Here is a 50,628-nt window from a genome sequence, read left to right as displayed (position 1 = left end):
TATCGTCACATTATAATGAAGAAAGTAATACGGGAAAAAAATAAAAATTACTCCAAAAAATCGGAAAAAAAATATGATTGAAATGAAAGATGGGTTTCCCAATCGAGGCTGGCAGGATAGGTACATTGGGAAATTTGGATTTGTGTGTTGAAAATGAGTGTTCAATTTGGCTTTTATAACATTTGTCGTTTATAATTTGTAGAAGGCTCTCTACAAGTTGGTAGTTACAATTTAATGCACCTTTTAGGCATGTGTATAAGTATATATAAACAATAAAAAAGTAGTATAATATATTACATTAAATTATTATGAACAGTACATCTATGTCTTCATTGGGAGTGAGAAAAGGTTCATGGACTGAAGAAGAAGATTTTCTTTAAAGAAAATGTATTGACAAGTATGGTGAAGGAAAATGGCATCTTGTTCCCATAAGAGCTGGTAATTATTAAATTAATATTACATAATTTCTATCTGTCTGTCTGTCTCATTTTATGTAACGTTATTTGGAACATCATCCAAAAATGTATGTGCAGGTTTGAATAGATGTCGGAAAAGTTGTAGATTGAGGTGGCTGAATTATCTAAGGCCACATATCAAGAGAGGTGACTTTGAACAAGATGAAGTGGATCTCATTTTGAGGCTTCATAAGCTCTTAGGCAACAGGCATGCAAGTTTATGTTGTGGCAAAATTTGATTAGTATATATTATATATATGTGTGAATATTTCATCTAAATATTACGTTATTTTACGTAGATGGTCACTTATTGCTGGTAGACTTCCAGGAAGGACAGCTAACGATGTGAAAAACTATTGGAACACTAACCTTCTAAGGAAGTTAAATACTACTAAAATTGTTCTTCGTCAAAAGATTAACAATAAGTGTGGATCAATGGTGGATAAATTTACTGGAAAGTTGCAATGACGATATTGAAGAAGATGAAGAGGTTGTAATTAATTATGAAAAAACACTAACAAGTTTGTTACATGAAGAAATATCACCACCATTAAATATTGGTGAAGGTAAGTCCATGCAACAAGGACAAATAAGTCATGAAAATTGGGGTGAATTTTCTCTTAATTTACCACCCATGCAACAAGGAGTACAAAATGATGATTTTTCTGCTGAAATTGACTTATGGAATCTACTTGATTAAAAGAGATGTTATTGTAAACTTGTATTAGGGATACATTTGTTCTTTATAATTTGTATCCCAACTACAAGTTGTTAGGGAAGTAATTAATGTTGTTAGAGTGGGTTACCATCCACATACATTCATTAGGGAATGGACCGGTGGTAATTTATTTTTACGAACTTGGATAAATTTATCTTCACGAACTAACTTCTGGAGTTGAGTTAGATCCAAGTTTCATATTTCTAGAATCAATAAGTGCATAAGCACTATGGTATTGTTCATGTGATTTTTAGGTTACTTATGTTATTATATATTTGCAACGTCTTTATGTCACTTCCTTTAGTCTATATTAAGTGAAACGTAAATTTTTTTTCTTACTCATTATTTAGTGAAATTCTTCGTTATATTATATTTTCAAAGAAAATATTTCAAAAGAGAAACAGCAAAAAATAACATTACTTTTTTTTCCTAAGAATGTATCATACCCTAAAAGTTCAAATGTATCATACCCTAAAAATTCATTTTTAATATGGATATAGAAGGAATATATGGTTTTGAGTTTTATGGTGTCCAAATAAAGAAAAGTCTACTCCCTTACGACCTTTTCCACCAATGATGAAACGATAACATCAAGGGTCTGTTTGGAAAGGTCAGATAATTGTAATTGGTGTAAACGTAATAATTATTATCTTACCAATTTAGTAATTATGAATTTACGATGAGACGCATATTTGTCACCAGTCTAGTTATAAGTGCCTTGTTTGGTTGCACATATATCATCATAATGTTATATTGAAATTTAAAAATAAAATTAATTATTTAAAATTAAAAACTTGCTTTTGTAATAATATTAAATTGAATTATATATACATATAAATTGTATTTTTAAGTAAGGTTTATAAAAATAATATCCGAATTAAGAATTATGCTTATGTTTTATAAATTGCTCATTTGTTCACAGTAAAACAAATATGAATGGTTAGTATGCCGAATATTCTACATGTGCTTAAATAAAATTTTTGAAATAAATAAATGTGACGTGACATAGCTTCGACTAACGTGTATTTGTTTTTGATAATGGCCCATCATCTTGTGATCATGAATCTACCTATTATCAGTCTTATATACGAAGGAGAAAGGGGTCGTTTGGTATAAAAATGAATAATGTAGAGATTAGCAATGTAACAATAGCAATACAGGAATTAGTAATACATGAATTATTTTTATTAAGTGTTTGGTTCATTGTTTCTTATCTAATTTTGTGTGTGGTTTAAAAGACTTTTTTAAAAAAAAAATTCCAATTATACCCTAGAGTTATTGTGAAATTTTGTATTTCATGTAATTGAGTCAAAGTAGATAATTAACGGAGAATTATTTTTTTATAACATTTTAACTAGTTAGGAGAATAAAATTTTTATTGTCATGTTCACTATTTTCTCACTTAAATTATTTGAAAGTAAATAATTGTCATCTTAATAAATTAGAGTTAATAACTCAAAAGGTCAACTATAATGATTATAGAGAAAATTTATTGAACTTTGTTTTGTATCAATAAATTTTAAAAAACTATTTATCATAAAATAAAAAAAAATAAAAAATAAATATAGAAAAATAAATTAAACTATTTTTATACTCGAGATGTGTGTGTATATATATATATATACACACTCTTGTTTTAGACTACTTGTGTAATGTTTAATGAACTTTCATTAAGAGACAATATTTTACTTATGAATTGTTCTTAAATTCATACATCAACATTAACATATTAGTCGGATTATAATATTTTATATTAATAATAAATAGATTAAGTAATTCATATTTTAGAAACAAAAAATTATATCTAAATAATAAAATTTGTAAGCTAATTTATTTAAATAACTTTATTAGTATAAATATAAAATATAAAATATAAAATCAAAAAAATAAATAAAATATTAAAAGATTTGAAGGGTATTTTTGTCTTCACCTAGAATAGTCTCATGGTATTAGAGCTAATACCTCCAAATGAAAGGTATTAGTAATACATCACATAATACCATGTAGGATATATTAACTAATCCATGGATTAGTTATACATAGGCTGACATTCCTACCAAACACAGCATTAAATTATATGACATCTAATACATGGATTATTTCTTTTAATACAGCCTATCAAACGCCCCCTAAATGGTAATATAATTGTCTCACAAAATCACCTAATATATTTTATCTTTAAGATATATGTTTCCGTGGCTGATAACTAATAAACATGATTCTCAATTGATGAAATGAAACACCAATAAATATAGTTACGTCAAATAAAGAAGTTATGAGAAAATAAAATCTAAAAGAAAACAAAATTAAAACTTACTTAAAATGATGAAAATGAAAGAGAAACCAAATGTGTGTTATGATATAGAAGTAATACTATTTCATTTTTAGTTAATAATATTAAATTTGAATACCAAATAGAAATAAAATGTTATTTTAAATAAATCTTATAATATGCTATACAATTTAATTTATCAGTACGGAAATAAAAAGAGAGTGTCCCAAGGGTTGAAGAATAGCTAATAGGGGGACATGGGCTAATTTGGATCTTTTTGATTAAAAAAAGTGCAATTTATTACAAGTGTCATTTTGTGGAAAGCTCCCTTAGTGGTTACAAGTTCTTCCACGTATGTCGAAGGGTTTAACTTTTTGTATATATAGAGACAGAAATGGTGTAGTATTATAATTAAAATATATATCTTAAAACTATATATTATAAAAAATAATGAATACTCCTATGTGTGCATCGTTGGGAGTTAGGAAAGGTTCATGGACTGAACAAGAAGATTTTCTTTTAAGAAATTGCATTCAAAAATATGGTGAAGGAAAGTGGCATCTTGTTCCTGCTAGAGCTGGTATTACTTTTGTACTTTTTTAATTTGTTTTAAAAAATAATATATTTTATATATTTATAAATGATTTACTAAATTCTAAGTTTTGATTTTACTTCTAATAACATAATTTATAGTTTTATGATTTGTTTTAAATTATAAATTTTTATTTATTTATTAATTTTATATGAATATGTATAGGTTTAAATCGATGTCGAAAGAGTTGCAGACTAAGGTGGCTAAACTATCTAAGGCCACATATCAAGAGAGGTGACTTTGCTCCAGATGAAGTGGATCTCATCTTGAGACTTCACAAACTCTTAGGCAATAGGCAAGTCTATGCGTCTACTATATCGCAATTATTTCAAATCGAAAGTTTTTGATATTTTTTTTTTTTATATTGTATTATATATATTATCATATGTTTAATATGTGTAATTATTTCATTGAAAAGTTATGTTATTTTGTATAGGTGGTCACTTATTGCTGGTAGACTTCCAGGAAGGACAGCAAATGATGTGAAGAACTATTGGAACACACACTTTCACAAGAAGTTAAGTATTATTGCTCCTCATCTACATCCTCGTCCTCGTTCTCATCCTCGTCTACAGATTAAGCATAAGAGCATTGCGGTTACTAAGAATGAAATAATAAGACCTCAACCTCGGAACTTCTCAAACGTTAAGAAGAATGATTCTCATTGGTGCAACAACAAAAGTATGATTACAAACACATTAGACAAAGATGACAAACGTTGCAACGAAATCGTTGTAAATATTTGTGAGAAGCCAATAGGAGAAAATACATCGTCGATAGACGATGGAGTTGAATGGTGGACAAATTTACTGGAAAATTGCATTGAAATTGAAGAAGAAACAGCAATTACAAATTTTGAAAAAACACCAACAATGTTGTTACATGAGGAAATATCACCACCGTTAATTAATGGTGAAGACAACTCCATGCAACAAGGACCAACTAATAATTGGGATGACTTTTCAACTGATATTGACTTATGGAATCTACTTAATTAAAGAATTTTTATTTTTATCGATGTTTGATATTTATATTAGAGTTTAACTGAATTTAAATTCGCAGATTCATATCATGGGAGCGTCAAACTCAACCTCTCTCTAATTAAAGAGTACTTATTACTATGACATATCCCTAGTTGGTATTAAAGAATATGTAATGATAAATTAATATTATTGTAAACTTGTAATAGGGATACAACATAATTGTCCTTTATACTTTGTATCCTAATTATAAGTTGTTAGGAATGTAATTTTAAATATTTTAGAATTATTGTAAGTGCATTCACTCTATTTTTATATTTTATGTGATTTTTAGGATAAGCATAAATATCAAAAAGTTAAAAAAGATTTAGATAGAATTGAGTTGATTCGGTTCAAATTTTATATTGCAATATCTTGGTAAGGGCATGATTATTGGGTTGTTTTAGTTCTTGTAAAATGAGCTTTTTTAAAATAATAATTATTATTATTCAAAATAGGCTATTTTGTGGCTTTTTTAAATGTGAGCTGCTCTCTTTTTGAATTGTTTGTGCAACATGTAAGCATGAAATTGTTTTTGTTTTTTTAAAGTTTTTTTGTGTAATTAATCAAAATTAAAACTCTATAGCGGAGATTCGAAATAGAATATCACTTATTAAAATATATCTCCTATATTAATTCTTTAGGCATATCGCATGTAATTATGTCATCTAAGTATGTTGTGTACTTTTATTAGTAGTGAGAGATTTGATTTTATGATCTTTCATAAGTTTATTTTTATTTTTATTATTATCTTTTTTATAAAAAAGATTTTTTTTTATTGGTAAAGATTGTACATTTGTTTTTTTTTTTTCTAAAGAAAGATAAGAGAAGGAACAGTTCTACAATTTGTCCAAATAAAGAAAGTCTAATCATCGGCCCACCAATGAAAGAAGGACAAAATATTTTCCCCATTTTTTGTCTTTTTGGAGAAAGAAAAAAGTTACACCCCCTTTTTTTGACTTTTTTATTTATCATTGTTTTTTTACAAATCAAGAAAAAGAATATCTTTTTACCTATTATACATTTAATTTATTTAAATTGTCTTCGTAACAGAGAAAATCTCTTTATTGAATAAGTTAATTTTGAAATTTTATCAATTAATAAGGATAAATTGGATGTTGAGTCTTTGAACAATACAGATCATTTTAAAATTTACTATTTTAATTATTGTTTTCTTAATATATGTTAATTAAAAAATAGACAACTAAATAGAAACGGAGGTAATATGAGCAAATGAGCCAATCATGCTTATCGTGGAGTCTTGAATACTCCGTCATCCTTAATTAGAGCTCTCATATTTAAGCTTCTTGTGCTTGAAATCGTATTTATTAGGAAGCACACTAGTCCCTAATATGATACTTTTTAAAGCGAATCCAAATTTAATCAAATTTTAATATAAATCACGAACGACCTCAAATGACAAACCAAAATACATGAACAAATAAATAGTTAAAAAGTTTAATTGATGAGTTCTTCATTACAATCTTTTTTACTAAATAATATCCGAATAAAATAAAAAAATATCTTATATAAAATTTTTAAATATAATAGAAAATTAAATAAAAATTATTGATTTTTCCCATGTCAAGTCATAACACTCGCTGTCGGTGAAACTTAGAAATGTGGTTTCGTAAACTTTGAAAAGAAAAACAATTACTTAAATTATTTTACATGAGATCATTTCAAATAAACTGTACGTCAATTTTAATAACCTTCAACTTATAAATATCTATTGTTTTACGGAGTAAAACACATATAATTGAAGGAAATAACATATTCCTATGTCTTATTTATATTATGATTATTTTAAATATTTTTTAAAAAAAAAGACTTATTTCTATATTTAATTAGCAATAAATAATCATTTAACATTAAAATGTTTATTTACCTTTAATGAAATGACTTACAATTACTAAAATATTTATGACTTAGTTTATACTACAAGTATCGTAAGTCATTTTATTTTAAATTTCATATAAATCAAATTAAGTCATATAATTGAAATAAAAAATATATTTTAAAAACAAACAAAATTTAAAATAAACAAATAAAAATATAGGATTCAAGTCAAATAACTTCTTTCTTTCAAGAATTCACTTAATCTCTAAGTCTATACAATATGAACTCTTATGCCTCTATTTATAGTGTAACATAGAGGCATACAAAAGGTTAGTCATAAACATGACATTAACATGAATATAATGAGAGAGATTATGGAAGAATAATGTTATAAGAGTAATAGTTATAAAGTTGGAGGTTATGGAGATTATGGTTTATCTTCATAATTGAGGAGGTTATGTAGTAACTTCCTGGAGTAGTGGACATCCACATTATATGGTTTTATAACACTCCCCCTTTGATGTCCATAGATAATATGCCTCGTTAAAACCTTACTAGGAAAAAACCCTGTGGGAAAAATCTAAGTGAAGGAAAAAGAGTACACATGTCTTTTAATACGCTTTGAATGTTGCCTCGTTAACAACCTTACTAGGAAAATCCAATTGGGACAAAGTCATGGTTAAGGAAAAGAGTACAACGCGTATTTTTCTCCCCCTGATAAAAACTTCACTTGATAACTCGAAAACAATGCATTCCAATCTTGTATCGCAACTTCCCAAATATTAATTTTGGCAATCTTTAGTGAATAAGTTTACAAGATTATCACTTGAATAAACCTTTGAACGTCTATTTCACCATTTTGTTGAAGATCATGTGTGAAAGACTTTTGGTGAAATATACTTTGTTCGATCTCTTTTGATTATATCCTCCCTTCAATTGAGCTATATATAATTGTCGTATATGGTGGCTAGAAAATCACATATTTTCTGTATATGATAGATCATGATTCTAACCAAACGCATCTCAACTTACTTCATAGATCAGTATTATTTCTGCACGATTTGAAGAAGTGGTTATCAATATTTTTTGAATGCTAAAATACTAGTGTGCCTCCATATGTAAGCAAATAACTCTTTTGCGATCGAGCTTTGTGTAGATCAAATAAATATTATGCATCTAAATAATCAAATCATTTTTAACTTATGAGAGATTGATCAATATTATTGAAACTCGTATTTTATCCTCAAACAAAATCACACATCTTCTAGCATTTGTATAACCAGCAATTTGTAAGTGCACCATTTGCAATCAATACATGACATTTTAAATCATTTTCATGAGGTTGAAAAGATTCTTTCTTTGTGTTAAGCAATCTCAAAACTATTGGGTACTCAATGAAATTGCTTTAATACCTTTTAAATCCTTCAAGGATTTTCATATAACTTTCATCGTCTAGTTAGATGTAATAATCAATCATTATACATATTCAAATATTTCATCTATTGCTAGACTGAAACAAGTCTCATTGCCTTCACCATTGGAGAACATATCTCCATTGGGAGAACCTTGTTGGCTTGATGCATACATGTTAAATAAACTCATCTCATACCAAATTTTCTTTGAGAGATTTGTTCTCATAATCAATGGTCTATCTATAATTGGAGGTATATAATTTTCGCTAAACCAACCAGCATTATCAACATGATTTTATAGTTTGGAACTGTGCTCTTAATTTAGTAATTCGAGCAAACAACCTTACAAAAAGTAATTTGTAAGTTGATACAAATGCGCATGTGACCATACCATAGATGTATCTATTAAATCATAATAGCAAACAGTCCACATGGCAGGTAAACGGGCCCATTCTCACCTTTTAATATGTTCCAAATAATTTTAGGGGACATGATCACAACCTTAACTGGTACAATGATCATTTTATCACGAGAACAAGCTACAAAAGAGAATTCTTGAAAAATCTTTTATTTCTTCAACATATAGCCACGTGAATTCTCAATTTCTCTTGCATCACATTTGAATCGGAATGGTCAATCGATTATGCCAACTTGTATTTATTCTAGTAAACTTCTAGTTTACTTTTGCATGTGATTCCATGGTCATGCACATGTTTGTATACAACAAACAAGAGGAAAAATGGGTAATCTTATACAAAAAGTATTTACAACCCACTTTTATTGTATGTACTCAACTACGTCATTTTTTTATTAAATCATTGAACCACCCATAATTTGTTCCTTTAAGACATTGTTGGTTGATTTTGATCGGTTTTTCTATTGTAAATGTCTTCAATTGTGTTCGAATTATAATAATTTTTATTGAAGGAATGAAGACAAACCGTGTTAGTCTCATTTGTTTTCTAATGTGTTCAAATGACTTAAGTAAAACACAATTATTTTCGAAAATTTTCACTATCAATTGGACTAATGAGTTTTGGAACAACATATGTATCCTCTATCAATATTCCTCACAAATCTGGTTCCACATCAGACAACGGTGTTTGTTTAAATGGAACAAATTATAGGGGTTCAATGATTCAATAGGAAAATGACGTAGTTGAGATACCAGAGGAAAAAACCCAACAAGTTTAGAGATCTGTTTATGCATTTGGTCTAAACTAAAACATTAATGAAAAACATAAGAGTGACCCTCAAACTGTACCGTATGATATAATGAAGACTTTAATATCAAAAAAATTCCAAAATATGATGACACATTTAATTGCTTAAATACTTTGAAGGTGATGAATCATGCGGTCCCTGATAATGATTTATTTATATCAACATATGATGTATAATTACATCTCTATTGTTTCAAGAAACACAAAAAGTGTACAACCTTGCAATTATAAGTTGTGCTAAGGAAATTGAAAATGGTGTTAGAGTCCGTAAATTATTTGTTGTATTTTTTTTTAGAGAAACTTGTATATAATAGCAAACTAATAAATTAAATTAAATGCTATAATCACACTTTCATTCAATTGTATTATGTACCAAACTGTTTATCAGTCACTTCTTTTCCTCAAACTCTAACTCGTCACTCTCCCTCTCTCGCTCGCTTCCTTTCACTTTATAACAAACACAAGTGTATAAAATGTGTTTCTATTTGTACAAAGCAAGAAAAAATTGTAAATATACATATATTTTCGTTCTCCCCTCTCCTCTCTCCCTGATCTCGCTCGCAACTCTCCCATATCTCGCTTTCCACCCTCGCCGCTATCGCTTATACAAACATAAACAGAATGTATAAACTGAGTTTCGGTTTGTATAAAGTGAAAGAAAATTGTATATACACTTGCAAATACATATATCTTCGTCCGAACTTATTATAATACAATACAAATATTCCTCTGCCCAATTTTCTTTTGTGTTTCTCTCTTTCTCGTTTTATACATAGACAAATTATATAATTGATTTATATACAACTGTTTTCTTTTGCTATGTATAACGAATTATACAATTGGTTTCTTTATATATGTATAGCGAATCATACATATTTATGTTTGCTATGGAGCACAATTATGCAAACTTTGCTATACATACAAATATGAATTTTGTGTTTACTATATGTGAAAATTACTCTTTTTTGATATGTATTGTAATAAATGTTAATTAGAAGAGATTTTTAATTTTTTTATTTTTATTTATATCTTAAGTTATAATATTTTTTAATTAAATATTCACTCTATTAATGTGTTTATGATTTTCAAGAAGAATTACTACTGAGAATAAAATGAAAAATAATAATTAATTTTGGCTTAAACTTCTAAAATAATAAATAATATAATGCGACTTTATTTGAAAAATTATGATAGATAATTTGAGATGGAGAATTGTTGAGGAATTGACAAGTTGTATTGCAGTACATTGAAGGGATTGTTATTAGTTTGTTAGTATTTTAGTTAGTTAGTTAAGTTGGTTGATTAGTAAATTGATTAGTTAGTTAATTACCATTAAATAGTTAGTATAAAATAGTCATTTTACTCTCATTTTTGTAAGCAGTTAGAAAATGAATGTTGAGCTGGTCACGTTTTCTCTCTGATTCCTTTCATTCTTCTTCTTCTACGTCTTCTTCTTCTTCTTCTCAACATAATTTCAATTGCTTTAATGCACACTTTCATGGCAGATCCTTAATTCTAACATGGTATCAGAGCATTGATCAAGTGGATCTAGGGGTTTCCTTCACGGATTGATTGGAAATTGAGAGATTCCCTTGCTTACTGTTTTTTTTTCGTCTGCAAATTTGTTCTTGTTTTTCGATGGAGAATACTGAACATACCAGTGCTACTGTCATTGATTCTAATCGACCTAAGGATCAGCTTGGTATTGATTACCATCATCCTCTGTATCTTCATGCTTCCGATGCTCCTAGCTCAATGTCAATTGGTATACCACTTGTTGGGATGGAGAATTACTCAATCTGGCGTGAAGCTATGCAACTCTCATTGTTGACTCGTAACAAGCTTGGTTTTGTAGATGGATCTATTAGCAGAGGTACTTATGGACCTGCGTATGAATTGTTGTGGGATCGTTGTAATGCGATTGTAAAATCGTGGATTATGCACAATGTAAGTCGAGATCTGATTAATGGAGTGCTTTTTCGATCTAGTGCTCATATGATATGGGAGGATTTACGTGAACGATTTGATAGAGTTACTGCATCACGAATGTTTTCACTGCACAAGTCAATTTTCTCTTTAGTACAGGGTACTTCATCGGTTTCTACATACTATTCCAAATTGAAGGATCTATGGGATGAGTATGACTCGTTGATGCCTCCACCTTGTTGTGACTGCACTAAGTCCAAAGAGTATGCAACACATCTCCAATACCAAAGGTTGCTGCAGTTCCTTATGGGACTCAATGATGGATATTCTAATGCTAGAAGTCAAATATTGATGAAATCTCATGTTCCAAATGTTAACCAGGCTTATGCAATGGTGTTACAAGATGAAAATCAAAAACTAACTAAAATACTAACAAACTAATAACAATCCCTTCAATGTACTGCAATACAACTTGTCAATTCCTCAACAATCTATCAAAGACTTATTGGTAGATTGTTGTATCTTACTCATACAAGACCTGATATCTCGTTTGCTGTCCAGACATTAAGTCAATTCATGCATTCTCCAAAGTTATCTCATATGGCTGCTGCTACTAGAGTTGTTCGATATCTCAAGAAATCTCCTGGTCTAGGAATTTTTCTTTCTTCAGATTGTGATTCCACTTTAACTGCATTTTGTGATGCTGATTGGGCCTCATGTCCTAATACTCAACGATCAGTTACTGGTTATGTGATTAAGTTTGGTTCTTCACCTATCTCATGGAAATCAAAAAAACAATCCACCATTTCTCGTAGTTCAGCTGAAGCTGAATATCGCAGCCTTGCATCCACTGTGGCAGAAATTGTTTGGCTTGTAGGCTTATTTACAGCACTGAATGTCAAGATACCTCTTCCTGTACCATTACATTGTGATAGCAAATCTGCTATTCAGATAGCTTCTAATCCTGTTTTCCATGAGCGCACAAAGCATATCGATATTGACTGTCATTTCATTCGCGAAAGACTACACACTGGACTGATATCACTTCATCATCTCTGCACTTCAGAGCAACAGGCTGTCATTCTCACTAAAGGCTTAGTTTTCCGTCAACATTCTTATCTTCTTTCCAAGCTAGGAATGAAAAATATTTTCATAGCTCCTAGCTTAAGGGGGGGTGTTGAGGAATTGACAAGTTGTATTGCAGTACATTGAAGGGATTGTTATTAGTTTGTTAGTATTTTAGTTAGTTAGTTAAGTTGGTTGGTTAGTAAATTGATTAGTTAGTTAATTACCATTAAATAGTTAGTATAAAATAGTCATTTTACTCTCATTTTTGTAAGCAGTTAGAAAATGAATGTTGAGCTGGTCACGTTTTCTCTCTGATTCCTTTCATTCTTCTTCTTCCTCTTCTTCTACGTCTTCTTCTTCTTCTTCTCAACATAATTTCAATTGCTTTAATGCACACTTTCATGGCAGATCCTTAATTCTAACAAGAATAAGTCTCAATAAATGAAATATATATATATTAGCGCAATAGCTAAGAATATAATGTATATTCAATATACATGCTTGAATTTAGGATTGTGCATTCGGGTTTTCGGTTTGATTTTGTATTACTCGGTTTGAGTTTTTTTGATTTTTAATTTTTTGAAAGTGTATCCCATTCCAAACCAAAATTTGATTTGCTTTGGTTTTTCTATTTTGTATTTATTTATTTATTTCGATTCGATTAATCGATATGTTAATAATTAAAAACATAACCCATACATATTCATTCTTATTGTTTTGAGCCCAATTCAAATATGGATGTAGCCCAACCCAACACGACGAATCATGGCTTGAGGACGTAAATAGACTCCAAAAATGGCATGACCACTTTATATCCTTTCTATTTAAAGTTTAGCAATTGAGTTTTGTTGTTTTGCACCGTACATCATAAATTTATATTTTCATATCATTATATCTAAAAGTTATGCCCGCATATAACAACAGTTTCTAAAGAACTCATGCCATACTAGGCATTATAAATACAATTGCTAAAAGAATATTAAAATTAAAAAGCAATCTATTTGAAACACAAAAATTATACATTGTATCTCACTCCTTCTTTCACTTGTCTCTTTCCTCTTTCGCTCCACCCTCTCCCTCTCTTGTCCTTCTCCTTTTTGGCATTTGTGTTTTACAATTTTAATTTTTAAGTACCATGCATGTATCTAATATCCGTGTATATGCACTGTATACTCTTTTTTGTATCAATATGCATTTGTTTCATAACATACATGTAGCAATTATTAGTATCATATTGTAGCCTTGATTCAAAACTAGAATGACCTTATGGCAAGGGAATTTTTTAGCCAAAAGATAATAGAGGATACAATTCATTTTCAAATAATTCAGAGATATTTTTAGCCCTTTTCCTTTATTTTATTTTAGTGATTTTCAGGTTTAGTGTTAATCAAGTACATAAAGTTACCATTATTGCTATTACTTTCTAATTCTTAACAACAAAAGAAAAATTTAAAAGGATATGTAAAGTATAATAGGATCTTTCTTTTGGAGAGTACTTATCAGTTATCACAATCATATTTGTATCGAATATTTTTTTCATGTTATACACCTCATTGAGTAAAATTTAAAATCTCAACTAACGTTTTTGGACTTTTTGCCAACCTCTAATATAAACACACAGTTGATATAATATACTTATACATAGTTCCAATTTTAGATGAAAAACAAGTGATTGTGTGTGGTCCTCATGTAACACTACCAAATTACAAAAAAAAAAGTCATTTTCATATCCTTGTAGTATTTTGTTCATAAGGAAAAATTGAACGTTCAATTATTTTTTATACCCTACCATATTTGTTTACTATAGTCATCAGAAGCATGTTGTAGTCTGGAAGTTGCTTAAATAAAAGAGGAAAATATTCGTTTTCACTCATGCAAAAAAAGTATTTTTTTTAATATTTTAGTGGAAAATTGTTTGGCTCAATATTTAAGTTAATAAGGGTTGTCAAATCAAGTTTTGATTACCGTTACTTTATACTACTATAAAAATAAAATAAGAAAATACCATATGCTATAAATTTGAAAGGGGAAAAAAGGTCAGGCTCAGAAATATACGTTGTCACAAAACAATTTATATATATATATATATATATATATATTGCCACTCTAATTATATAATTTATTACATAAATTGTTAGGTGAGGCGATTAAAAATAACAATATGACTCAACTTATAGAGTCATTTAATTTGGAATAAGTTATTTTAAAAGTGTGAAATAAATAATTTAATTACCTGATATATATTTTCGATCAAATATAAAATAATATAATTCTGTGTTTTATTTCAAAATTATTATATATACCTTATATGTCATATCAAATCAAACGTATAATATTATCAAAAGTGATTAGAGTAAAAATAGTACTCTTTCTGTGCTTGTTTAATTATCACCATTTTAAGTTTCATTTCTCTTGAGAAATTAGCTTTTAACTTTGCCATTTTACTCTTAACTTTGTGTTTTCTTAAATCAAAATTTTAATAAATAAAAATTAATTTATTTAATCTTCACCAAATATGTTTAAGATATATGAAATTAAATAACATTTTAATATTTTTTATATATGTTGATTAAAATCCTAAAATTTAAAAGTCTTATTTTTTTTTTAAATTTTGTAAGATGTAGCAACCAATGAGAAAGCACAAGCTGGAGCAAGATGACCTTTAAGTTTCACCTCTCTAACCTCCCTCTTTTATATACTAATTGCTTTCTTTTTGTCGTAATTTAGATGATATAATTTTTTAAAATAATTAATATATTTAAAAATATATTTTTTTTACAATTAATATAACTTACATTAAATGTTAATTATAAATCACAAGTTTAAAAAATTATTTGATATTTTCTATACTTCACATCTAATCGATCAAATAATATTATAAAAATTATGATGAAAGGAATAATAATAATCCCTTGGACATTTTTCATTTTGTGAGAAATAATAATACTGAATTAAATCAACCTCTTTATCCTGAGCATAGGAAAAATCTTTAATATTTTTGTCTTGCTAATATTTAATTCTCCTCTCATAATCTGAATTAGATGTGCATAAATTCTGAAATTTTTACTTTGTTTACGTACGATGTAAAGAAAGGAACAATTTGAGAAGATAAAATATCCTAACTAATTCATGAATTAGGCACCGTGTATTCATGATTAGTGTTTTTAATGATAGTTTTGGACTCGTTTCTCGTATATGAACGGTAATTTATGACATTATATTATTATTTACTTTGATATTATTTTAGAGGAAATCTGATTATGTTACTAAGTGATTTTGTTAGTTTATAAAAATCGAGGGATATAAATTATAATTAAAAAGAATACATATACTTCTTACAAAAAGTATGATTAAACACAATTTCAATTCCATTTTTTGATCCTTCTGGATTGGCTCAAATGGGTTGTAGGGGTGGTTATTCACACAGAGGATTCAGAATGAATCCCCTCAATGTTTTCTGACTCGAGTTTGTCGCATAAAAATTTACTCAGTGCGGATAAGTTATCCTGGTCAGGTTCCAAATAAACATTCAATTTTTAAAATTTCAAAAGAAGTGATTTTTTTAGATTTCATGATCAAACGTCCACTTAAACTTCGCATATCATAAAAATCAGATAAACAAATAAAAAAATAAGAAATAATATATTAATAATACTCCTATATATAGTATAGTAGTATTTATAGAGTATAATCAGTTGTCATTTGTCATTTTGTGTGAAATAATAGTCAAAAGCCAATTGTACGTCGTATTTGTTTGATCGTATATATGTATGCTACCTAAAAAATTGACCACCATGTTCGTAGATACTTTTTCCAAATATTAAAGTTATTAATGTGACATCGGATTCCAATGAGCTATTTGCTCTAATTTATTTCTAGTATTTTACGTCCATACGGGTTTGATTGAATTCACTACATTTTATTTAAACAATATATTTATATTAATAAATGCATCAATATGTAAATATTAAATTTATAATTTTTTTATATCACTTAAAATTATTATTATAAAATTCAGATGTCGTAAAATTAAAACCCTAACTTCGACTTCGATGGCCACAAGATACCTTATCATCTTTCCTATAAAATGGAGACTCAAGGTCACTTCATTTTCCACACAATATACACTATTAAACCTAACTTCACTTCACTATAGAAATGATGAACCAAAGTCTATACACACCAAAAGCCTCATGCTATATTATTTCCTTACCCCCTTCAAGGTCATGTAATTCCTTTTGTTAACCTAGCAATCAAACTTGCATCCAATGGCTTCACAATTACCTTCATAAACACTCAATCAATTCATCAACAAATATCGAAAGCCGGTCGATCGAACGTTATTGATAACGAGAGCAACGATCTTTTCTCAGGTGCACGCTAATCAGGCCTTGATATACGAGATGTGTCTATTTACGATGGTTTTCCTGTAGATTACGATCGTTCATTTAATCATGACGAATTTTTTGAAATGTCGATGAGGTTGTTGGAAAATTGATGCTCTCAAATCCATCACCAAATATATTGATTGGTGATACTTTTTATGTATGGTCATCAACCATAGCTAAAAAGTATAGTCTTGTGAATGTTTCGTATTGGACGGAACCAGCTCTTGTTTTTAGTGTTTATTATCACATGGACCTTCTAAAGCAAAATGGACACTATGATTGCATTGGTAAGTGATCTCTTCGTTTTTAAATGATAGTGAATTTCAGACATAATGATAAAATAAGATGCATATTTCGGAAAAAAAATATTTAAATTGAAATGAAGAGAATATTTAATTTTCACTTTCACATATACTCGATAATTGTCAGGAAAATTACACTGTGTAATTAGATAAAAATAACTTTTATTTCTTTGACTTTTATGAAATAAAACTTCTTTTATATTTTATCATTTTAAATTGAAATTCTAACTCCATCACTGATCACTAGCTAGCTTTGTGAATTGTGATTGAATTTTCATGTTTTTTTTGCTAGAGAATAAACGTGAGGACATCATAGATTACATACCAGGAGTGAAGGCTATAAAGCCAACAGATTTACCTTCTTATCTTCAGTCTGATGACACAAATATGGTGGTCAATCGAATAATCAAAAGGGCATTCAAAGAGGTGGAAATTGTAGATTTTATTATTTGTAACACTATTCACAAACTCGAGCCTGAAATCATAACCGCGTTACAAAAATATCTCTCTATTTATTCAATTGGATCAATTTTCTCCCCTGGATTCACCAACACCTCAGTGTCAACTAGTCTATGGTCCGAATCCGATTGCACCGATTGGCTAGATACCAAGCCACATGGCTCGGTCTTATACATCTCGTTCGGGAGCTATGCTCATACTAATAAAGAAACTATAGTGGAAATTGCGCGTGGTCTGGTAATCAGTGAAGTGAATTTTATTTGGATACTTCGTCTTGATATTGTTAGTTCAGAAGAGACAGATTATTTATCGATTGGTTACGAAGATAGTATTAAGGATCGAGGATTAATCGTGCCATGGTGCTGCCAAACGGCTGTCATTTCTCACACCGCGGTGGGGGAATTCCTGACTCATTGTGGATGGAATTCGATTATGAAAAGCATATGGTGCTCTGTTCCGTTTATTTGTTTTCCCTTGCTAACCGATCAATTTATTAATAGAAAATTAGTAGTCGATGATTGGAAAATTGGGATTAATCTTTGTGATAAGGGTTCAATTTCGAGGGATGAAGTGGCAGAGAAAGTGAAATTTCTGATGAAAGGCAAAGAAGCAGAGGAAATTAAGCAACGGATTAAGAAAATTAAGAAGGAATTAGAGGATGGATTAGCATTAAATGGATCATCTCAAGTGAATTTTTCAAAGTTTATGGATGATTTAGAGTCCAAAATGTCAAAGGAAAATGTGTTGGACGTAGAATTTGAGAATCAGAAATTAAATCATATTGCAAAATGATTATAATGTCGCCCCTTCAAAATAAGAGTTTACAATAAGGAATAATATTGTTAATTATTTATTTGTGTTATTTTTCTTTTTTATATGGTAAAGGAATAGTAACAACTTATATTCATCAAACACCTTAACTCTAAAAAATGATCACATATCTTTTCAGATAATAAAATAAATCCAGTCAACATACATATATAAACAAGAATACAAAAAAATAAATAAATTAATACTACATGACATGGATCCCTCATTTTGATTTAGCAACACAACAATTATGAACCAAACTAATCATGCAATTCATTACCATACAATTTGTATGTCATGTACCATACACGTGATTCTTTTTCCTATAAAAAGCTACAAAATTCACAAAAACTAATCAATTTTAATTGTTTTTTTTTTCTTCATAATTTTCCCTAATTGTGTGGCCATGGATGAACCACAAAAGATCAAATTTAAAGTTGAGTCAGAAACATCAGAGTTCAATGTGACAATGAAAGAGGAAGATAAAGTAAAGGATTTGGTTGAAATTGTTAAAGCCAATTTTGGTGATGATTTGCATTACACACTTGAATACAATTCAACTGAAATGAAATGTGATCAAGCCTTGTCTACATACAACCTCAAAGATGGCTCAATTGTTAAAGTAACATGGTTTGTTGATTCACCTTAGTTAAATTTGGCTTCTACAAATACTATGGTAGTATTACATTTAAATTAAGTATTTTTTAAAAGTTTATGAAGTAAGTCCAAGAATATGATCATGTATAGATGAACATCTTTATTATCATCCTTAGTAACTATCAACATTGTAATGAACCTATCAAGTTCTATTGAAGAAATATAATTTCAAATTTCTTGTTGTTAAGCCTCAAGTAAAAAATAAAGTTATCACCTTTCTTTAAAAATATTTGAGTGGTGTAGGGGCGGAGCCAACCTTCTATTAAGGATTTATTTGAACCCTATTTAACGAAAAATATTATTATCTAGATATAATTGAAAATATTATATATATTATATATATATATATATATATATATATATATTAGATGTTGAATCATATTTTATTAATTCCTATATTTAATTTTTCAGAACCCCTATTAAAAAGTGTAGCTCCGCTATTGGTAGTAAGGCAGTGTAGCAATAGGACCACAAAGTCCTTTTTCCTTTTGGACCAATGAAAAGAGTTTAAGGTAGGGGTGTCAAAAAAGAACCTAAATATGGATAACTCGCCTAATTCGCTCAGAATTTTAAGGGATAGGCTCAAGATAATTTGAATTGGCTCAACATATTCATGCATAATCCATTTGAAGAGAATCCTTCATAGAGTCCAATTCAATCTCCAATTTAAACCGTTTTAAAACTTTTTATTAAGATATGTACTTATATTGAAGGTATGAATTATTATCTATTTAATATTACGATTTATTTATATATTTTTTATGTTAAAAAAAAATTTTGAGCTGAAATTCAAATTATGATTATAAAAGTTAAATATTAATATGTTAAATTATTGAGATTAATTAGATCAAATTGTGCGAGTCAAAATCCAATCCATTTTTTAATCCATTTGAACCTAAAATAAACTTGAAAGGATCAAGACCCAATCCGATTTCTATTTCAACCTAACATGCCCATTTGACACCCCAATTTAAAATTTTACCTTTGTACAACTTTCATAGATCTAACAAAGAGCAAAACCTAACTTTTGCAAAATTGAAAACGAGGAGATAATGAAGCCAATAAAAAAATTAAAATTTGCACCACATAAAATTTAAATTTGCACCGGATAAAATTTAACCAAAAATTTTGATAAAGTTATTCACCAATAAGTATTACTACAATTCATAATAAAACAACAAAAAGAGAAGACTTGAAAAAACTCTCCTTATATTTGAGCTCCTCTCTCTTATCATCTCGTGAGAAATAATACTATCCGTCTCATATTAAATTAATTACCTTATTAAGAATATTTGTCTCACATGATAGAATTAATTATTTTTTCTCATTTTCCCCTTATAATTAATTTGACCTTTGGAGGGTTAAACAAATTTTGAAGATCTAATTTTTCTTTCAAGTAGCTAATTAATATAAACAAAAGGATCACAGTTTAAAATAGAAGGAAATAGTGAAAATCCAATTATTAGAGTTATTGACACCGGATTCCAATGAAACTATTTCCTCTAATCTATTTGTAGCATTTTAGGTCCACATTATTGTACCACTCATTCATCACCACAAAATACATTATCATCTTTCCTATCAAATAAAGATAAGAGTGAACCATTTTAGAAAATATTTATGTTTTAGAAAAACAAGCTTTTAAAGAAATTATTGTCAAGGGTGGTGATATGAAATATCATCGATTGGCTCGAGTATCACGCTTGGTACAAGTTATCATTTAGTTGGCTTGCGTTCATTATTCACCAATTTCTCGTTTGTTATAATATTATCCATAATCACTAACAAGAAAGCTTACACCAATGGAAAATAAAGAGAAACAAGTAGGCTTGATCCCTCTAATGAGCCCTTATAAAATGGGAAAGTTTGAGTTATGTCATAGAGTTGTATTGGCACCATTAACAAGGCAAAGATCTTATGGTAATATTCCTCAACCACATGCTATACTTTATTACTCACAAAGAAGTACTAAAGGTGGGCTTCTAATAGGAGAGGCCACAGTAATATCTGAGACTGGTAAAGGCTGTAATGATACACCTGGTATATGGACAAAGGACCAAGTAGAAGCTTGGAAACCAATTGTTAATGCAGTTCATGACAAAGGAGGAATCTTTTTTGCCCAAATTTGGCATGTTGGTAGAGTTTCCAGCAAAGGTAACAATTTTTATATATGTATCACTAAAAATGTAACTTGTTTAGATTTTGGAATCGAAAAGAAGATTGACCTTGTGAGTTGATAAATCAACCCTTCTTAACGAACTTCCTTTGTACAGATTTTCAGCCCAATGGAGAGGATCCTATCTCCTGCACAGACAGAGTATTAACACCTCAAACTCGTTCCAATGGCATAGATATTGCATACTTTACACAACCTAGACGGTTGACAACAGATGAAATTCCTCAAATTGTTAACGAATTTCGAGTTGCTGCTAGAAATGCAATTGAAGCTGGATTTGATGGGGTTGAGATCCACGGAGCTCATGGCTATCTAATCGATCAATTTATGAAAGATCAAGTTAACGATCGAAGTGATAAATATGGAGGGTCTTTAGAGAATCGTTGTAGATTTGCACTTGAAATAGTCGAAGCAGTTGTAAATGAGATTGGATCTGACCGAGTTGGTATAAGGATATCCCCATTTGCGCATTATAATGAAGCAGGGGACACGAACCCGACTGCTTTGGGGCTTTACATGGTGGAATCGTTGAACAAGTATGACCTCGCGTATTGCCACGTAGTTGAGCCTAGGATGAAAACAGCTAGCGAAATAATTGAATGTACTGAAAGCCTTGTACCCATGAGGAAGGCATATAAAGGTACTTTTATAGTAGCTGGTGGTTACGATAGAGAAGATGGAAACAGAGCTGTGATTGAAGATCGAGCTGATCTTGTCGCGTATGGACGTTTATTCATATCTAATCCAGATTTACCAAAGCGATTTGAGCTAAATGCTCCTCTTAATAAGTATAATAGAGAGACATTTTATACATCAGATCCCGTTGTTGGCTATACTGATTATCCAATTCTAGAAACCACGACATGATAAAAAAAAAGATCTATTAATAAGATTTTCTGCAGTTAAATTCTGTTTGTAAGTTTTCATCTTATTTAATACCCCCTGTCCTTCATTTTGGTTTCTATGGTAGTTGGAAAATTCGCTCTTGTGGTGTTACAAGGCTTAACTTAATTCTAAAAGATAGTTCACGAGGAAAGAATAGTCCAAATCTGTATGCCAATCCATTTCTCAACTAATATACGATTTTAATCCACTCTAACATCCCTCTTCACCTTATGTCCAACTGAAGCGTGCTTTAAATGTTCGAACATAAATAAACTTTATTTGCATATTATATAAAGATAGAAAAACCGTTTTCTTATAACTTATTTAAGACAATTAATACACATATAAATATGATCCCTTTTAGTATTCAAATATTTCATCACATAATACTATCTAGTTTGCTAATATTATCATCAAATTTGAATAAAATTGGACCTATGATGACACGGGGTCTAATTTAACCTTTTAAAATAATTTATAAGAAAAGAATTATTCAAATTTATACAAGTAAATCATCATTTCATTCCTCAATCAATGTGATAGTTTAATCTCTTCACCCATGTCGTCAGATCCAATTGGAGTGTGCACCAAAAATACAACCAGAAACACTATAGTAAACTTGACTTTCATATTATATAAAAATATGATATCTAATCCTTATAACTTATTTAAGATTATTGACACACAAATAAATATAATCCTTTTTCATATTCAAATATTTAATCATAAAATACTATCTAATTTGCTTATATTACTATGAATTTGACTAAATATTTTTTTCGTCCAACCAAACGTCCAAATTATTTTTTAAAAAATGCACTATATTGACCAATCTATATTTCAATTAGACTCTTCCCCACTATCCCCAAACATGATATCGGCATTTCGAAATACTCTTTTCTCTCATTACTTGTTAAACCCTAAACCCTTCTTCTCTCTTCTTCTCATTTCTACCCAAAAATCCACCTTTGTCTCTTCGACTTCTTCTCTCTGCAAACCCCGTTCTCACTCTACATTTCTCTCTACTCTAATGGCGGGTGGTGATTTCCTCAATCCTTCGTCGGACAAACTGGAGAAACAGTTCGAAGACTTCCGCCATCATTTGGAGGAATCGGGGAATCTCCGGGAGCGGATACGAGCTGTGGCGACGGAGATAGATTCAGTTACTAGGCTCATTTATGCTAGCCTTCTTCTCGTTCATCAGTCTCGCCCTGTTGCTGGTATTTCAAAAGATCAAAATTAGTACTTTATTTTAGGTGTTTTTTGTAATGTTAGATGTAATTTTAGCTCTATATAACCTTCACATTTTCAGAATTTCAGTTTCGTTATACTATTCACATCTTGTTACATTATGTTTGTATGTTGTGTTTTGAAATGTTTGTGCTGCATTTTATTTGCTTATAAACTATTTGTGCCTGTGTATGGTTAAGATGTTTTGAGTTTGGGTGTGTTTGTAGTGTGGACATCAGGAGCAAGTGAAGATTGAAATATTTATCTGAAAGCGTGTAAATGTCTTAAGAATTGTCTATTTTCACGCTGATTGAGTGATGTTGTTGGTGAGGTGAGGGTATGAGGCACTTCACATTTGAAAGAATGCAAACCTCACACAATTTTAAAAATTCTGAACTCAAATCATTTGAAAGAGCTAAGATAAAATGTAATGAAAGATTAATTACTTCTATGATTACTTTCTTAGAAGCATGCTCATACATAGTTTGCAAAATTGTTAGCTTTTGGTTTCAGAATGCCCTCCATGCAGGTTCATAGTTCATACTTGCAAAATAAGATAAATCAAATTATTTGAACCTTTGGTTTTTCATCTGTAGTATCATCTCTATTAGTTAACGAAGCCGAATTTTCTTTTAAAAGATAACCGTAATGTGACGTTCGAGAGGAGGAAAAACAGCAACATAAACTAAGAAACACAAGTTGGTGGGAATTGCAGGAAAGTGGCAGAATAATGGGGCCAAAACATGGAGGGAGAATAAATGCACAGGGAGGGTGGCTGAGCTTTGAGCACACCGATGGGGAAGGAAAAGATTGAGGATAAAGGGTGATGCAAAAGAGAAGGTCGCTCTTTGACTTACTTAAATAAGAGGGAGAATATGTCATTATGCCATAACTATGATCCAAGCCAACATAATCATTGCTAATTCAATGTAGTTGTAGATTCCCCAAAAAAAAGAAGGAAAAAGGCTATCAAATACGAGATTGCTCTTATCCGCATTCTTAGTTATCCAACTAAACTATTAGTCTATGACACCTAGAGCTGTACAGGGAAAAAGAACCCCTAAACTCTAAAGCAGTTCAGAACATCCATTCTTAAGACTGTAGGGATTAGAACACTGAATTGATGAAGGGAATGGTATTTCTCTTAACTTAGCATGCATAAAGCCAATCAATATGTAATATAGGTAAGTGCTTATAACAATATTCATACAGGTTTCATCATAAATTGTATCAGTAGCGAACAATTCAAAATGTTACTTTCCCTGTGCCCCCCAGGGCTTTGGTCTAGTGGTAAGAGATCCCATGATGTGTGGTTAGGTCCACATCATAGGCTCAAACCTGACTATGGACAAAATGTTTGGTATTTAAATGAAGAAGAATAGAGCGGAGGGCGCATTATTCATTGAGTTTCAAATTGTGCGCCATTGGCTCTCGGTGATTTCTCGGCTATTGAAATATGAAAACAAAAGTACCCGCACTGTGGTAGTCTATAATCTGCGTCCACTCAAATCACTAACCAAGAGTTCTACTCTTCAAATTTTTCGGTTAATAACTTCAAAAAATACAATTGACGATAATTGCATTAGCTGATATATCGGGGAGATTTTACTAGGTCATGGAAAGGAAATTCAGAAAAGAAATGTCTAGACAACTTTCTAGTTTCTTGCACTTCTTATTATTAGCATAGATTTTCTTTTGACATGTGACATAGTGTAATATTGTTCTGTTCTCTATGCTGCAATAGAGGTTATCGAGAAGGCTAAGTCTCAGATTGGAGTGCTGAAGGAACTTTACAGTCGGCTTTCAGAAATTATACGAGAATGCCCTGGTCAGTATTACCGGTGAGTGATACTTAGAATTATTACCCTTTTTACTTGATTTCTCAATATTAGGTTATTTTATTGTTTCCTTTCAGCCCTTGTAATTATGGATTTTTTTGTGGATTAGGTATCATGGTGATTGGAAGAGTGAAACCCAAACCGTGGTCTCATTGCTTGCTTTTATGCATTGGTTAGAAACAGGGAATCTTGTTCTGCACAGTGAAGTTGAAGAGAAACTTGGGTGTAAGTTTCTCTCTGTTTATTATATTTCCTTTTCCCAAGAGGTGCTTGGACGTTTTCTAGGGCAAAATGCGTTTGGTATTTTTTAGTATAACATAATTATTTAATACTCTACACTAGTCACATCGGGTGCAGGCTGCAGCATTTGTTTTTCTTGTGATGTTTAGCTGTTCTCCTCATATTTGGAGTGCCAATCTTTCATTTGAATTGCCAATATTGTTTCTTTGTACCTCATGGCGCTCTAAGGAAACTTCATATTTCTCATTATCTTTTCCTATCTTATAATTTACTTTCATAACCAATTTAAGGTGAATTCAAATGATATATCTTTGAACATTAAGAGTTAAATAGTGAATGTTTGACAAGGAAACTTCAAATTATCGTTGGGAGCAGGGATGCTCAAATGCTCACTCACCCTTGCTGTAGGGCCTGGTGATGCCTCTCTTTGCACCTTCTACAGTTCTTGGACAGTTATCACCTTTCTTTATGGGGATTGATTCAGAACTTCTATATTTGAATTCTCTGACAGCAAATGCTAATGAGGGAGCCCCTTCTCAAAAAAAAAAGAAATGCTAATGAGGGAGTGTCAACCTCTTTAAAAGCAAAAGCCAATTGAAAACTGAAAGCAAAAATAATCTCTTTAATTGGCTGCTTCTGCAGAACAAGTCTCCCTTGACTTAAGAGGTCAATAGACTCTTAGATATTCAAACTGAACATCATGTTGATTTGTTTAAAAAAAACATCATGTTTATTTGTATCAGTGTTGATCTATGTGTTTAACTTTTGGTTGGATTACAGAGTATTTTAAGTTTTTAACTTTTCATACTTCTCTACTTGTAGTGACACCAACAGAATTTGGACTTGATGTTGATGACTATCTTATTGGTGAGTGTCTCTAATTTTCCAGTAATATGTGGTATAAAACTTGCTTTCTTTCTTTTTTGATGGGTAAACTTCTTGTTATTCTACTGGAAATGTTTCAAGGATAATTAGAAGTGTTGGAGATTATTTGGTTCTGTTGGTCTGAGGCTCTATCTACCACATGTCTAAGAAATTCATTGTGTAATATGCATCCATTGTTGTATTATTTGATTCAATTTTTTTTGGAGGTGCTAATACTTTTTTTTTCTGGCAGGTATTTGTTTTATGTCCAATGAGTTGGTAAGCACAAAAACTAGAACCCAGAATATATTGGATTTTCTGTTTTATATGTCTAACTTAATCTTGGTAGCTCTGTCATGGTTTGACTCAAAGCTCCGCTTGTGAAAATTAATGTATAGAGGAATATGCCTAAGGTTGTCTTCAGTTCTTTCTTCTCATGTGGTAATCCATGAATTTAAAGCATTCTGAAAGTTGGTCTTGGCTAGCTGTGAATATGTCATAATGCTATTGATATGCAAAATCTTCAAGCAATGGATTCTTAGCCAAACTAATTAGAAAGAGCTATTGATGATATCTGTTATTGGATTGGTGAATCATGTGGTAATGGTGTTGCAGCCTAGATATGTGGTGAACCAAGTGACAGCTGGGGATTACGATTGCCCACGGAAGGTTTTGAAGTTCTTGACAGATCTTCATGCAGCATTTCGCATGCTTAATCTCAGAAATGATTTCTTGCGCAAAAAGTTTGACGGTGAGCTTGCTATTCCATATAAATTAGATTGTCCTTCTTCTCCTTGAAGATCCTTATAAATTTGCATATTTAGATCACTAAGATTTCAAAGTATCTTCAGTTAAAATTTGCTCTTGTAACGTGTGAAATGAAACAGGAAGGAAAATATTATTAAGTCTGAAACAATAAAATCTAATCTTGGTAACTTTGTGGTTTAAATCAAAACTGGAGGACTTGACGAGAGAGAATTAAAGTATAAGTACTGCTGGTCTGAAGAAGAAAAAGAATATCAGACAAATTGTCCAACATACATAAGTTGTGTATATTTTTTACCAACCATAGAAATAGGTAAAAGAAATGCATTATTTTCCAAAACTAGTCAGTCTAACTTTTCCAGCTTGAGCGATAAACTAATTTTAATATGGACATAAGGTGAATTTTTGACTGTTTCACTAAATAGGGTAATTAGTAAATAGCATTGAAGCTAGACCGATCATCTTCACCTCCCAAAAAAGTATGTTCCACAATAAACCAGTGTGTGAATGCATGTTAAAACTAGGCCTGATCAATCCACAACATTAGGTTGCTGCCCTTGATCATATGACAGAGAGTGCATTATTCCTTTTTCTTTTTCTGGCTGAAGGACCACTGAAGTCTCCCACCTTTCTTAGACTCTGTAAGGCAAGAAGTTACCTAATATGCACATTTCCTCTTTATCTTTAAGAAGGGTGCATTCATTCTCTATGTGTAGTATTCGTAACTTGTATTTTCCTTTACATTCAAATATTCTTGGATTTGGTTCTTGATTTTAGTGCTTCTTCTATTTGACTTTCCAAATCATGTTGTTCTATGAAGTTGAAGTCCGTTGTTTTGTGCAGGAATGAAATATGACCTGAGGAAAGTTGAAGAAGTATTTTATGATGTAAAAATCAGAGGCTTGGCTGCTAATGGAGACTCAACTGGAGAAAAACAGGCACAAGGACAGTCTTGAATATTATCTGTGCGCTAACATTTAAAATAGTATTTTGTCTTTGCTTTTGTGTATGTTCAAGGATGGGGAGTGGCTCTGTTCCAGTTTTAGTTTCTCCTGTAATGCCACAATGCAGGTTCTGCTGATACTGTCAATGAAACAGGAAAGAGTTGAACTCTATGCTATTCTTTTTGCCAATGTGATATATCAAAACTCACTGTATCAGTGAGTAAAAGTATACAACACAGCTTCCTATGGATAGCTGGCCATCAATGGTGATCGACAAAGAATGAGAAGAAGAGAAGAAGGGAGATCTTGTGAATTCAGCCAGGCAAAAACTCCACTTCCATACATCAACAATACACTATATACATGTGATTAAGAATCTTCTAGAAAGGAATCAAAAAATAACTAACTAAGTAACTAACTAATCTAACTAACTAACAGAATTTGTTAATGCACTGTTAAGCTACTGTTAACATAGATAATTAGTTACAATTCTCAATACCCCTCCTCAAGTTGGTGGTAATGATCTTACAGCCAACTTGTTCAAGATTGCAGCATGCTTGACACCATTGAGAGACTTAGTAAAAATATCTGCCAATTGTTCATTTGTAGGCACATGTTGGATTGAGATCAGCCCCTCCTGCAGCTTATCTCGTACAAAATGGCAATCCACTTCAATGTGTTTGGTTCTTTCATGGAAGACAGGATTATGTGCTATGTGAATGGCAGCTTGGCTATCACAATACACAGCAATGGGAGAAGTGTGAGGAATAGTTAACTCAATGATCAGTCTTTGTAACCAAACCAATTCACCTACCACTTTCCTAAGTGATCTGTATTCAGCTTCTGCAGATGATAATGAAATTATTTCTTGTTTCTTAGACTTCCAGCTAATAGGGCTGTCTCCAAGTAATACTAAGTAACCACTTACAGACCTTCTGGAATCTGGACATGTAGCCCAATCTGAATCACAGTATGCTCTCATGTTACAATCAGGATTTCTTGACAAATAAACTCCCAATGTAGGATCCTGTTTTATATATCTAAGTAGGTGAAAAGCTGCCTGTAGATGAGGAAGTCTAGGATCCTGCATGTACTGGCTCAGCTGTTGGACACTGAAGGCTATATCCATTCTAGTGTTTGTGAGGAAATTCAACTTTCCCACAAGTTTCCTGTAATAAGTAGGATCAGAGAGAGGAGCTCCTTCCTTAGCCCTGAGTTTAACATTTGGATCAAGGGGGGATGATAAAGATGTGTAGTTAGAACACTCATATTCCTTCAGTAAGTCTAATACAAACTTCCTTTGTGAAATAAGAACCCCTCCTGCAGTGTCAAGTATTTCCATGCCCAAGAAATAGTGAAGTCTACCAAGATCCTTGATTTTGAATGTCTTATCCAAGTACATTTTCAGTTGAGTGATCTCAATTGTGTCTGTGCCTGTCAAAACTATGTCATCAACATAAACTGCCACAAACACCACCAGTGAATTAGATTTCTTGTGGAACAAAGAATGATCATAATGTGAGTGTGTATAGCCTCTAAGAGACAATGCCTCAGTCAATTTAGCATACCACTGTCTGCTGGCTTGTTTAAGGCCATATAAGGACTTGTTAAGCTTGCAAACAAGACCTGGCTCACCTACATCAAGACCTTGAGGCACTGACATATATACTTCTTCATGCAAATCACCATGTAGAAAAGCATTGTTGACATCAAGTTGAAACAACTCCCAGCCCTTTTTCACAGCACATGCTATCAATGTTCTTACAGTAGTCATTTTGACAACAGGTGAATATGTCTCAGTGTAATCTATCCCAGCCTTTTGAGTGTATCCCTTAACCACCAATCTGGCCTTGAACCTTTCTATGCTACCATCAGCTTTATGTTTCACCTTATAAACCCATTTACATCCAATGGCTTGTTTACCTATAGGTAGTTTAACTAGATCCCAAGTTTCATTTGCATGTAGAGCATCAAATTCCTGTTCCATTGCCTTTTGCCATGCAGGATTGTTTGCAGCTTCTTCATATGAACATGGTTCACTGTCACAACAAATGTTTTCAACCAATACTTGACTTTTAGAAGCAATGACCTCAGGGCTTATGTAATGGTATTTATTAAGGAATGTATTAGAGGCCAGGTTATTGTTGGAAATGGTATTGATGTTGGAAACAGGATTTGAGTTGGTTTTTAGCTTAGGAAGTGAAAGAATATAGTCTTTCAAATGATGAGGTGTCTTAACTACTCTGTTGGATTTCCTTTGTGGTATAGGTGGACTTGATAACTCAGTTTGTACAGTTGGTGAGGAATGTGGTGATGTAGGATTAAGAGACAGAGTTGTATGATCATCAATTACATCCAAATGGTTGTTCAACAGTGTATCACAAGGTTCACAGAAATCAGTAGAACAAGATTTTGAAATAGAAGGAAACATGCTGTTTTCTGAAGATAAAACAAATGGAAAAATTTTTTCATGAAAAATCACATCTCTTGAGATTTGTATTTTCCTTGTGGCAAGACTCATTACCTTGTACCCTTTGATTCCAGAGGGATATCCTAAAAAGATATGAGGGGTGGTTCTTGGTTCTAATTTGTCTCTATGAACCTTAGGTAGTGTAGGATAACATAGACATCCAAATGACCTTAATTGACTATACTTTGGTTTTTCTTTATAGAGCATCTCATAAGGACATTTGTTTTGAAGAAATGTGGAAGGAAGTCTGTTAATGATGTAAGTGGATGTAAGAATACAATCACCCCAATACTTGGTAGGTAATTTGGACTGAAAGAGGAGAGCTCTAGCTGTTTCAAGTAGGTATCTGTGCTTTCTCTCTACTATGCTGTTTTGTTGTGGTGTATAGGGGCAACTTTTCTGATGTGTGATACCTTTAGCTTGGAAGAATTTGAGTGTTTCATTATTATTGAATTCTAAACCATTGTCTGACCTGATGCATTTTACAGTTGTTTGGAACTGGTTCTCTATCATGTTAACAAAGGTTTGAAGGACTTGTATGGCATTGCTTTTGGTGCTTAACAAATATGTCCAGGTAGCTCTACTGTAGTCATCCACTAAGGTAATAAAATATTTGCAATTGTCATATGTGGAAACATGATAAGGACCCCATAAATCAATATGAAGTAGTTCAAAAATGTTCTTAGAATGTGTTGTGCTTGGGGTAAATGGTAACCTGACTTGTCTTGCCATTGGACATATGGTGCATGTGAAAGGCTGTTTAGCAGAAAACTTAATAGGAATAGTAGGTATATTTCTCATTTTCACAAAAGGTACATGGCCAAGTCTATTATGCCATAGTAAATCCACACCATCTTTCAGAGATACAGGAGATGTACAATTGTTCAATACTTCTGCATTATTAGTAGAAGGATTATCAAAGACTACAGGAACCTTTCTAGACTGTTTAACAGATGATTTATTACAAGATGAAGCTGGAAATGAAGAACAGCTACAACTATAGGATGTGCAATTACAAACAGAATCAGATGTATGAGTAGTGTCATTCAAGCATCTCCCACACATGTAGTAAATGCCATCCTTGCTACTACCAATTTCCTGAGGCCTCTTCATTGAAGGGGCCTGTAATAGACAAGTTGTATCAGTAAACGAAAGTATGCATTTCATTGAAGAGACTAGAGACTGGACTGAAATGAGATTATACTTGAAGGAGGGAACATGTAAAACTCTGTTTAAAACCATTTTAGATGAAATATGTACATCACCATACTCTGTCACTTTAACTTTGTAACCATTAGGGAGTGAAACAAGTATAGGATAGGGTAATGTTTGAATGTTTGTTAGTGAAGGTTTGTTATATGTCATGTGGTTTGAAGCTCCTGAGTCAATGATCCATAAATCAATACTTGATCTAGAACATTTGCATGAAGTAATACCAAAATCAATAGAAGAAGTGCATAGTATTGTACCTGCAAACTTGCTAGGCTCAGCATTACTCTTAGAATCCTCTCCTGAACCATCAGTCTGGAACTGCTGCAACAAACTCATGATATGTCCATACTGTTCTTGTGTAATCACAGCATTTGAATTACTGTTTTCTTGTGAGCATTCTTCTCCATGTGCATTAGCTACAATCCTTCTTCCTCTGAAGTTCTGATTGTCATTTTGCCTGTGTTGTTGTGTATTAAACTGTTGTGCATTGTTTGTTCTATTGTTAAAAGTATTATTCCTTGGAGGATATCCATGCAGCTTGTAACATTTCTCTTTAATGTGGCCTTGTTTCTTACAAAAGTCACAGATCATTGTGCTCCTGTTGTTGTTAATGTTGGAATCATTATTGCTTGAAAAATTTGTTCTGTAACCTCTACCACCTTGTGATCCTCTACCAGCATTCACATTCAGTGAAATCGATTCCATAGGTGTACGACTAGCAGGTCTGTATTCTCTTTGCTTTTCCTCTTGAATCAACAAAGAGAAAGCCTGTGCAGTGGAAGGAAGAGGGTTCATCATGAGTATATTCCCTCTAATCACAGTGTAAACCTCATTTAATCCCATAAGGAATTGTATTAGGCGTCTGTCCTGTTCAGATTTGTGTACACTATCCTTGGCACCACAAGTGCATGTACAAGTGCAGATGCTCTTTGCATTCAAAGTGTTCAACTCTTCCCAGAGCTTCTTCAGCCTTGTGTAATAGACAGTGATGTCTAAAGTTCCTTGAGTTAGATCATCAATTTCTTTCTGAATTTGATACAATTTCGCACCATTTGTTTGGTCATACCTATCTTCTAGTTCCTTCCAAAGTTCAGATGAATTGTTGACATACTCAACACTGTCTGCAATCTCCTTTGTAAGAGAGTTCAAAATCCACGAGGTAACCATATCATCACACCTCTGCCATTGACGAGATTGAGAAGAATCAGCTGGCTTCACACAACTTCCATCAATGAAGACTAGCTTGTTTTTCACAGATAGAGCTCGCAGTATGCCTCTTCTCCAGGATCTGTATCCAACTCCATCAAATTGAGTTGGAACAAGTGACATTCCTGGATTATCTGAAGGGTGGACATAGAAAACACTGCTTGTATCAACTCTAGTAGCAGTTTCTTGAGTAGTAGTTTCTGGCATGATGAATCAACGAATTGAAAAACAACAGAATAGATTGAAATTGGATCTTGGTGATGCAGAGACGAGAGAAATCAACCAAGCTCTGATACCATATCAAAACTCACTGTATCAGTGAGTAAAAGTATACAACACAGCTTCCTATGGATAGCTGGCCATCAATGGTGATCGACAAAGAATGAGAAGAAGAGAAGAAGGGAGATCTTGTGAATTCAGCCAGGCAAAAACTCCACTTCCATACATCAACAATACACTATATACATGTGATTAAGAATCTTCTAGAAAGGAATCAAAAAATAACTAACTAAGTAACTAACTAATCTAACTAACTAACAGAATTTGTTAATGCACTGTTAAGCTACTGTTAACATAGATAATTAGTTACAATTCTCAATATGATAATTGTAAATTTCATCCCAAAAAAAAGGTTTTTAAATCTCTAGTCAAAATTATAATATTGTGGAAGAAAATAGTTTAGTATTGGACGATATTGTGGCTGGGTGCCAGATAAGAAAATACACGTGCAATGCAAGTGTACATGAGTCTGTCTAATCAAATCATTGCTAGAAGTTAGCCCTCTTTGCAATATAATTTTGTGATCTCCTCCCCGTGGGCTATCGGTGGTAGGTCCCTAACTTCATGTGCTCTACATCCCTACTTAATCAATGTTTCAATCCAAGAATGACTTGGGTGTGTTCTGGTGTTTGATATTTATATTGGAGTTTGATAAAATTTGGATTTGTATCGAAAAGTCCTACAAGTCAAGGGTACAATGCTCTATAACAGAGGTGATTCAATAGTCGGGTAAATTCAAATTCAAGATCTTTACTTGTTACTCCAATTACAACCCTTGTTGGTGGGTGCTAGTTGGTTTTGAACTTTTGATCTTGCTTGTCTTGCTAGTAATTGTGAACAGTAAGGCGAGAGTTTCTAATTGTCAAGACCTCACCATTTAGTCTTCAGTCCAATAATATAGAGGGCATGATTCGAGCAATAGAAACAACCTAATGTAAGGTAAAGTTGCGTACAATATACCATTGTGGTCCTTTCTTAAATCTCATGCATAGTAAGAATTTAATGCACCAAACTACTCTTTTTACACGCGGTCATTTTACCATACTGGTCCTACTTCAACTTATATAAAGAAAATAGCTAGAAATTTTGGAAACAAGTTTTTTTCCCCAAAAAATCGTTATGGAATAGTCTAGCAAATAATTTGTTTGGGATTATAAAAACATGGAATTTCGAAGAAACTTCCTTAATGTTACAGCCAAGGTTTCCTTGATTAAGACATCACATTTTTGTGATATGTTGTAAGAATATTATGCCTGTAGGTAGCAAGACATACACCATGCTAATATTAATCATTTCATTATTTTTGTAATTCATGACCAATATTCTTCTTTGATATACTCTCCTTTGTCATTCTTTTTTTTTTTTTGAAATGTAATACCCTCCTATTTTATGTACTTAAACCTGTCCTTTAGAAATAACTTCTCTATCTCCACGAGCTAGGGGTATAGTTAACTCAGGGTGGCTAATCAGACATTCATCATCAAAAACTTGTAATTATCTATATAAGAAGATTGTATGAAGTATATAGGTCAAAAATTATATTTTCATACATGTATATTAAATCTTAAACACTCTTAACAAAATTTCTAACTTTGTCACTGCAGTTTGTGTACATTCTACCCTTCTCCTATCATACTTATCGAATATTGATATATCATATCATTATTAATATGTCTAAAACTTAAGTCATGAATCATGATAATTAGATGTTGATTGAAAAAAAAAGGAAGAAAGAAAGCTAGTAAACTCCATTTTGTTGCGATATTATGAAATATTATGTATTGAAAAAACATTCAAATACAACAAGCTTTTGAAGCCCATCCTTTCTACCTACACTCTTTTTCTCTTCTTCTTTTTTTAAGTGATGTTTTTAAAAATATTAAAATAAAATAAATTAGACTGTAATGACTGTCAACAAAATTTGTTTTTTAAAAAAAACAGAAGCAGGAAGTTGTAGGTACCATGATCCACTAATGAAGTGCTTTTTGCCTTTGGATAAATGCAAAAATATTGCAGCCTTACATTGCCAGAAAAAGTTCCCCAATATTCACACTTACCAAGAAAATAAAGTCCTAAATTTCGCATATACTAAAATTTGGTACACTTTAAAAAATAATATATCATATTATTATAAATTTTATATTTTTGTTAAAATGATTTTTAATTGTACAAATATGTAGATTACAAATTTCCGAAGTTTATTTTTATCTTTTTTCAATATCATATTAAATTAATTGATATCATATAAAATGAAATAAAAATAAATTTCAGAAATTTCTTTTTATCTTTTTTCAATATCGTATCAAATCAAATGGTACCATAAAACAGAAAGAGTATATATATGTTTGTATTTAAAGAAGTGTTAGAAAAAATGTGGTTTTTAGAAAAAATGTGGTTCCTTTACTGCTGTACGGCAGAAGGCACTTTGAGTGCATAATGGGTTGTTATATGCAAAATTAAAGATGAAAGGATAAATACACTAGCATAAAAAAAATGTACATGCTAAATAAAAAATTACTTAGTGTAGAAACTTAAAAGGTCAAATGATGATTATAAAAGATCGGTTCAATCTTTATCTTTTCAACATGGAATTTGCTAATGTCACCACCACTCACCTAATTATAATCCAGTGCTCTAATTAATTGGATGATTGTTTGATAATCATCCTTCCAATACAATTAACCTTGTTATCGACATTACAACAAAAATACTTTTTAGCGACTATAATATTAAAATTTTTATCGATATTAATAAATTGTTATTGGATCAAATATTGCTAAATGTTTTAGAGACATATATAAAGAATATTAATTGCCGCTAAAATTACATCATTAGTGGCAATTAAGTTATTGTCATTAATTAGTTATCGCTAAAGATCATTTATTAATGTAGTGCAAGTTTGCGATCCTGTTAAATCAATTTAAAGAAACTCTTAACATGTTATAATATGATCAAGTTTTTTCTCTCACCCTACTCCACTCATTCTTCCGGAGAATCAATAATATATCCACTTATATTCTAGCGTAATTTGAACATTCAATCTATTGGTTAATGATAGAGGTGTTCAATCATTTCAAGCTATTAAAAATCTTCTGAATACCTTAGGTATGGAATGAAAAAACGATGACAAACGAGAGTTTTGAGCTCCTGATAAATCTTGGACAAACTTTTACTTTTTGAGCTAATTTTTGAGAGTGTAAATCAAATTCCAAATCTAATTTTGCATGATCTCAGAACCATACCTGATTCGGCGATGTGAGGCCCCCAAGGAGTTACGTTCACCGGACCAATTGAAGGGGGTCGAGGATACCCCAGGTCTAGGACAATCATATGAGACTGCTTCAACCTAGACAATCGAACCCTGAATTAAGAATATCTGGTGTGACGGATTGTGATGGTGATAAATTAATGGAATAACATATTCGTAATAGACGGGAATCCTACATTCATTATGAAGGTTGATTAATCTTCTTCTCTTTAAACTATTTTTTGGAATGTAAATGAGCGTGATTCAAGAGCTAATTTGCTAATAACTTACTTTCTTTAATAAATTAATTTTAATATTACCGACATTTTCTTCTTAGTCAAAATCTTTGTTGATCAATCAAAGTGAAATTATAGAGGAACATGACTCAATTCTAGATTTCTAGCCCCCACTTCCCACTCCTCTAATTATAGTATATAGTTTTTTTTTTAATTACTTATGAGTTGTGACAACAATTATATAATTAGTGGGAGATGGGCAATGCACCTTTCCCAAGAAACTTATCTCATGATTTCATCTTTTCATATCTTATCAACTTTGTTTTTCCATCTGTAGGGACCAAAATTAATTTTTCAGCACATCACTAATAAAAAAATAAATAAATTAACCTATCACAAATAAAGATGAAAAAAAAATAGAGCAACTTTTTGATAATTTACAAAATGCACAATATTCTTTATTCATCAAAAATGCCTGTTCGTACACTATCGTATCTAGAAGTACATGACTGCGTACTGTTAAAGAACCACCTTGACCTACGGTTAGGGGTAGTTTGGTCAACTTACTAATTATTCTGGAGAAGCGAAAAATAACAATTATTTTCAAATAAAAATAGGATTAAATTGAGTTTACAAATTAAGATGTTTCCTTAATGATATGCTAAAATAACAAATATGACAAGTAAAATAAATCATAAACGAATATAAGGTCAATAATAATACATGAAAATGTTATGTTATAATTACTTTCTTTAAGTTATCTTCTTCTTTTTTTTTTTCTTAAAATACTTTTATCTTTATATCGTTAATAGATATACTATCATCAAAGGATTGTATGTAGTTATGCAGAGATTAATTATTAAGTACAACTAACTAGACAGTGCAAATTTATAATGAAAATGTTTATTTATCTTTTCTGATTTTCAAACAAGCATCGCAATATTAATCTATGTGTTATTTTATGCTGGAGTTATTTTTTCCAACCCCTCATAAATCAATCACACATGCTTTGCCACTCTCAGTTACTCAACAGTATGTTGACCTTTTAGTGATCCCAAAAAGATTGGCTCTTGTACATATAAATAATATATATATATACACACACAAACATATCTCACTTCCATACAAACACCATTCTCTCCTCTTCTTCTATATACTCTCTTTACAAAAAAAAAAAAAGAAGGATATATTATCAAAATGATGGATGGAAAATTTGTCAAGGCATGCCAAAAGATGGGCACAAAAGTGATAACTTGTGCAACAAATTGTGACAAATGTTGTAAGTGGACAAAATGGCCATTTGTGCAAGAAGATAATAATATCCCTAGAGATGTTCCAAAGGGTCACTTAGTGGTGTATGTAGGAAAATACCAAAAGAGATTTGTAATCAAAATTACTTTGCTCAAGCATCCACTATTCAAAGCATTGTTAGATCAAGCACAAGAAGATTTCTATGATTACAATCATGTTGAGTCAAAATTATGGATCCCTTGTGATGAAAACATATTTGTAAGTGTTATTAGATGTGCCACATCTCCAAAAAATAGACGTATCTCTATATGTTTTTGATGTTTAAATCATATACATACCTTGTGATTAAATTTCATTAATTCATGATGTTCAACTCATAGATAGAATGTTGACATCTATTAAGTCTATATTATATCATATCGTATGTGTATTCGTTGCCTATGTATCTTAAAAGCATTACTTCCTAAGGCAAGAAAATGAAAGCCGGTAAATTCATTTAGAATCGTGTCAAATTAGGTTTTGCGTCTAAGTCACACCTCCGGAGAAGGATTGTCTAAGTCTTATAAGGAGCCCAGAGTGTCGTCATTCATTTACTAATGTGGGGACATTTCATTCATCACCCCTCGTGTTTGGATCCAAATATTCTCTATCAAAGATTCATTGTCTGGTCCAGTACGTGCACATTCATGGCCCGGGGATGTTCTCACCCAGACAACTATTCGATTTCCTAGGGGGCCACATCGAGCAAGGCTATGATACTATATAAAATTAGGTCTATCTCAAAAGTTTAGCTCAAACAAAGAAAGATTGTTCAAGCTTTATCACGACGAGTCAAAGGACATTCCATTCATCAAGTCACTTGTGTGAAATTTTGTGAAGTTATATCAGTCTCTATTATCACAATTTAACTTGTATGTGTTAAATCTGTCGGTTGCATCTTATGCAAATTGATGCTTATTTTGTGTTAATTCAAGCCACATGGACGGCTCAATAAATTTGATGGTCTAAAATCAAATTTTAATATAGCCTTAAATTCTTGCTTAAGCCTTCATAATTCTTGTGTCGTAGGATTACACTAAATATGTTTTTTTTTTCTTCTAATAATTATTTCTTATCCATCAGCATCTAAGATCTACTATCGCTGGGCAAACCATAAACTTAAGTACTTCTCATGCCAGCACAACGTCTAAAGTAGAATAAGAGTAATATTAAATAATACTTTCAATAGGAGCAGAAATAAAACTAACAATGTTTTAATTTGAGTATACAAGAGATACGTGACACATCCTTGTAGCAGTCACCACAAGTCAATTTGTGGCAACCAATGGCTATGCTTTTAATTTGGCTCATCACACACCACCTTTAACAAAAATAAAGAGTGCATGACTATATTTGTTGAGTTGTTGTATCATGAAATTGTTTTACATCTTTAAAAGATCACATAGATTTATAAGCGTTGGCGTTGGAGAGGCATCTAGCTACTACCTCTTTTCCATGATATAAAAACAAAGGGCAGTAAATGAAACAAACTTTCTTATTACGAATGAAAAACTACAGATAGAACCATCGTAATTGCACTAAAACAAAATTACATTCTCAAATGATGGAGAACAAACATAATAAAATCCCTTACAATATATGAGATAAGAATTAGGATACCATTCGCAACAGGCATAACTCAAGCAATCAAAAATACTAAAAAAGAAGCAGAAAATATTACTGGAGTAAGAAAATGGCAAGCCCTCATTCAAAAATCGGGCTTCTCGGGGTATGTGCAACCAGGCCTCTGGATGATGACATTTGATGCATAACATCCTGCTTTTACACAATCTGCAATAGCTTTTTCTTGGACCAATTGTGCAAGGAAACCTCCAACAAATGCATCCCCTACAAGAGGCAGTTAGGAAGTTTATATTTTATATGAATTGGTAAACACTTTACATTTCCAAAAAGAACTTGTAAAACTTGGTCAATGAGAAATCTGCAAATTTAGGATTCTGGTTCCTACCCACTTTATCGTTTGGATTTTCTAGATAAAAAACTCACAGCTTGTTAAATGTGTTACTGGGTGCAGCTTCATCAGTACAGAGGTAAATATGACAGAATACAATGGTTCATCTCTTGTATGGTCACTTGAACGTTTTCCATTATAACAATAAAGTCATAAAACTATCTTGTGACATTGAAGTTACTAAACTTAACCCACTACAATAGTAAAAGTCACAAAACTTATCAACCATAGCTGTCTAGTCATCTTGATGGTTAGGTTGGGACGTTATAGTGGGTAAAAGTTAGCAACTTTACTGTTACAGTAACAGCGAGAAAAGTTCAGTTAATTAATGTCGCAAAAACACACAGCTTGGTAACGCGTATTCAATTGAGTTACTATATTGTCCAAAAACAGTTTTGTGATTTAATTGTTGTAATGAAATTAAGTTCAATGACTACGTGAAATTAACCCAAAAGCAAAACTAATATAAACCACATACCAGCACCATTGGTGTCGACAAGTTTCTCTTTTGGCAATAGAATTACGGGGAACTGCTTCACCTTCCCATCCTCAGCCACAACAACTGGATCAGCACCCTGGGTAATGACAGTGATTCTCTTGCGAGTTCCTGATGCCTTTGGCCATTGGGAGATCTTCAAAGCTATTTCTTCAACATTATCAGTCTGGTCATTACAGCATAAGTTAGCTATACAACACAAACCCAAATAATTATGAGAATGTTGCAGTTAGTCATCCATTACCTCCCAGCCATGAACTCTAGAGAAGGTTCTTGCTTCCGTTTCATTACCAAAGACAAAGTCCATATACCTGAAAACAAGAGATGCAAGGCCTAATCAGTATCTTCTACAGTCAAGTAACCTTAAATAGGTGGGACATTGGTCTTACGGCAGGACTTTCTCTTGCTGATCCTTGAAGAACTCACAGATAAATGGAGCTGAAAGGTTCATTGAGAAAACCTGCAGTATTTAGGAAATTATATGATCGCTCATTTTAACACTACATAAAGCGGTCAAACACAAACAATGTCAACAGTCAGACCTTGTTCTTAGCAGCTGCATGTTCAGCAACCAGCTGAATAGATTCTGGAGAAACAGTGAGAAAGAATCCAGCGATGTAATAATACTTGGCCTTCTCCACTATATACACATAAAATTAGTTTAACATAAAAATTACAGATTTGCGTGGGAATAAAAAAAGGAGTAAGGATTCCTACCCAAAGCCCAGTTCTCTGGGCGTTTCAAATGGTCAACCTTGTAACAGTTTGCAGCTGATAAGTTTGCAACCAGTGACCTGGAAAATTTTGTTTCCAAACAGATTTGTAAGAAGCATTGAAATCTTGAGAAAGATGAGTTTATCATGTTTTAAACTTTTTCTAATTGAAAAATATTTTTTGTTCTTCTTCACCCTCCTCATAAGCTAAGAGATTAATTGTACGACAAGGAGGAGGTAAAACGAAAGGCAAACCGCTCCAGACTAACCTTTCGCCGTCAAGCACACAGACAGCACAAGTACCAGTTGGACTCTCATCCTCATAGTAGTGAACCTAAATACAACCATGTGTAAAGATCATAGAAATTAAAGTCTCTCTTTACCATGTTCACTCCAAATGATAGCAAGAACAAGGCAAAACGATGAGCTGATAAATCTGAAAGTATTAATACTAACCCCACATCCCCACCTGGGGAAAAAGGAGAAAAGAAAAAAGCAGACAAGGAGAAAAGAGACAAGGAATTTACATTAACACCAGCATCTAGCGCGTTTTTCTTCATCTCCTCCCCAAACTTGTCCTTCCCGATAGAGCCCATGTAACTAGTTGCGCCAGGAATTTGAAGCATCCACTGCAAACGATAATGAAAAGTTAATTCTGCTGGACTAAATAGGCCATGTAAGATAACAAGAACCAAGGGAAAAACAAAATGACAACACACCTGAGCTACTCTGATTGAATTTTGAGTTGCACCTGCAATTCAGAATTGTAAAGACAATATTTTTAGTGCGTCCTGCTATCTTCAATGCAAAATATCATTCAATACAGATATTGCTAAGCAAGGATCAAGTGATGGCAGTTTACCTCCAGCAATGAAGTCAACAGTATACTTGGATGTCATTTCTTCATACCTAGGATATAAAATTATTTATCATCACTTTGAATTAACAAAGCATTTTACTTGTAAAGGCACAGGACCCAACTAATTCTTCAGCACAATAAGTTCTAGTGACTACTCTGTTCATGTTTGTACTCCAAACATACAACTATTCAGCAAGGCAAAGACTTCACCTTTAATATCAGAAAAGTAATAGGCCCGTCTTTAAAAGAAACAATTCATACTGACCAAGAACAAGATTAACTCTAACCAGTAAAATATCTGTACAAGACTAATCTTTTGAATGAGAGTGTATTGTAACCAGACATGCACTTATGAAAGCATTAAGCTTATCCATAGAAGAAAATACTGATTTTCTGGACACTGCATGTGTGATTTCACATGCGAAATTAATTGGTTTTTGACAAGTCATATTCAAAACTTGTGATGATAGGGTAATTCAAAGTGAATCATCAAGAAACAATGGAACCTAGTTTCTCACAATAACATGGTGGGATAATAATGTGAGGTGATACTATCTATAACTTCCAAATTGACTAGAAATTGTACTCTGAAATAAAATGGCACAGATCTATTCAAAATAGGACTTCTTTTAAGCGGCTTTGTATTATTTTTAGCTTGTATTCTACATGGCGTTAAAAAATTATTCAACGCGGATAAGCACAGAGGCAACCCATTAATTATTTTACACATGAAATCAGGTAACTGCAAGAAATATTATAATCAATCTTCCATAAATAATTCAGAATAAAATCCTCATTGCCGAATAAAATTGCAAATCATTCTAATCCATAAGTACATTATTAATGACTCTGAAACACGGTATACTCCATCTATCTTACTCACAGTCACTGATTATTCCCCAAAAAAGTTGTCTTTCTTTCCCCTATTAGAAAGGAAGTAGACCTATTCTCTACTGTTTTACACAGCACATAAATAACTAGCACAATCAACAGCAAGCTATGCCTACAATGGTACCCAAATGACGGTCAGGAAAAGAACTAATTCCGCAACTCAGTACCTCTGAACCCCAATCAGCTGAATTATCACTCGTATGTTCGTGCGAGCATTAATATAAACGATAAATAAACAAATTACAGAGGCAAACTTATCAAAACGAACGAAAAAAACTAATTAGTACAAACACAAAAATACTATCTCTTATCACAAGCTATAAAATGTGGATAAACACATCGAGCTAAAATGAAAAACAACAGTGTAACTTACATAGGCAAGTGCTTATCCTCAGCAAGAATAGCATTGTTCATCTTGATGTCATACCTGAGATTTAAAAACATATCATTCAAATAAAAACATGATTTTTCATCCAAATCCAGATAAAACTAATGAATTTCAAAAGCTATTATACAACTTTACTCTAAAACTATAAACTAAAAACTAAAAACAATATATAATAGGACAAATACTGAAGATTCAAATTCAAAATGCAACAATAAGTGTAAATAATGTAAATAAACATCGAGCATTCACCAGATCTATGGAATCAAACTAACAAAGCACAAAACTAAACAGTTTAGATTTAGCTAAAAAAATCGGAAAAAAAAGTGATAAAATCGTTACTTGTTTAGGAAATCTTGATCGATAACAGCTGAGATATCGAGCAATGGATTGCCCATACCCAACAGAATTCCTTCATACTCCATTTTTGATATGATATTTGGAGTTTGTTTCAGATCTCAAATTAGATGCAAATTCGGCTTTAGGTGTGTGAACTCATTATATAAAGCAGCGGAGTCGGGTGTTGGTGAATTAGTGGGTAAATGATAGTGACACCATTTATTTTATTGTAAAATTTTAATTAATTAGTATGACTATTTTTTAAATGTCTCATTTAATTTGATTGTCACTTGATAAAATTGAACAAGTAAATTAACGTATAAATATAAGTTTTATTATTATTTTTAAATTTTGTATTTGATCAAATACTATCAAAATTGGAATGGATAGAGCCGATAGTTTGCAATTATATGATTATTGTTGATATTACTACATAGTTATTTCCTACTTAAAATTATATATAATATATTTTGTATGTTATACATTAATAAATATATTTTAATTTTTTGTCACTGTTAACATATTAAAAAAAAATTGATATTTTATTTTTGGTATTAATTACTTATATTTCAAAAAAAAATTATGATTTAATACTAAATAATAATTAATAAAAATAATATAATAAAATAATTATATTAATTATTATTTTCTTACGAATCGTACGGAAAAAGTATGAGACTAAAATTTGTAAGTATTAGACTAGTGTACAAGTAAGTTACTCTCATTTCAAAAAGATGTTAATAACTGATTATTTTATAATTACATCAACTTTTAGTAGGAGTAAAGATAATAAATTTGATTAAATTCGGTCAAATTACACTAAAATAACGAAAAAATGTTAACAGGGAGCTTAAATTCATAATTAATTTATCAAGAAAACTTTAAACCTAACCTAGCGTGACATTAGGCTTTTCACATCTCCAAGTTCAAAATTGGTAGGTTGGTCCACTTCATTTTGGTGGGGTCCTTTCACCAACCATTTTTTTTGAAAAATAATATAAAATAGAATATATAAACGTCTATTTTAAATTGATTTCAAATTTACATTTATGTTTTCCACTTTTAGGTTTGTACGAGTAGTTATGTAAGTTATATAAATTTGAATAAGTTAGTGAACATATGTGTACTACATGATATAATATAAATTAATTTGACTGTATTATATGTAAATTGTCATATATATCTATTTGTTCAATTTTCTATAAATTTAAATATTTATTTATGTATATTCAAAGTTGGACAATTTAAATATCAACTGAATCAAATTAAAAAACATATTTATGTATTTTATCGAAAAAATCCACTCATATGCTTCCCTTCATGCTGCAAACAAGGCAAAAGTATAAAATCAGTTTTTTTTGTTTTTGTCCAAATTTGACATGAAATATTAGTTAGAAAATCTTGACCTTTTTAGTGATCAATTACACATCAAGGAAATTGGATGAAGGACAATGGTTGATGAGGTATCAAATCAACAAATAAAATCTTTAGGTGTGTAATTAAAAAGATAAAAGATGTCACCTCTTTTTAGGAAAAAATAATATATAAAATAAATATCATTTCCCTCCTTTCCAAATAAATTTTCGGGTTTAATAATGAATTCAATAAATATATATGGCGCCATTTTAATATATAGTTTTATGACTAACACTAATTAATCAATCTAGGGATCCTATCAATATATAGTGAACTCTCGTTTGTTTATTTAATGATGATAAGGTAATATAATTTGATTTAAATATTATATTTTAATAAAAATGTATTTTTCATTACTTTGAAAACTTCGATCTTAATTAGTTATATTAAATCTCATAACATCTTTATAAATTAACCCTTTGCTTTTTATTAAAAAGATTTTGTAATAGATAAAATTGTAATTTAATAATTTCTTCAAATTACTGTGTGATTATCTTTAAAAATTATAATATTTGAAATTAAAGAGTCCTAAAATATTTGATAAAGAAGGAAGTATATTTTAAAATTTTGGGAGTCCTAAATATAAGGTAAAGTATTAGAAAACTTAAAAATTAAAAGGTCCTTAAATATATGATAAAAATAAAATATATTTTAAACCAATGCATCATAAACAATTGAAAGTGAAATAAAATCACATTAAATAAAAGAATTTTGCCAACATAATGTGGCCTAAAATTTGGCATAAAGAACCCACATTATTATTTATTATATGTTTTGGTAATCCAATAGCCCACAGTTTATGTTTTGATACCTAATAGCTCAAATACATTATTTTCGATTTATTGAGATTCTTAATTTTTTATGTTATTGTTACAAGTTAAAACTTTATTTATGACCTAATATTTTTTATTAATCTGTATTGATCCCAAGTTAAAATTTTATTTATGACCTAATATTTTTTATTAATCTGTATTGATCGCAAGTTCATAAATTATCATTCTTTTTTCTCCTTTGCTTTATTAATTATTGTGTTTTTTAATGGGTTAGTTATCAACAATAACTTTTGAATATAGAATTATAAATTTGAAAAACATTTGAAGTAAAATTCAATCCACTTAATAATTCACTTGTGATTTGTTAAAAGAGAGAAAAAAAAAATTGAGAGGAAAGTATTGACTATACTCCAATTCTAAGCTTTATGTTACTCTTTTGAAGTGACATGTCAAATCCAAGACATTTCAATTATATTACTACTATTAAGGAGTGGCGGAATTGAATCATTCCTGTAATATGAAAGTTCAAATAGTGAATGAATCACGATATAAACTTCTCAATGTTTTTTTTTTAAAAAAAATCATATTTTTTTGCTAGAGTTGAAAAATGATTTTCATGTTGGAGTAACAAAACTTTCTCCCTAGTGGTTGAGAAAGTTATTTATATGACTAAATTACAATAGGGGAAAAAAAAATACAAAAGGAACAGAACATATAAGCACAAGGTCATTTTTCTTTTATTTTGATAGAATAAAAAAGGACTTGTAATAATATATAGCTACAAACCAACATATTCAAGAGAGTTCATATTTAGTTTTAACTCCAAAATGGTAAATGTAAAAAATAATTGAAGTAATTGACAAACATTAACATAATAAAACCTGTTGCTTCACTTCTAACAGATTGGAAGTGGAGCACCATTCCATTCCTTAAGGCATTCTAACAATGAATCAATGATTTGTCCATTGCACATTGCTGTGAACACCTTGTCACATTCTTCACCTGGTGATCTTACTCTTTCTCCTGTCAACAATTCCGTCCCGAGCTCCTCCCTAACAAACTTGTAGAGCGGGTATGATCTGCATTCGTTGATCCTGTTTGCAATCGCGGGGTTTCCACTTTCCAACGCGACTCTGGCACTCTCGACTTCTCTTGGTAAAACAGACTTCAACTCTTCTTCAAAAGCTACAATCTTTTGAAAGATTGAGCTGCTTGCATTCTTCTCATTTTCACCGTTTTGCAAGGCGTGCTCTACGAGGACTTGTCTCAGTTTCTGCATCAGTGGGTAGTTAGCACTGCAGGGGTCATCAGCATAGGCGAAGAGGTATTCCCTGTCCACAATGCGGAGCAAGTCTTTCTCGCAGAATCTTGATGGATGAAGTTCTCCGTTGGCACCCATTGTCAAGGTCCTCTTAGCTACTTGGCACACCGTGTTCTTGACAGCATTTCTCAAATTCTCTTCCAAATGCCTCAAGTCTATAGCTTGACAAAGTGCCACTAGGTATGTGGATGACATTAGCTTCAAGATATCCACTGCTTCAGCTGTTTTTCTTGCTGAGATTAAGCCCAAGGAGTTCACGTCTTGGTTGTGTTGCTCCGCGCTTTGTACGTGGTTAGTCACTGGATTTGCCAAGAATTGAAGCTCTGAACAGTATGAAGCCATAGCAATCTCAGATCCCTTGAAACCGTAGTCCAAGCTTGGATTCCTTCCTGCAGTCAGATTAGATGGCAACCCATTGTTGTAGTAGTCGTTGACAAGCTCGGAGAATTGTGCAAACATCAATTTCCCTATTGATGCAAGGGCTAATCTAGCATTGTCCATAGAGACACCAATTGGAGTGCCCTGGAAATTGCCACCATGTAAAGCCTTGTTTCTTGAAACATCAATCAAGGGGTTGTCGTTCACTGAATTAATCTCCCTCTCGATCATCTTGGTTGCAGAACGAATAACTTCAATCTGAGGGCCAAGCCACTGTGGTGACGTTCTAAGAGCATAACGATCTTGCTTTGGTTTCTGCAAAGGATCCATTTCGTGGAGCTTCTGAGCTGCCTTCACATAAGCACTCCCATCCAAAATGTGTTCCATGATTGCAGCAGCCTCAATTTGTCCAGGATGATGCTTCAATTTATGCGTCAAATGATCAGTGAACTCGGGCTTTCCATTCATCACCTCAGCAAAAATAGCCGAGAGAACTTCAGAAAATACCGCGAGCACATTAGCATCAAACAACACAATCGAAGCCAAACCAGAACCAACAGCAGTACCATTCACAAGAGCAAGTCCTTCCTTAGGCTGCAGCTCAAAAAATCCACCATCAACTCCAGCAACACGGAACGCTTCCTCAGCATTCAACGTCTCACCATTAGGTCCAACAGCCTTGGAATTAGGCCTGCCAGCGAGCAATCCAGCAATGTAGGACAAAGGAACAAGATCACCCGACGCAGTGATTGTGCCACGAAGAGGCAAACATGGAGTGACATTGTGGTTAATCAACTTAGTGATAGCTTCCAAGATTTCAAATCTGATGCCAGAGTACCCCTGAAGAAGAGTATTAATCCTAACAAGCATGGCTGCCCTTGTGCTTGATTGTGGCAATGTGTGACATGACTCAGTACCATTACCAAAAACTCCAGCATTCAAGAATCTGTCAAACCAATAACATCAAAAATCAGATATGCCCCACAACAACATGTCATATGTGATTGGAATTATTATTATTATTACTCCCTCCGTTTAAAAAAGAATGACACTTTAACTTTAACTTTCCACGTGACATGTTTACGATCACAATTTACAATTTGACGTAACTTTAATTTAGAACCACAAAATTAAAAAATCTTTTTTTTTTCTTTTTAAATTTCGTTTCAAATCAAATTAAGTCATCCTTTTTGAAGGAATGGAATATTATTTTCATAGTAAAAAGAGAGGAATGGGCCTAATGTCAGAATCATTAAGAAAACGCTTGAAAAATGTGATAAGTCATTATTATACTCATCAAGAATAATGTGATTAGAGCCATTATTACTCTTTTTTTTTAAAATGACAAACTGACCTTTTTCCCAAAAAGAGAAAAAAAAGCAGGAAAATTTTGTCATTTAAGGTAGCACATGGCACAACAGTGACAACACTGAGACTCACCAAAAAAATATAGGAAAAAATGAACTATTTACATGTGCCCAAAAAATTATACTACCTCACACTTTCCCTACATAAAAGTCCACCTACATATTTTCTTTAATTTACACTCAATATTTTCTTCTTAAGAATATTCAGGCAGCTACTATTTTCTTAAAAAGACATACTTTTAGCCAAAAAAATAGTGAATTATTGATCTTCTCTTCCTACTGTACAGAAACTATAGATTCTTTCTGATAAAGTTTATATAAACAGAATCTCCAAAACAAAGACAGTTTAAATATAAATCCTACCAATCCTAATAGGCTAATTCAACATTAATCACTTTAATTTCAATTTTTCGCATTATTACCATAAGATTGAAAATCTTCGAATAATATTTTTAGCTCAGATCACAAATATAAGTCTTAAACTCTATATCAAGTTAAACTAGAACAAATAGAAACGAAGGAATTATAATAATATTTGTACGATTATGTAACTTTCTAAAACTTGTATCCCTAAATGTGCATTAAATAGGTTCACATAAAGTAGACATGTCATATTTGTTGATGATCTAAAACAAAGCAAGTTAGATAGAAAATGGTTTACCTAATAAGTTCCTTTTGTAAAGCACCACCATTTTTTGTTCTCCTATGAGATGTAGCACCAAAACCAGTAGTAACACCATAGCTATCAGTCCCTTTACTCATACTTTCCATTACCCAATCACTACTAGCTTTAACACCAGCCCTAGCATCCTCAGAAAGCTCCACTTTCACATTTTCAACATTAACCTTTGCAGCTACTGAAGCAACTTGTGCAACTGTCAATGTTTCACCACCAAGTTTCACAACTGGCTTCCTAAACTCTGCCACCATCTTTTTCACTTCATCTAAATGGCTACCCCTCAATGACTCTGCTGCCATTTCCCAGTTCAATGGATCCACTTTGATGCAAAAGTCCAAATCTTGCTGACCATTAATGACACCAGCCATTTCTTTTTCAAGAAAGTGTATAAAGATTGGATTTTTAGGTAAAAAGATTAGATTTTTATGTGAAAAGATTCAAGAAAATATAAAGGGGTTGTTTTTTTTGGTGAAAAGACTCAAGAAAATGAAAAGGGGTTGTGAAAAAATTCAAGAAAATGTAAAGGGGTTCTTTGTTTTGGTGAAATGGTCCAAGAAAATGTAAAGGGGTTGGTGGGTTTAGTGAAATAGATTGAAGAAATTTGTATAGAGCAAAAGATTGTTGAAGAGAGAATGATGTAAAATAAATGTGAGGATGGGTAGAAAGATCCTGATTATTGAAGAAGTGAATTGAGGTATAAATAGAGGGGGACTTGAATGGGTGTAATATATGGTAGGTGAGTTGATAAGGGGTCCATTTAAAATGATTTAATTAAAATGAACCGTTTGATGAATTATGTGAATATTTCTTGGTAGGTGGACATAAGGAATTATACGGACCGTTCGATTAAAAGTGGAATTTACGGTTGAGATATATGGACAACGTGGGGGAAAGGATGTAACATGACTTTCAAGAAGTTTTTTTGGGGGGGTTGGTGGATTTGGCAAAAGGTTTGGTGCTTTTGGGTTGTTGAGACTCTAAATAAAATTGTGTGGGGTGGAGGGTGGGGGTGGGGGT

The 50,628-nt window shown here is 31.7% G+C and overlaps 6 protein-coding genes and 2 pseudogenes across 8 annotated transcripts; 6 read left to right on the top strand and 2 right to left on the bottom strand.

Annotated features, from left to right (window-relative positions):
- The first annotated feature begins 308 nt into the window (after positions 1-308).
- LOC107032453 lies at positions 309-1,445 on the top strand (annotated as a pseudogene).
- A 2,389-nt stretch (positions 1,446-3,834) lies between these two features.
- On the top strand, positions 3,835-5,306 carry LOC107032452 (transcription factor MYB114-like). 2 transcript variants are annotated; one of them, XM_027912200.1, is made up of 4 exons: positions 3,835-4,025; positions 4,203-4,332; positions 4,474-4,554; positions 5,100-5,306. In XM_027912200.1, exons 1-4 carry the CDS (start codon positions 3,896-3,898, stop codon positions 5,140-5,142), a joined length of 384 nt encoding a protein of 127 aa, XP_027768001.1. In that variant the 5' UTR covers positions 3,835-3,895; the 3' UTR covers positions 5,143-5,306. The 2 variants fall into 2 exon arrangements, with proteins under 2 accessions (XP_027768001.1, XP_015089542.1); XM_015234056.2 differs by having other exon boundaries at positions 4,474-5,303.
- An 11,376-nt stretch (positions 5,307-16,682) lies between these two features.
- LOC107032361 lies at positions 16,683-18,526 on the top strand (annotated as a pseudogene). Its single transcript, XR_001458352.1, has 2 exons — positions 16,683-17,199; positions 17,507-18,526. The product of XR_001458352.1 is annotated as a UDP-glycosyltransferase 86A1-like (transcript).
- Positions 18,527-20,942: 2,416 nt separating this feature from the next.
- LOC107031976 (12-oxophytodienoate reductase 1) lies at positions 20,943-22,304 on the top strand. The gene is made up of 2 exons (XM_015233507.2): positions 20,943-21,294; positions 21,414-22,304. Exons 1-2 carry the CDS (start codon positions 20,943-20,945, stop codon positions 22,181-22,183), a joined length of 1,122 nt encoding a protein of 373 aa, XP_015088993.1. The 3' UTR covers positions 22,184-22,304.
- Positions 22,305-23,039: 735 nt separating this feature from the next.
- Positions 23,040-28,271, top strand: LOC107032130 (translin). The gene is made up of 7 exons (XM_015233708.2): positions 23,040-23,421; positions 25,176-25,272; positions 25,379-25,494; positions 26,332-26,376; positions 26,627-26,652; positions 26,989-27,124; positions 27,982-28,271. Exons 1-7 carry the CDS (start codon positions 23,073-23,075, stop codon positions 28,092-28,094), a joined length of 882 nt encoding a protein of 293 aa, XP_015089194.1. The 5' UTR covers positions 23,040-23,072; the 3' UTR covers positions 28,095-28,271.
- A 9,567-nt stretch (positions 28,272-37,838) lies between these two features.
- LOC107001817 (auxin-induced protein 15A-like) lies at positions 37,839-38,333 on the top strand. Its single transcript, XM_015199778.1, has one exon. The coding sequence runs from the start codon at positions 37,930-37,932 to the stop codon at positions 38,299-38,301; it is 372 nt and encodes a 123-aa protein (XP_015055264.1). The 5' UTR covers positions 37,839-37,929; the 3' UTR covers positions 38,302-38,333.
- Positions 38,334-39,503: 1,170 nt separating this feature from the next.
- On the bottom strand, positions 39,504-43,837 carry LOC107002581 (adenosine kinase 2). Its single transcript, XM_015200649.2, has 12 exons — positions 43,681-43,837; positions 43,327-43,380; positions 42,066-42,112; positions 41,923-41,954; positions 41,731-41,832; positions 41,473-41,537; positions 41,208-41,284; positions 41,033-41,130; positions 40,880-40,950; positions 40,735-40,801; positions 40,473-40,656; positions 39,504-39,870 (listed from the first exon to the last, which is right to left on the bottom strand). Exons 1-12 carry the CDS (start codon positions 43,761-43,763, stop codon positions 39,731-39,733), a joined length of 1,020 nt encoding a protein of 339 aa, XP_015056135.1. The 5' UTR covers positions 43,764-43,837; the 3' UTR covers positions 39,504-39,730.
- A 2,744-nt stretch (positions 43,838-46,581) lies between these two features.
- On the bottom strand, positions 46,582-50,296 carry LOC107002228 (phenylalanine ammonia-lyase). Its single transcript, XM_015200162.2, has 2 exons — positions 49,594-50,296; positions 46,582-48,511 (listed from the first exon to the last, which is right to left on the bottom strand). The coding sequence occupies exons 1-2, from the start codon at positions 49,977-49,979 to the stop codon at positions 46,762-46,764; spliced, it is 2,136 nt and encodes a 711-aa protein (XP_015055648.1). The 5' UTR covers positions 49,980-50,296; the 3' UTR covers positions 46,582-46,761.
- Positions 50,297-50,628: the final 332 nt, after the last annotated feature.

The sequence above is a fragment of the Solanum pennellii genome, chromosome 10, assembly GCF_001406875.1.
Source record: "Solanum pennellii chromosome 10, SPENNV200".
In the NCBI taxonomy this organism is placed as follows: domain Eukaryota; kingdom Viridiplantae; phylum Streptophyta; class Magnoliopsida; order Solanales; family Solanaceae; genus Solanum; species Solanum pennellii.
The sequence above is the reverse complement of the archived record's forward strand: the minus strand, read 5'-3'. Positions and strand labels throughout refer to the sequence as shown.

Bases quoted from the DNA above. Each gene is read 5' to 3' on its own strand.
- LOC107032130 (XM_015233708.2), top strand. From the start codon at position 23,073: ATGATATCGGCATTTCGAAATACTCTTTTCTCTCATTACTTGTTAAAC. The intron at 23,422-25,175 runs GTATTTCAAAAG...ATGCTGCAATAG, and splicing joins TCAGTCTCGCCCTGTTGCTG to AGGTTATCGAGAAGGCTAAG. The intron at 25,495-26,331 runs GTAAGTTTCTCT...CTCTACTTGTAG, and splicing joins AGTTGAAGAGAAACTTGGGT to TGACACCAACAGAATTTGGA.
- LOC107002228 (XM_015200162.2), bottom strand. From the start codon at position 49,979: ATGGCTGGTGTCATTAATGGTCAGCAAGATTTGGACTTTTGCATCAAA. The intron at 48,512-49,593 runs GTAAACCATTTT...TTGGTTTGACAG, and splicing joins TTACAAAAGGAACTTATTAG to ATTCTTGAATGCTGGAGTTT.
- LOC107032452 (XM_015234056.2), top strand. From the start codon at position 3,896: ATGAATACTCCTATGTGTGCATCGTTGGGAGTTAGGAAAGGTTCATGG. The intron at 4,026-4,202 runs GTATTACTTTTG...GAATATGTATAG, and splicing joins TCTTGTTCCTGCTAGAGCTG to GTTTAAATCGATGTCGAAAG. The intron at 4,333-4,473 runs GCAAGTCTATGC...TATTTTGTATAG, and splicing joins CACAAACTCTTAGGCAATAG to GTGGTCACTTATTGCTGGTA.
- LOC107001817 (XM_015199778.1), top strand. From the start codon at position 37,930: ATGATGGATGGAAAATTTGTCAAGGCATGCCAAAAGATGGGCACAAAA.
- LOC107002581 (XM_015200649.2), bottom strand. From the start codon at position 43,763: ATGGAGTATGAAGGAATTCTGTTGGGTATGGGCAATCCATTGCTCGAT. The intron at 41,955-42,065 runs GTAAACTGCCAT...TCTGAATTGCAG, and splicing joins TGTTGACTTCATTGCTGGAG to GTGCAACTCAAAATTCAATC. The intron at 41,285-41,472 runs GTTAGTCTGGAG...AAAATTTTCCAG, and splicing joins TGTGTGCTTGACGGCGAAAG to GTCACTGGTTGCAAACTTAT.
- LOC107031976 (XM_015233507.2), top strand. From the start codon at position 20,943: ATGGAAAATAAAGAGAAACAAGTAGGCTTGATCCCTCTAATGAGCCCT. The intron at 21,295-21,413 runs GTAACAATTTTT...TCCTTTGTACAG, and splicing joins TGGTAGAGTTTCCAGCAAAG to ATTTTCAGCCCAATGGAGAG.